The following is a 72089-nucleotide window of genomic DNA, read 5'->3' as shown; positions in this document are numbered from 1 at the left end:
AAAGGTCCTCTGAAAATGTGGATTACAAGAAGAAGTACTATAAGTTTCTTAAACAAAAAGAAAGGGCATTCATTACAAGAGAAGACTGGGCTGCAGAAGATGACTCTGATGAGGAAGGTGAATTTGTCAATCTTGCTCCCATGGCCAACTCCTTAGATGAAGAGGAAAACACTGCAAATAGCAGTTAGGAATTCACTACTAACCTAGTTGAATTATCTAAAGATGAATACAATGCTACCATAAATGAAATGTCAACTGAATTGTACCATTTGCAAAATTTTGACTAAGGAAAACAATAGGATTAAAGAAGCAAACATATTTCTAAGTGATAGAAATAGTTTGTTGGAAACTCAATTTATTGAGTTTGAGAAGTTGAAAATTGAGTTTCAAACAACCAAGGATGATATCTTGACTGTTTTGAAAAGAGAATAAATCATTAAGAAACAACTCTAGAAAGAACAAGAGATTATTGCTAGATGGAAGTTTGGGAGAGATGTTTCTGCATACATCATTGACATTCAAGGTAGGGAGACATTTGTTTAAAATGAATGGAAAAGAGATAAGAAAATTCTTGAGGTTTCGGATGCCAGTTCAACTGATGACCTTAAGGATATTGATCATCCGTTGAAATCTAAAAGCTTAACAGATGAGAGCTATCCATTGAAAAACAACTCATCAGTTGACAAGAAAACCCTCAAGAATCTGAACAAGAAGTATGGCCTATTAACAAGAATTTTGTTAAAGGAAAGAGTAATTTTTCAAGGACTAATGAGAGCATGAACATAGGTCACCTTTCTGATAGGAAACTCAAGAAGAAATTGGATGCTATAGAGGCTAAGCCAGTTGAGGTTAAAAAGAAGAGAAACAATAGGAATGGTAAAATTGGAGTTAACAAACACAATAATTATACTCCCAATGCTAGTTCTCCTAGGAAAACTTGCAGTAAATGTGGTAGTTGATAAGTGGATTTTATATCCACTTGGAAGCCTTTGTTTTGACTTAAATTGATGATCTGGCCTCAAACTTTTGATATTTCTGATAGGTTTTAGTGTTGTGTTGTGTAGGTTTCTTGGAAGGAGGATGGAGAGGAGATTCATAGTTTCCAGTGAAAAAAAACAGCGAAGCAATCGGATGCGCGAGTCAAAAGTTATGGATAAAGAAGCATTGGCTGCGCGGGCTACTGAGTTGGGGCGCCCGCCCCACTTTGGCGCGCCCGCGCCATTTCATCATGGTGGTGGCGCGGCCGCCCCCACTTTGGCGTGCCCGCCCACTGTGGCGCGGCCGCCCCACAATCTGTGCGCGATTTTAGGCCCGTTTTGCCCATTTGTGATCCGTTTGAAGGCCCGTTCGCTGGGGAAGTTAAAGAAAGGCTTGGGGGACTCAAAACATAACCTAGAAACATTCCAAGGACCACGGGACGGCTACGGAGAAGATCGAGATCGAGTTTCATAGTTTTTACTTTTGTAATTCTTCGAAGGAGGCATAACTTGGATGCTCGTTCGGATTTGTTTCGCAACTCTTGTTTTACTCTTTTGATATTGTTTAGATTATTCAGTACCATTTTACTCTTATTCTCATGATGATGAGAAGTTCGATTATGAACTAATCATTATCGTGGGTTCTAGCGGATTTATATATGGATTTCAGTAGTTGATTTGCCTTAATTATTTGTGTGATGAATGTTGATTTCTTTGTACTGGTTGTGCTTATTCTTCTTGGATGCATAGCTAACATCTAAGTTGTGTGTTAATCTTTATTGAAGCGACAGTGGATATATTGATTTAGAACTTGCCATGCGAACATAGGATTATGTATTCGATATACACGATTAGTGGTGTGATTTTAACCATCTTGCATCGCCCTATGTAATCTTGATAGATAACTTGTTCTTCAACCGTTATGTTTTCATATCTTATAGACATATAGGGTCTAAGCATAATTGGTGTCTGTTTACCTTCCATCTTAATTGTGGATGTGAAACAGTATGGTGCACGTATAACGACAGTTAGCGTGTATCAGTCTCGTGTTATCTGATTAGTTATCAACCATCACATATCGATAAGGCATAACTCTGAATGAAGTATTGTAAGTCTAAATGTAAAGACAACCCTATCTGTTACATAGGGATGATAACTCAACAATAGAACAGGACAAGTAAATAACACTACGCCTGCACCAAAATCGGAAGATACGAAGACAAAAAGGTTGAAAAAGTCATCTACAGTCTTGAAGGAATAAGTTCACTGGAAGAAGTTCATTATTATGTTCATGCCTCAGTGAAGAATAAAGATTGAAGTATTCAAGATTGTGGAAGCAATGAAGATGTTGTCCAAGTACTCGAAAGATTTCAGTGCAACCCCTGAAGCAAGATATTTCTATATATCTTGGTTGGTTATTTATAATCAACAAACTGAAGCATAAACTAACCCGGAACCGACTGATCAATGTTTGCTGACAAAGGCGGTACAATGTTTGACTTCAGTGTTAGTCGCTTGTGAACCAGACCACTGCACTAAGCGTCAGCACGTACGGAGCTTTGCAAAGTATTTATCGATAGAAGAATTGATCCAGTCATAACAAGTCATTTGTTTCAAAGCCAAGCTAAGTCAAATGTCTAGTCTCCATCAGCTATGCCAAAGTCTGCTCAAATGCCATATGTCAAGCTTCCACACAAAGCCATATCAGGAAGTGACCTATCTTTTATATGTGTGCACTTATATATTTGTATATGTACAAATATATTTATATATATTTGTATATGTACAAATATATTTATATATATATATATATATATGTATATGTATATTTAATTAAATATAATATATATAATATATATGTATATATGTTTTTTTTAAAACATATGTATATGTATATTTATATGTATGTATATTTAAATAAATATATATGTATATAGTATATGTATTTATATTTTACATAAGCAATTATATAATTAAGTGTATATATATATATTATATTATGTGCATAAATATATTTATATTTAGAGAGAGCTATATATATCTTTATATATATATATATATATATTTATATTAATATTTACACATAGTTATATGTATATTATATATATTTAAATATATGAGAATATATTTAAATATATGTGTATATATGTTACTATATGTTTATATAAATATTATATATATGTATATATTTATATATACTTTTTTTTTATATATTTATGTTTATATTTATATTTATAAATAACTATATATATCTCTATATATATTTATATATATATTTACATTTTTATTTACATATAATTATATATTATATATATTTAAATATATGAGAATATATTTAAATATATGTACATATATTATTATATGTTCATATAAATAAAATATATATGTGTGTATATATTTATATATATATTTATTTATTAATATAATAACAACATAATATATTATATTATATATATTATGCATGCATATGATGATGTCAGGTGTCTAGGGCACTCTAGGGTTTGCATGGCTTTGTATATATATGTGTATCTACTTTGATGTAAATGGCTAAGGCTGATGAATCTCTTGGCTGGTGGAATGAACATAAGCGCAAGTTCAAGGGAGGAGAGATAACAGGGCTGTTGCTACACTCATTGGCGCAAACTGGTTAACATGTTAACCAGGAGAGAGAACAGTGGAATTCTTCCACTGTGTTGGCGCAAGTTTGAAGCACTTGAAATTATTTCTAAGTCCCGAGAAGCATACTCATACACTGTATAACAAGTGTGGCGCAACATTTGACCCTCCTAGGTCATGGCGTAAGGTTTGACTTCATATATATATGCAATGGTGGCGCATGTTTGGATACTTAGAATAAATTCTAAGTGTTCAACACACTGGAGTACCCTGTAAGCGCAACCTCAAACCCTAGCGCAACTTTGTGTTAACCAGGAGAGAGAAGAGTGACACAGTACACTCTAGCGCAAGTTCACATAAGCCTTGGGCTTTTTCTAAGTCAAATGAATATACAGGAGCTCATTAACCGTGGCGCAACTTCACTCCTCTTCACTCCTAAGGCGCAAGTTTGGCTTCATGAAGTTAACTAGGGTTAGTTAGTGACAAGTCTATAAATACCCATGGATTTTGTTATCATTTGTAACACTCTCCACCACCTTTATGGTGGAATGGCTTTGTGCCTTGCACACTACTACACACAAATAAATCATAGCTTAGTTTTGTAATATATATATATATATATATATATATATATATATATATATATATATTTAGAAGCTAGGGTTTGTGAGTGTACGTAGTAGTAGCCATTGTAGCCAACCTTCGGGTTTGGATTTATAGCACCCTTCGAGGTATTTATCAATATACAGATATACCTTGGAAAATATTGTGTGTTGGTTTAATATTTTCATATCCTCAGAAATCGACCCAATAAATATCCGGAACACGAAACCCATTACAGAACTACAATTTGTTTATCCGCAAGATTCGAAAGAATTTTAAATTGTAGTGAGTATCGTATTCAACCCCCCCTTCTATGATACTTTGGACCTAACAATTGGTATCAGAGCCAGGTTGATTGATATACAAATCAGGATCCTTATCGTACGTTAAATCAAGAACCTAGCTTTTGATATTTGATTAGGGGAAATGTTCTTCCAGTTTGTGTTGCTGAATTTGTCCGTAGGCCTAAGCAAGGATTATCTGTCGGATACTGAACTTTGGACCGGGACTTATAAATTTATACTTTAAATTTTAAAAAGTTTATTTTATAAATTTGACTTAATTTATTTTAAACTTATTAATTGAGTTTATTATGAATTAATTAAATTTATCTTATAAACTTAATTAAATTTACTTTATAAACTTTACTAAATTCATTTAATAAATTTGCTTAAATTTATTTCAGACTTGTAAAGTTTACTCTTAGACTTTATCAAGTTTATCATAAATTTTTATAAATTTATTATTTAAATTTGTATAGTTTATGATTTAAATTTAAGTTAAAATATAAATTTAAGAGGATTTAACTGATTATGGATATAAGTTCAAGTTCAAGGGTTCAATTTCATGTGTTCTGGAAGCTATGATTTAATTGGAGATGAGACACTTGAATATTTTCAAAAATAAAATTTATCTAATAAATTTTATTATATTTACTAAATGAATTTTTAATAAATTTGTTCTAAACTTGTTCAGTTTATTATGAATTTATTTGAATTTATTTTTTAAATATAATTAAATTTACTTTATAGATTTAGCTAAGTTTTTTTTTATACTTTATTTTCTTTCATCTTTTAAAACTTATTTTTAAATTTATTTTCTTTATAATTTAAACTTTGTTTAAATAATCAAGTGTCCCGTAACCTTTTTAATTATTCTACTCCAAGACAAATCAGATTGACATTTAGTTGAGACAGATCAGGCTGACAGATTACAAGACAAACACCGGGCTTTCAAATACCAGATTCTCAGAACCGATAATGGAATTACATTGATGACCCAATCCAATTGATTACTCAAAGGATTATTAGAAGCAGTTTTTCAATGTTCAACAAAGCTGATTGTGATTCGAAGAAGATTCTATTGAAGACTGATTGGACACTACTAACAGTGGATTTTGAAGAAGGTACTTCAGGCCTTGATCTGGGTAATTACTCCGACTTGATTATCAGATCACCAGATCAGGATGGGAATTTGCTACATATGCAGTGAAGCATCTTTCCAGGGCTCGGAATGTCAACTTTGAATGGCACCACTGGTAGTAGGAAAAGAGAAGTTTTTGCAGACGAATCTTCAAGGGATTTCAATCTAACTCAGTGATTCAGGGATATACAATTACACAGTGAATTGTATCAATGCTAAATCCATCCAGAATCAACTGAACCAAAGACAGAGAACTGTGGAGGTTTAAGGATATAATTATCGAGTTACTACCGCACCAAATCAGTTTCGTGCATTAATGTCAGAACCTTAAGATTGAACAGAAGAGTTTACAGCTGCTGAATTTGAGGAAGCTCAAGTCGACGAAACTTAACACTTTTGAAGAATGTGAGGACAAAACTTCAAGGATTAGCATAACACTGTCTGAGAGGTTTAGTCATGTCAGATTCAGATGAAATCCATTGGTTTCAAGTGGAGACTCTTCGGGGTTCAGTTCGACAGGTTGTTTGAAAACTGAGTTGGTCAGTACACACAATATTGTTTGGTATCTTTAGCAAAGAAGGGTTGCTATATATATTGAAGCCTCGACAAACAAGGATGACAAGGATTGTCTAAAATTCAAGTGGATGTTTTGAAAGAAGCATCACAACAAGTTCTTATGCTATTTTAGGAAAGGTGTGAGATGGATAAATTGCTGATGAGAAGGATGATTATGGTTATCTGGCTATCCAAGCATTCTCTGAAGATGATTCACTTTGCACATCTCAGGTATGAATTCTTTCTAACTCTGCAATACTTATTTCATTATATTCAAAGCATGTTATAACTCTCTGAGTTGAATTGTTTAACACACAAGCACAAGCATGATAGCATCACAGTAGATAATGTTGAACTAGTATGCTAGATCACTTCTCTAGTAACTGATGATAATCTTGTGCATGTGTCTTTAGCAGATTCTTAACATGTGTATGAATATTTAGGATTTGATTATTTGCAATGGTGAGATTAGAAGCTTTCCTTTGGAAAACAACTCTTAGTTTTAGAGGTTATGATCCTAGCATGTATAACTTTGTTAAAACACTTACTTTCAGATTCCCAAGTATAACTAGATTTTCTTATTTATCTGAATTGTTTGTTAAGGATTTTATTTTGTTCTATGATGGAATGTCTACCCTGTGTCAGTAGAACTTTTAGAACTTCATGTTAGATCTAAAACTGACTTAGGTAATAGAGATAGTATAATGCCATAAACAACAGATTGGAATCAGATCCTTATGCTCTTAGAAGATTATTGAATATATGTAATTCTACTTGATACATGTTGCACTTGTGTTAATTGGTTTAAGTAGAGAGTACTGAATCTTCTGAATTGCATAACTGCCTGTCGTGCTCTTGTCTTATCTTTGATTGTTTGCCATGTGTATTCAACATCATGTCTGCTTATTTTCATGTCATGAATGCATGTCTTTGTACTTGCATTGATTTTAGAAAAGCATGTTTGAGAATCACATTAGGGCAATGTCTAGATAAGAATTAGCATGTTAAGGTTGCTTCTGTTGTTACCACTGTTAAAGAAAAATGTCTAATCCATCCGGACCCAGTTATGATTGGGGACCATAGAACTCTTTCCATTTGTGATTGCAGGTTACATATGTTCCATATGATTTTTGGTGCACTCTGTTTGCTGAGTAGCTGAAATCATATATTCACCAAAAGTACCCTGTTAGCAAATGTGATCATGTGAGTAGTTCCGTCAATAATCTTTGAAAGATGACAACAAAGATTCTCTTGTGGGACATGCTTGTTTTCCTGGAATGTCATCATGGAAGCATATCTTTCTTGGAAGAGTCAAAGCACACAAATTCCTAGTATCAGACTGTTCTCTAACAAATGACAGTATGTCAGTTCATGGAATAGTGTTTTATCTCAAATCAGGATGTGAATTTTGCTCGTAGCTAATATGGAACTTCAACTGAAGATGGAGTGAGCTGTTTTGATAGTGAAGCCTCATCAGATGAGTATTAGCTATGGCACTTGAAGCTCTCAAACTTGTATGTCAAAACAAGGAGCTCTTTTTATTAGTAAGAAGAGATTTGGTGAGAGGACTACCTCATCTGGAATTCATTATGGATGAAGATAATGAGGTGTGTCAATAGGGAAGTCGAAGGAACATCGCATAGAAGCAAAGATATGATCAACATTACTGAGCCGCTTCAGATGATACGTATGAATTTCTACGGATCAGCTAATGTCATTTCTGCAAACAAAGCCAGATATCTTTTTGAGATGATCATTGACTACTCTAGATTCCTTCGTGTTGTTCGTATGTGTTCGAAGGACAAGACGTCACAAATGATGGTTGATCAAGATGAACCCTGATCATTGATAAATCTAGAAAGACACCATTCTTGTCAGTGGTCAATCAGAAGCAAACACTAACTCTTGGTATGTGTTTGGAGGAATATACCTCTTTGCAAGTCTTGCATTTGAAGCTCAAAGAATATTTTCCTCGGCTACTCAATGGAGTCTACAGTCTACAGGGTGATTGTGATTAATCAACATAAGGTGATTGTAAGTCTGGACAAGACATTGAACGACACTTTGCTCCAAGTTGTTAAAGGTGATATCATTGGTATTATGATAATTCAAATCCAAGCAGAATCTCTTTGCAAGGATAAGGATTGTTAAGGAAATCCGAGCAACAGCTTAGGGGGAGCATTTGGTGGATCCACTAGTCAAACTCAACACCACATTGAAGATGAACAGGACATATGAAGAACGTATCTGCTTAGACAAAGGGTTTGAAGTCAATATCATTCCCGGGTTCTAGCTCTTAAATGTTCCTAATGGTGAAGTGAAGACTGAGAGAGCTATTGTCAAAGCATGTTGTTTCTTTAGGTTTCAATCTGAAGTGAAACTTGAGGAATATTCAGAAGCTCTTAAAGGGATCCAGATTGAGTGATTGCACAACAAGATGATCTCAATCAGTTTGAAAGCATATTGTTCGGATTCTGATACCCTGACCTAAAGACAATTCAGTACTTAGTACTTGTCGGGTATTTAGATTCCAACTGGATGTTTTTGGCTATGTTACGAGGGACAAGCCAATTTGGTTGCTTAGAGTTACTTCAAAAGAGAAGGTTATGAAGATGATGGAAATAGAATCTTCAAGTTCAGGACTCTACATCTTAGGGGACTCAACGACCTTCATGATTGAACTAAAGCAACATTGACGAGACTCGGGTTCAGGATATTACAGTGAGCTAGAAGATGAAGCTTCATGCAACATTTCAAGGACTTTGCAGTTGCAGATCCAACGGAATTTGTATATCTGTTTCTTCACCAGCTCTCTATGAGTTACTCTCCAACACCTGATGATCGTCACGGACATGGTATGACTTCTGACTAGCATATTATTTTAATATCTGTTTGCTAGAGTCATATTTGGTATCCAAATTATTACCTCTCATGATATAAGGCACACACAATACAACTATCTGTGCTGTGATACCATGATTATATTATATGTGGACTAACGTCACTTGTGCAAGATAATTGCTAAGTGAATGCAGATTAGTGATATGATGAGTTTGTTGGAAAGTTGCAATTCTTTATGGTCTACTAGTTAGCCTAAAGAATGATGGCAATAAAAGGAAGTCAAGGATATTTTAAATATGCGCATTTTGGAAGATTTTAGACCTGCCAAGACTTATGCCAACAACCACTGGACTTGATCAGTACAAGAAAGGTACATCAACTGAAATGTCAATTCTCAGAGGCATTCAACTCATCACTTTACTCAACTGCAAGTGGATCACATACTATATTTTCTATAAGGTACTACTTTTTTCATGAGCATGTCTATTGTATTTCTTGAATGAATTCATGAGTATTAAATTGTCTATACATAGGACTTGTGAATTTATTTAAAATCCAGTACCTCGTGCTTTTTGCTATTCTATGTAATTGCCATGTTTATTGCTTTGCATGCTTAGATGGTGACTATATGTTTTAGCATGAGTGTTTGTTATCTCAATTATTTAAATTGTGTTGCATGATAATTAAGTGACTTATTTGTTCATGATTTAAATGATTAGGGATGACATGAAGCATGACTTAATTATGTTATTTTTTCTTGATCTATACCTCTTCAACAATTGGTATCTAGTAGAGAAATTTATCATAATCTAGTTGTGATATATCTGTATATGTGAACATACTTAGGATGATTCTCTAGGTTGAATTCACTTATATTGATATATAATCGGTTGCATGACTTATTTATTTCTAGACTTATGACTTGTATCAGTAATTGGTATCTAGTTTGAATCTATTTAGAATTTAGTCATGATATACTAATATTTGTGGAGTTACTTAGATTCTCTCTAGGCTGAATCCATTTATATTAGTGTATATATTTGAGGCATAACTATTTGTGTTGGATATTTGATGATTTATTAATTGATATTTTATTTCATGTCTAACTACATATAGTTGTGATACTTTTAGTGTTAGTGATATTTTTGCATGCTTATATGGTGATCACTAATATTAAGTGTTAATATTTTCTGCGAGGAGTTGTGTGAGTTCACTTGTGTTTAATGATTATCTGTATAAGACTCGTGAACTTTTCTTCAACTTTCCCTCGGGCTTGCGAATATCTTTGTATGATTGTCATGATTTTAGTTGGTATATGCTGATCTGATAATTATATGATATTGCATAGGTAATTATTATTTTATCTTAGTTAAATTGTGATCCATGACAATTATATGCCTATTTGTTTCATGATTGACTTTGATAGAATAATAGAAGCATGATTAATTCATTTTTGAAATATTTAATTGGTATCTATTTCTGATGCTTTATTGATGTTTTATTTGTGAATTGATTGTGATGTATTGGCACTGGTGAAATATTGTTGCATATTTCTTAAAACCACTGGTGCTAATATATTTTAGGTGTTTAATATTCTGAGTACAAGGGAGACAACATAATCTTTATTCTGTCTCATATTTATGTTCTGGAGTGGTGAGTTTCTTCAAAGAAATTTTCTTATCAATTGATTTCAAAAATTGGTATCCACTACTCTATTTCATAAATACTTCTTAGAATATTTTGCATCTATACATGTAGCGTCATAAGACGAGATATTGATTATCTTGTATTTGTGTACTTGGTAATCTTTGTCACTTGCAACGTCTGTTTTGACGATGTGCTAGTATGAGGCCTTTTCACTAATTATTGTGGTGAGTGCTTTATACACTGTAGCGCATAAATTTTCTTTTTCCCTTTTTAAAATTGTAGTGAGAAACAGGAGTCTGTGTCTTCTTCAAAGACAAGTTCATTTAAACTTTTTATGCATAGATTCAGACTCTCGTACTCAAACCAGTTTTTAAAAGAAAACTTCGATTCTTTCATCGGTTGTGATTGTCATTCTTTATGAAAATCATTTTACAGTCACAACTGATTCATTTTTCTCAAAAGATTAAATGCAATTGCTTTCATTCAAAATCATAGATTTTCTAAAATGCATTTATATCTCTTTCTGTTCTTCGAAACTTAATCAGCCTATTGGCTTTCCTAGATAGTCATAAGGTTGAAAACCAACAATCGTTATCCCAGACTATATAACCAAATTCAGAACACATCTCAACTTTCCTCCTGGAGTGATAAGGAACTTATTAGACTAGAGGTCAATGAGGGAGAAACTGTACTCGTTACAGCAAATAAGGATGTGAGGGATAGTGTACCCACAGCTCTACCTCTCAAGAAGAAAAGGTGTTTTCAAAATTGAGGTAACTGTTGCTCATCTGTATTCTCTCAAAAGAATATAGAGCTGAAAAGGCAATAAAACAATCTCTGGAATCATTCTATCAACAGGATGAGTCCATTGAAATTCGCTCGTCAGCCAGAGCATCTTGTATTGAGTCAAGCACATCATCAGTAATCACTCTGATGAAGAGCCTAAACAAAAATCTTATGGACACAATACAAGAGAGTGCACAGTAAGGTTAAAGGTTTTGTTCCAGAAGCAACTTCTTCATTCACCATTTTACGGTAAATAAGATGGTTGATGCCTTTACAGGTGTAAGGAGGAAACGAGGATCTCAATTGCCAAATCTTCAGGATTCTCGTCTCCCTCCCCAGATAAGAACGGATCTGGATCCAATCAGAATGGATTTCCTATTTATAGGAGATCGGCAACTCTCTGACTATGAGTCAATTTATTGATGAGTCAGTTGAGGATCAGGGAATTACGAAACCCCATTGCACCGCCAGTGACCTCTCTTGAAGGGGCTATGGTGATTTTCTCATGCTGGTACAGAAGACCATACTTTGAGTGCTGAGAGAAACACTATGAGCCAAACACTGAGAGTTAAACACTTGGTGAGATTCTGAGAAGAACCAGTGAGATATCAGAATGAGAAATATGTGAGCATAAGTGAGTGCAAACACATAGGATTTTGAGAAGAGTGAAACACTTGTGACGTACATATAATAATAATTGGTATTGAAAGCTCACAAGTTGTTGAAAGAATTGACGGAAGCAACTACGGTTCATTCCATTTCACGTTGTGAACTTATGGTTGATGATTCTCTTGAATCAAGTGTCTTCACAGACATTGAGGAGGACTTGGGCCTTTGCTATAATTAAGCCTTTGTCTAACCTCCTAGAGCAAACAACTCTGGATCCTTAATTGGATAAGCCACTTAGTGGTTGGCAACTTGTGGACCATGATTCGAATTTATCTGATGAGTCTGCAGGGACTGGGAATTACGAACTCCCATTGCACCACCGGTGACCCCCTTTAAGGGTGGCTAAGGTGATTTTTTTGCAGGTACTCAGCATTTTGGAAGCTCAGTATTTGTGTGGAGGGATACACTTACAGAACTTGTGAGTGACACCCTTACCCAAAAACCGAGAGAAAATTGAGTGTTGAGTGATACACCTGCAGAACATTCTAGTGAGACACCTACTAATTACCAAATTTATACCTAAAGACAAAGTGGATGTTGTTACTGGAATGTCAGTTCTTATTCATTACTTTTCCGTTTGGAACCTATTCTTTCAGTATAGGGACCAACCCAATTAAAGTAAACCCTTCTTCTGAACTCTTTCTTCGACCCCAGCTTTAGCGTTGTTTAGTTCTCTATGGGGAGATTATCTTTTGGTACCGGAAGTATTGTACACGTTCCTTAACCTATTTGATACCACATATCCTCGGAGGATTCCACAACTAAGGGGGAGAATGTATGAAAGGGGGAGAATATATGAAAGGGGGAAGAAAAAGTAAGTTAGCTTTCTTCTGCTGTCTACAACTAAGGGGGAGTAAACTACTCTTTAGTGGTGTACTACTGAGGGGAGATTCATCTTTCAACTAAGGAGGAGGATTGATCTTTCATCTAAGGAAGATAGCTACTTATAACTAAGGGGAACCTGATCAAGGTAACGAGAGGAGAAGTATAAGGTGATACATCTTTTCTTCAGTAAGTGGTAGACAGGAACTTATTCATTACCACTGAAGAATTTAAAGAAGCTGCTGATTGTTCTTTGCATAATGGAATGTTTTGAATTCTCTTCAAGACAGACTATGAGGATTATCTGGAAGGTAAGCAAGAACCAGAGAAATGAAGGTGATATGCACATCTGTTATTTCTATTCATGAAATCTGGAAATGTATTATATGATCCAGAAACTTTGTAGCATTATTTACTAGTCCAGGACTTTACTTTTTCTAGTGTTAGTTGAGTTATCCTCCAGAGGATTTGCTTGTTATGATTAACAAACAAATAGGGGGAGATTGTAAGTCTAAATGTAAAGACAACCCTATCTGTTACATAGGGATGATAACTCAACAATAGAACAGGACAAGTAAATAACACTACGCCTGCACCAAAATCGGAAGATACAAAGACAAAAAGGTTGAAAAAGTCATCTACAGTCTTGAAGGAATAAGTTCACTGGAAGAAGTTCATTAATATGTTCATGCCTCAGTGAAGAATAAAGATTGAAGTATTCAAGATTGTGGAAGCAATGAAGATGTTGTCCATGTACTCGAAAGATTTCAGTGCAACCCCTGAAGCAAGATATTTCTATATATCTTGGTTGGTTATTTATAATCAACAAACTGAAGCATAAACTAACCCGGAACCGACTGATCAATGTTTGCTGACAAAGACGGTACAATGTTTGACTTCAGTGTTAGTCGCTTGTGAACCAGACCACTGCACTAAGCGTCAGCACGTACGGAGCTTTGCAAAGTATTTATCGATAGAAGAATTGATCCAGTCATAACAAGTCATTTGTTTCAAAGCCAAGCCAAGTCAAATGTCTAGTCTCCATCAGCTATGCCAAAGTCTGCTCAAATGCCATATGTCAAGCTTCCACACAAAGCCATATCAGGAAGTGACCTATCTTTTATATGTGTGCACTTATATATTTGTATATGTACAAATATATTTATATATATATATATATATATATATGTATATGTATATTTAATTAAATATAATATATATAATATATATGTATATATGTTTTTTTTAAAACATATGTATATGTATATTTATATGTATGTATATTTAAATAAATATATATGTATATAGTATATGTATTTATATTTTACATAAGCAATTATATAATTAAGTGTATATATATATATATTAAATTATGTGCATAAATATATTTATATTTAGAGAGAGCTATATATATCTTTATATATATATATATATATATATATATATATATATATATATATTTATATTAATATTTACACATAGTTATATGTATATTATATATATTTAAATATATGAGAATATATTTAAATATATGTGTATATATGTTACTATATGTTTATATAAATATTATATATATGTATATATTTATATATACTTTTTTTTATATATTTATGTTTATATTTATATTTATAAATAACTATATATATCTCTATATATATTTATATATATATTTACATAGGTATTTACATATAATTATATATTATATATATTTAAATATATGAGAATATATTTAAATATATGTACATATATTATTATATGTTCATATAAATAAAATATATATGTGTGTATATATTTATATATATATTTATTTATTAATATAATAACAACATAATATATTATATTATATATATTATGCATGCATATGATGATGTCAGGTGTCTAGGGCACTCTAGGGTTTGCATGGCTTTGTATATATATGTGTATCTACTTTGATGTAAATGGCTAAGGCAGATGAATCTCTTGGCTGGTGGAATGAACATAAGCGCAAGTTCAAGGGAGGAGAGATAACAGGGCTGTTGCTACACTCATTGGCGCAAACTGGTTAACATGTTAACCAGGAGAGAGAACAGTGGAATTCTTCCACTGTGTTGGCGCAAGTTTGAAGCATACTCATACACTGTATAACAGTGTGGCGCAACATTTGACCCTCCTAGGTCATGGCACAAGGTTTGACTTCATATATATATGCAATGGTGGCGCATGTTTGGATACTTAGAATAAATTCTAAGTGTTCAACACACTGGAGTACCCTGTAAGCGCAACCTCAAACCCTAGCGCAACTTTGTGTTAACCAGGAGAGAGAAGAGTGACACAGTACACTCTAGCGCAAGTTCACATAAGCCTTGGGCTTTTTCTAAGTCAAATGAATATACATGAGCTCATTAACCGTGGCGCAACTTCACTCCTCTTCACTCCTAAGGCGCAAGTTTGGCTTCATGAAGTTAACTAGGGTTAGTTAGTGACAAGTCTATAAATACCCATGGATTTTGTTATCATTTGTAGCACTCTCCACCACCTTTATGGTGGAATGGCTTTGTGCCTTGCACACTACTACACACAAATAAATCATAGCTTAGTTTTGTAATATATATATATATATATATATATATATATATATATATATATATATATAGAAGCTAGGGTTTGTGAGTGTACGTAGTAGTAGCCATTGTAGCCAACCTTCGGGTTTGGATTTATAGCACCCTTTGAGGTATTTATCAATATACAGATATACCTTGGAAAATATTGTGTGTTGGTTTAATATTTTCATATCCTCAGAAATCGACCCAATAAATATCCGGAACACGAAACCCATTACAGAACTACAATTTGTTTATCCGCAAGATTCGAAAGAATTTTAAATTGTAGTGAGTATCGTATTCAACCCCCCCTTCTACGATACTTTGGACCTAACAAGTATATAATGAAATTAGAATCCCATGTATTATTCTCATAAGTAGTCAAGTTTAATCACTTAGTTATAATTCTTAGTTTTAATAATTCGACTTTAATTAGTTAAGTTAGATAAAAACCAACCAACTTGTTATTTGTCTGAGCATTGAATAATAACCATACAGTGGTGCATAAGTGCATATTTCTGAATACACCAGTCTCTGTGGGAACAAACTGAATTTGATTCTATACTACTTGTGACCACGTACGCTTGCGTGTTTTTGTGCGAACAATAGTGTTAATCATATATCTACAAACTGCAAGACTGTGGTTAGTCCTAATTTTTCCATGCCTATGCCATCTAATTCAAATAGGCACATGCCTGCTATTAATATGATGCCTAGTTTATTACCTCAAAATCTATATACGCATCTCAACATGCCATATATGTTCAATCCATATTTCGATGCTTTTAACATGTCTCAATTTCATTCAAGCATGCCTGGTATGAACAATTAGTGTGCTCCTCAAATGTCAAATGTGCCTATAACTTGGAAATGTGTGCAGGGAAACAAGAAGAAGAATTTGTGGTACGTAAATAGTGGTTGCTCCAAGCACATGCCTGGAGATTCTTCCCTACTCACATAGTTGGTTGAGAAAGCTGGCCCTGGCATTACCTTTGGAGATGACAACAAAGGATACACTATGGGATATGGTTTGATTTCAAAATAGAATGTCATCATTGATGAAGTTGCATTGCTGTCTGGTCTTAAGCATAACTTGCTTAGCATTAGTCAACTTTGTGACAAAGGTTTTAAAGTAAATTTCACTCATGAAGAAACCTGGGACCAATTCAAGCTTGTTAACCACTCATGGTTAAAATTGAATCAAGAATTACTATAGTGATCTAGGATCACTTGGTTAAGCCTAACTACATGTGCTCAAAAGGGAGCACAATTCTGATCCAGGATCACAACACTGATCCAAGATCACTTGGCCTAACCATGGTTAGATGTTGAAGCCTATAAATATAGCTTGGTAGTTTGATATGAAATTAACTATACACTTTGTAAAGTGCACACACTATACACATACGAGAGTAAGTTAGAATATCTGAGATATCGAGTGTTTGTGTTTAGAGTGGATCGTAGTATCTGTAGCCGACACTTGTGTTGAAATTTATAGCACCTGAGGATTATTTCTAATACAAGGAATATTCCCCGAACTTGCTAGAGTTGTTTGATTACAATTGAATTATGATATTCCACAATCGAATTAATCGACGAATCGGTATAAGACGTATTCAAACCCCCCTTCTACGTCTGATTGGACCTAACAGAGTTGGCATAAGAAACTGTCTCATTTAAATTTTAACAATATAAATGAGTTAGTGAAGAAAGATCTAGTAAGAGGCTTACCCAAAGCGATGTACTCTCCTGATGGCCTCTATGATGCATCTCAAATGGCAAAGCAGATAAGAACTTTTTTCAAAAGTAAGGCAGAGTCGTCAATCAATAAACCCTAGATAAATAACCGACGCTTATGACTGTTTTTAGCGTCACCTAAATAACCGACGCAATAGATCCATACCTTTAGTGTCGCCTGCATATACTACGCCACTTGACTGACACTAAAAGTATATTTTGACCGACGCTGTAGACCCTTTTTGTACTAGTGCCAATCATATATTGCATCTTGACCTTTTCGAACCTTTGAACATTATGTCAAAAGGTACAAACTAGTCATTGTTGATGAATTTTCAAGATTCACTTGGGTCTACTTTCTGCGCAAGAAAGATGAAACTCCATAAATTCTCCTTAATCATCTGCAGATGATTGAAGATAGTAAAATAAAGAATATTACATAACTTCCTAGGTGCACTCTTATCATAATCACCATTTTTAGCTCTATTGATTTTACCAATTCTGTTTTTAGACTTGGTATCATCTATGTTGACAGCGCACTCAATAGTTGCAGTTGGGTCACCCTTGACAGCAGCATCAGCTTCTACTATCTTGACAACAGTTACAAAAGTTACTATCTTAGGCTTCCTCTTGACAGTGCCTTTAAAAGATTCTGTCACAGCTTTGTTGACAGCAATTTTTGAATGTGCTGTCTGATTATGTACAGAGTTAACTATCACGGGTCTCTTGACAGTACTTTTCTCATTGACAATCACACTGTTACTTACACTGTCCTCGTCATTCAGTTCTTGCTTGATGAGTAAAGCTTCTTCATCAAACACGAATTCAACATACTTGAATACGGGTTTTTGAACCTTTCTGAGAACCAGTGGTTTGGCAACATAATCAGACACAGATTCTTTACCAAGTCTCCTACCATATTCATAATCAGACACAGTTCTTAGTACTTTTCTCAGAGATGTCCTGAACTGTTAGGGTTATACTAAAATATTCGTTTGAAGTATATAACAATTATTTGAGAATCTTGGATGCATGTTTTCACATTGTCTGTATATTATATATTGTAGACAATCTAGTATCAAATGGGATAGCAGAAGATTAGATTGTCAGACTCCTTATATAATATAATAAAGGTTCACAGTCGAGGTGGTGTTAGACAAACCACTGGAACGGCTGAAGTATTATTTGGAAATAGTTTATCTTGACTATTGAATAATACTTATATACTTTGTGTATATTGAACGGGATCAAAATAGTAGAATAATTGTTTCTTTAATTCTGACAATAAAGAACTAAGATTCTATGATGTTATTAATGCTTAAGTTCTTAATCCGGATATAGTGATTGACACTTGTATTTAATGCACATGCCTTGACTCATAAATTAAGTAATTTATTTTAAATTACGAATTTATGTATTGGGCAATGACATTATATACAGAGTGGGATATTGACTATAAAAGGAAACCGTGTCCGAAAAATATATTCGGGTGATGATGTCCTCTTGAAAGCTCATAAAGATAATTATGCTTTAGTCCTGCAGGCAGATTTGTTCTTGCATAATTATAAGGTTGAGTGGATGATCAAGGATAAAAGATATTAATTAAATTAATTGTCAGAAATTAATTTAATTAATGGACATGCGATATCTTAAACATGGGGAATTTATAAGCAATTAATATGGGAGCCGAATTAAATAATTAATTTACGGAATTAGGAAAGGTAGTGCAAATATTAGTTCTTTAGTGGATAGAATTAATATTTAATGACATTGGGCCTGGCCCGGAATGTCATTGGAAGGCCTGACCTAATGATCCATGATCCCTGCTGTAGCCTATATATATTCTCGTTCTCCTAAAGCTGAAAGACACACCAAAACGAATTAATCCTAGAGTCAGAGAGAGGCAGACGTTTTTCTCAAGGAGACAGCTAGGGTTTTGGGTTTTCGGAGCTTTAAGGAGAGGCACACCTTGGGAGATCGAAGGCCACACTTCGTCCAAGGAGAATCAAGGAATACAGTAGAAGACGTGGATTTGAATCGCTTGCGCCGTAGCGATTAAGGTTAATATTCTGTTCGAACTTTTAATTAATATCTTAAACGCAGGACCAAGGTCCGATTGTTCCAACAATGGCATCAGAGCGAGGTTGCGGTTCTGCGATTTATGATATGTAGTCCATGTCATGATTATATATGCATGTATATAGTGATTCTGTGATGCAGGTCGTTGTCCACTATTATGGCCGTGTTTTAATTATTCTGTTATGTTTGGATTCCACGTGGTTTATCGTGGCTGTTGTAAATCACGAGGGTTGATCGTGATAGTTTAATCTTGTAATTCAATTTGTAATTGTTTTAGATTATGATCTGATGTAATAGAATAGGCTGGTTCGTCTGTACAATTAGTATGTAATTGTTTGATCAACGGGGCTGCAAGAAACAAGGATCTTCCGCTTCTGCGATTAGGGTTTCTGTGCTGCGATTAGGGTTTCTGTGATTAGGGTTTCTGTGCTGCGATTAGGGTTTCTGTGATCAACGGGGCTGCAAGAAACAAGGATCTTCCGCTGCTGCGATTATATATGCATGTATATAGTGATTCTGTGATGCAGGTCGTTGTCCACTATTATGGCCGTGTTTTAATTATTCTGTTATGTTTGGATTCCACGTGGTTTATCGTGGCTGTTGTAAATCACGAGGGTTGATCGTGATAGTTTAATCTTGTAATTCAATTTGTAATTGTTTTAGATTATGATCTGATGTAATAGAATAGGCTGGTTCGTCTGTACAATTAGTATGTAATTGTTTGATCAACGGGGCTGCAAGAAACAAGGATCTTCCGCTGCTGCGATTAGGGTTTCGGGGGTGCTGCACTGTTTTGGGCGTAACTTTTGCATACGGTGTCCGATTTGGGCGAATGAGCACTTTTCGGAGACGGCAGAACGAGACGAAGCTAGCCACAACCGGGGGAACCCCGGTTGAGGTGATTTCGAAGGTGTTTTTCGGAGTTTTTCGAGGCATTCTGAGGCCGTTTAGGCCTCCAAACGGGCTCTCGAAGTTTTCTGGACAGATCTGGATTCTGACGAAGGATGAATTCGAAGCTGATTTTTCCGGGGCCATAATAGTGGATGTGCTTTATTATGATTATTGATTATTGTTATTATGTGTTTCTTGTTTGTGTTGTTATGCCATGTGATACTAACCCTTCGCATGCTAGAATGACATGGACATAGGGATGTTTTTAATTAATGCTTTAATCATGCTAGTATGCTGCCATGTTATGTGTTCTTTATGTGTTCTTTATGTTGCTATAACCATGATAGTATGCATGTGGACTTCGAAGAAATAACATAGGGCGATGCATCTAGATTAAAATCCTCAAAGTAAATTCTAAGTGGGAGAGGGAGTTAATATGGTATTAAATCCCATGGTCTCCATCATTGTTTGTATGTAATTTAACATAAAGGCGAATATAAATTATGTATACGTCACCCATCGTGGCATGTAATTTATGGTGCCTAGAATGTTATAGATATTACTGGAACAAACTTCTTAAATTAATACGAATAGATACGGATTTTCTTTATCTCTGATTTGGGGCGATTTCGAAGGCTTATGGGTATTAAGTGAGACCGATGTGACTCCTCCACTGCCTAGAAATCAAACCAGACACGAATATTGAATTGAAGTATTCTATTCCAGAAATATTGGAAGGTATACATGCCGCCCATCGTGGCGTACCAAGTTCCATAGGTTTCGGGTAATTTAAGATTTGATGATGGTATACACTTAGCTATGAAAAATAATATAGACCACCCCAACGTGGCTTATTGTTTAGTAATAGGACCGAAGTAACGTTTAAACAAATTTAGGTGGTATACATGTCACCCATCGTGACGTACCAGAAACTTATGGTGTTTAAACGTTAGTGCATTTAATTTTAATAATTGTTAGAGGAACCAATAGGACTTAATTTTTTATGCACCCTTCTTTATGTGTAATGTGATTTTTTCATGCATGATTCTCAGGATATAATGGGGTTTAATCCACTGTTCACCATACTTAAGGATAACAAACTTACCGGACCTAACTATATTGAATGGAAACGTAATTTGGACATTGTGTTGACTGCTGAGGAGTACAAGTTTTGCACTTATGAACCCAAGCCTGAGCAGCCCGCTGCTGATGCTCCTGATGAGGAGAAAGAGTATTATAAGCGGTGGATAAAGGCTGATGAGATGTCGCGATATTACATTCTGGCAGCAATGTCGGGTGTTTTGCAGCATCAGCATCAGGCTATGGCCACTGCTTCGGATATGCTCTTTAATCTCAAGGAACTTTTTGGAGATCAGAATAGGGCTGCTAGGCAAGTAGCCATGAAGGCTTTAATGAACACTCAGATGGCTGAAGGTACACCTGTAAGGGATCATGTTCTCAAGATGATGTCACATCTGAATGAGATAGAGATCCTTGGTGCAGATCTTGACGGGGAAACCCAGATTGACATTATCCTTATGAGCTTGCCCAAGAGTTTTGAGCAGTTCCGCTTGAATTACAACATGAACAAGAGGCAGTATAGTCTTGCGGAACTGCTGACAGAACTTCAGGCAGCTGAAGGATTATTTCGCCAGAGTGTTCAAGTGAATGTGGCTGAGAAAGGTTCTTCCTCTAAGCCGAAAGGCAATAAGAAGAAGAAAAAGGCTCAGACACAGAAAGCTGTGAAGGCAGTGGGAGTTCAAGGGGGTGTGAAAAAGCCTAAAGGGAAGTGCTACCGGTGCAAGCAGTCGGGTCACTGGAAAAAGGATTGTCCTCTTCCTAAGAAGACAAACGATACTGGTATGTCTCTTTCTCTAGTTACAGAAACATTTGTAGCGGCTATATCTACGAGCACTTGGTGTGTAGATACTGGAGCCACTGATCATGTTTGTAACTCTATGCAGGGGTTCCAGCAATCCAGAATGCTTAGAGATGGTGAGATCTACGTGTTCATGGGAGATGCTACGAAAGTAGCAGTAGTTGCAGTAGGAGTTATTCATTTATGTTTTGGTTCTGATAGGATTTTGGTTTTGAACAATTGTCTTTATGTACCTTCTTTTAGAAGGAATTTGATTTCGGTTTCTAAACTTGCTATGGATGGTTATAATGTTTGTTTGGATCGTAATGTTTCTATTATGATGAATAAACGGATTATATGTTCTGGTACATTGCAAGACAATTTGTATATAATTAATCCTAGTCAACCCGCACTGCAACTACAACACAGGGTATTGAATAACACATCTTCTACCTCTAATAAAAGAAAGGAACCTTCTAGTTTGAACCAAACATATCTTTGGCACTTGAGATTAGGTCATATTAACTTGAGGAGGATTCAAAGACTGGTAGTAGACGGGCCTTTAGGCTCATTGGCAGTGGAGCCATTTCCAGTTTGTGAATCCTGCTTGGAAGGTAAAATGACCAATAGGCCTTTTAAGGCAAAGGGGAATAGAGCCAAAGAAGTATTAGGATTGGTTCACTCTGATTTATGTGTACCTATGAATATCCAAGCAAGAGGAGGTTATGAGTATTTCGTCACTTTTATTGACGATTATTCTAGATATGGATACGTTTATTTGTTGCGCCGTAAGTCTGAGTGCTTTGAGAAATTCAAAGAGTACAAAGCTAAAACGGAGAAGCGACATAATAAAAGTATCAAGTCACTACGATCTGATCGTGGTGGCGAATACTTGCTTGGGGAATTCAGGGAATATTTATCAGAGAATGGGATAGAATCCCAGTTGACTGCACCAGGCACACCCCAGCAGAACGGTGTAGCAGAGAGAAGGAACCGGACTCTTTTAGAGAGTGTTAGATCGATGATGAGTTATTCGGATTTACCCAAGTCATTTTGGGGACATGCCTTAGAAACAGCAGCTTATCTTCTGAACTTAGTACCTTCTAAGTCGGTTCCTAAAACCCCTTTAGAATTGTGGACCGGGGACAAACCGAGTCTGAGACACATTCGGATATGGGGTTGTCCAGCACATGTGCTGAACAAGAACGCGACTAAGCTAGAATCTCGTACAGAAGTAAAGCTGTTTGTAGGCTACCCCATGGGAACAAAAGGTTATTTATTTTATAGTCCTAAGGATCGGGATGTCACTGTTAGCACCAATGCAAGATTCTTAGAGGAAGACTATATAATGAATCACAAACCCAAGAGTAGTATCGTTTTAGAGGAACTAGTGGGAGGGACGAATAATGAACCTGTAGTACAAGTAGAACAACCACAGCAGACTGTGCAACCGGTCACTAATACCACACCAGTTCCTCATCGTAGTGGGAGGGTTGTTCGACAGCCCGACAGATTCATGTTTTTGGGAGAGTCTTCGGACTTGGTCTCTGGTGAACATGATGATGATCCCCGGACATACGAAGAGGCAATACAGGACAAAGATGCAAGTCTTTGGCAAAAGGCAATGGATTCTGAGATGGAATCAATGTATTCTAATCAGGTCTGGGAGCTCGTGGAACCACCCAAAGGTGTAAAACCTATTGGATGTAAGTGGGTCTACAAGAAAAAGAGGGGATCAGACAAAAAGGTGAAAGCCTGGAAAGCAAGACTTTTTGCGAAAGGGTATACTCAGAAAGTAGGTATCGATTATGAGGAAACCTTTTCGCCAGTAGTCATGCTTAAGTCAATCCGTATTCTTTTATCTATAGCAGCTCATCTCGATTATGAGATTTGGCAAATGGATGTCAAGACAGCTTTCCTTAATGGAAATCTTGAGGAAACCATCTATATGCAGCAACCAGAGGGATTCATTAAAGAAGGCCAAGAGCATCTTGTTTGTAAGCTGAAGAGGTCTATTTATGGACTTAAACAAGCTTCTAGGTATTGGAACATTCGCTTTGATCAGGCAGTCCAGTCATATGGATTTGATCAATGTCCAAGCGAAGCATGCGTGTATAAGAGATGTGAGGGAAATGCAGTGGTTTTTCTAGTGCTTTATGTTGATGACATTTTACTCATTGGAAACAATGTTAAGATGTTGTCTTCAATAAAGGCATGGTTGTTCAAACAATTTGAAATGAAGGACTTAGGTGAAGCAGCATACATCCTTGGGATCAAACTTATAAGGGATCGCAAGAAAAGGATGTTGGCTTTATCTCAGGAGCCCTACATAGATGACGTATTAGCTCGTTTTAACATGCAGGACTCCAAGAAGGGTAATTTACCCTTCAGACATGGAGTTACTCTATCAAAGAGGCAGTGTCCTTCGACACCTAAGGAGATAGAGAACATGAAGGCAGTTCCTTATGCTTCGGCATGTGGGAGCCTAATGTATGCAATGTTATGTACGAGGCCTGATATCTGCTTTGCCGTAGGCATGGTTAGCAGATACCAGTCAAACCCAGGACAAGAACATTGGAGTGCTGTAAAAGCAATACTCAAGTACCTGCGAAGGACTAAGGAGTATATGCTGGTTTACAAGTCCTCTGATTTATTGCCTCTGGGATATACCGATTCGGATTTCCAGACGGATAAGGATAAGAGAAAGTCCACCTCGGGATGTGTTTTTACTTTGGGAGGTGGAGCCGTAATATGGAGGAGTGTGAAGCAGAAATGCATCGCGGACTCAACCATGGAAGCCGAGTATGTGGCAGCCTCGGAGGCAGCCAAAGAGGCTATATGGTTCCGAAACTTCCTGCTGGATTTGGGTGTGGTTCCTAATCTGCCACAGCAAATCACGATTTATTGTGATAACACTGGTGCTGTGGCGAATACCAAGGAACCGCGGGCCCATAAGGCAGCGAAACACATAGAGCGTAAGTATCACCTCATACGACAGTTCGTTAAGCGAGGAGATATCATTGTGGCTGACATAGCATCGAAGGATAACCGGGCAGATCCTTTCACGAAGAGCTTACCAGCTAAGGCTTTTCAGGAGCACGTGGAAGCGATAGGAGTCAGATACTTGGTCACATAGTTATTATAGTTGGTAGTGGATTGCTTGTAATAAACACTGATATACTCAAAGAATATCTTGAGTATAAGTGGGAGATTGTTAGGGTTATACTAAAATATTCGTTTGAAGTATATAACAATTATTTGAGAATCTTGGATGCATGTTTTCACATTGTCTGTATATTATATATTGTAGACAATCTAGTATCAAATGGGATAGCAGAAGATTAGATTATCAGACTCCTTATATAATATAATAAAGGTTCACAGTCGAGGTGGTGTTAGACAAACCACTGGAACGGCTGAAGTATTATTTGGAAATAGTTTATCTTGACTATTGAATAATACTTATATACTTTGTGTATATTGAACGGGATCAAAATAGTAGAATAATTGTTTCTTTAATTCTGACAATAAAGAACTAAGATTCTATGATGTTATTCATGCTTAAGTTCTTAATCCGGATATAGTGATTGACACTTGTATTTAATGCACATGCCTTGACTCATAAATTAAGTAATTTATTTTAAATTACGAATTTATGTATTGGGCAATGACATTATATACAGAGTGGGATATTGACTATAAAAGGAAACCGTGTCCGAAAAATATATTCGGGTGATGATGTCCTCTTGAAAGCTCATAAAGATAATTATGCTTTAGTCCTGCAGGCAGATTTGTTCTTGCATAATTATAAGGTTGAGTGGATGATCAAGGATAAAAGATATTAATTAAATTAATTGTCAGAAATTAATTTAATTAATGGACATGCGATATCTTAAACATGGGGAATTTATAAGCAAGTAATATGGGAGCCGAATTAAATAATTAATTTACGGAATTAGGAAAGGTAGTGCAAATATTAGTTCTTTAGTGGATAGAATTAATATTTAATGACATTGGGCCTGGCCCGGAATGTCATTGGAAGGCCTGACCTAATGATCCATGATCCCTGCTGTAGCCTATATATATTCTCGTTCTCCTAAAGCTGAAAGACACACCAAAACGAATTAATCCTAGAGTCAGAGAGAGGCAGACGTTTTTCTCAAGGAGACAGCTAGGGTTTTGGGTTTTCGGAGCTTTAAGGAGAGGCACACCTTGGGAGATCGAAGGCCACACTTCGTCCAAGGAGAATCAAGGAATACAGTAGAAGACGTGGATTTGAATCGCTTGCGCCGTAGCGATTAAGGTTAATATTCTGTTCGAACTTTTAATTAATATCATAAAACGCAGGACCAAGGTCCGATTGTTCCAACATGAACAACTTGAGAAGAGTTTCTATAGGCGTTAAGTTTAAATTCATTCTCTGCTAATTTAGTCTTAAGAAATTCCTCAATCTTTTTAGCACAAGCTAAGTAATTTTTAAGCTTATCATTATCAGATCTTAAGGAATCTAAAGAAGCAGTTTTAAGAAGTAACAAGTCATTACCAGCAGTTAAGGTCTCATTCTTACTTTTTACCCTGACTATTTCTTCACGAGCTGCAGAAAGACTAGTGTGCAAATTAAACATTTCAGCACTCATATCCTCAATAGTTTTCTTGCACTCACCAATAGTCATATCAAGTAAGACAAGCGAGGGTACCTGACTTGAAGAGCTTGATGCCTCATCACCTGAGTTTGCCATCAGAGCAAGATTCACCATCTGCTCACTCTCTTCTTCATCAGTTTCTTCCCAGCACGTGCCTTCAACAACATATGCTCTTCCTTGACCTTTCTTTCCTTGACCGCCAGACTCTTTGTCTCTTCTCTTGAATTGCTTTGGTTCTTGCACTCTCCAGCAAAGTGTCCAAGTTCTCCACAGTTGAAGCACTTAAACTTTGATCTATCCACCAACCCATATTTATATCCACCACCAGAATTTTTATTAGTATCCTTTCTTGAACCAGTCTTGTTGAACCTTGAGTATTGACCCTGAGTTCTAAATGGTTTTTTCTTCTTGAACTTAAAGTTTTTGAACTTCCTTGCCATAAATGCCATGGCAGGGTTGTCCATACTTTCCATTTTCTCGAGGGTGTAGAACTCATCATCATCATCATCATCTTCCAGTGCCACAACAACCCTGTCATCTTCATCTTCCACCTCCTCAATTTTTAGAGTGGGTGGTTGAATCTTCTTGAAGACATGACTAGGTTCGCCTTGCTAACTGACTCTAGGATCATGAGCGATTAGAGCATTAGACATATTAGCCATCTTGTTCTTTAATCCAAACTAGATGGCTCTCTTTTGAAAGTATTCTAATTCATAAGACTTTAGAACACCATATAATGTTTCCAGAGAAACATTGTTGAGATTCTTTCCTTCTCGGATAGCTGTCACTCTACTTTCCAGATGATTTGGCAGAGTGAGTAAGAACTTCAGATTGACATCCTTCTTGTCGTAGGGCTTCCCATGGAGTTGTAATTCACCTAACAGCTTGCTGAATCTTTCGAACATGATAGTCAACTCTTCTCCTTGATTTGCCATGAAAGCTTCATATTGAGAGACTAAGATCTGCTTTTGGTTCTCTCTGACTTCTTCGCTTCCCTCACACAACAACTCAATCTTTTTCCACATATCATATGCTGAGTTACATGTTATGACATTGCCATACAAGAATTTGTCATTTGAAAGAGAATCCAGCAAGATTAACTGTAGATGATCATCCAGGGCTACTTTCTCTTTTTCAGTATCAGTCCATTCACTAGGCTTCTTTGGTACCCAGTGAGAAGGAACGATCCTGTCGTCATTGGTGTATGATGGATTTTTTTTTTTTGCTGGATAAATGGGTCATTCTCCAATAAACCAGGGTAGAGCTGGTTTGAAGACTTGATGAATAGCATTATCTTCCATTTCCAGCTTTTGTAATTTTCTTTGTCGAACGCTGGAATCTTGATGCTTGACTTCTGCGTACTTGACACGATCTCAGGATTTGTTTACAAGAATATGAAAACAACCTAACCTGCTTTAATACCAGTTGTTGGTCCTCGAATGTATTGCAGAAGGGGGGGGGGGTTGAATGCAATACTTATAAATATAAATCCTAATTCAACAACCAATTAGAGATTAAATTATATTAGCAGAGTGAGATGAAAACTAAGTTATGAACACTTGTAGTTTAACTTCACAAAATAAATGATTTATTTATTTTGCTGTTTTGCTACAACCTCGAAAAATAATTCTCGAGCTTCGTTTCTCAAGGAATACACTTGTGTTTCACTCCCTTGGTGTTCTCTCTGTTTGATCTTCTCAGATTCACTCAATATACATTTCTAGCTCAAGTTTTGGTTCCTATACTTATATCAGAGTTTATCCTAACTTGGCCACCATGGGTTCTGCAAATCTATAAAGTAGACTTTCGCTTTTGCGGCTACTTTACAGATTACAACCCATGTGACATTCCTAAAATGCTATTCAACAGTTGTTACATTGTATGAAAAGCAACCTAGGAACATACTATTATGAAAAGCAACCTAGGAACATACTATTTTAAGTACAACAGAAGTGAATGAATAGTGACTTTTCTCCTTTCCATGTAGCTATCCACGACTTTGTATATACTTGAGCTTCAAGCTGTAGGCTTGGTAGGTCTGCTACAAAACATATTTTTTGCAGCATTCCTAAAGTTGAACATCTTTATTTATCACAGGAATGACTTGATATGGAATCAAATATAATCCAAGATCTCCAACTGTAGTGACATAGGGACACCAGAACTTGCTGTCAAACAATGATTGGGATGACAGTGGCTTCCTGAATACGCTTTAGGTAGGAACGCCAGTGTTCTGCTGTCATGCGAGCAGAAACTTGCTGTCTGCGAAGCTTCTGCCAATGTTGCTGTCAAATGCAAACTTGATGTCATGACCTTGCAACTGTCTGCCTTGTGTAGCACTGTTGTCAACCATCTTGACAATACTAGTCTTTTATTCTTGCTGTTGTTTATCTTCGCGCCTTGGGGCATGAACAATTGTGAATTAAACTACTTCCAAGTGTACAGACATTACAAATGACAGTAATAAAACGACACTACAAAGACATACTCTGGCTGTGACAGTATGTTCTACTTAGATAAAGGGTTAAATGGTGTTTTGGTCACTCAACTGACCGGAAACTTGCAATTGGGTCATCCAACTCAAAAAGCTTTCAGTCACATCATTATACTCTTAAAAATTTTCATTCGGATCACTAGCTGTTACACTCTGTTTAAAATTTGACAGAAAGCTGACTAAGCGTCGTGACTTGGCTTAAATAAATTCACTGTGGCATGTACAGTCAGCTGAAGCGACATTTTGGTCACTCAAGTAACTACAAACTTGCAATCGGGTCATCAAACTCAAAAAACTTTCATTTAGGTCACTTAACATAATATCCGTAAAAAATTGAAAAACGAAAAAATTAAAAGTTATCATGCAACACCTTTTTTTCTCTCTTAAAAATTTCGAAACTTATTAACAAATGAAACAAATATGCACATACATAAAATCAATATTTTCACCCACAAAAACTTAATCATTGTTTATCTCTTATCATTTTATATATCTTAAGGCCATTTTGGAAAAACTCATTAAATTTTGATGGACTTTATTTGTAAACTTCATACTTATCAAAAATTACTTATTTTTAAACTTCATACTTATTAAAATTATTTTAATTACTTAATATAACGTATATCCTTGTATTTAAACTTTTTTCGATTGAATTTAGAAAAAAATTATTTTTGAGTTTTATTAACAATAATAAATTATTATTTAAAATATGACAGTTGAAATTTGAGAATAGTAAAATAACATATTTTTAAATAATAATTTTTTAATCATTTAGGATAACATATACTCCCTCCGTCCCCCTCATTTGTTTACATTGGGGGACGGGGACTCGGCACGCATTCTAATACTCTCGTAAAACGTTGTTTGACATATTATTTTGAACATTTTTTCTTCTCAATAAAAGTTTGATGTTTATATTTTTATACAAAAAAGAAAAATTTGAAAAATAAGTTATAATACTATGTTTTATATGCGCGTTAAAATGCGTGTCGAGCAGTGTAAAAAAACTGTAAAGAAATGAGAGGGACAGAGGGAGTATATTTGTATAAAAATTTTACTTGATTGATTTTAGAAAAAATTATTTATGAAATGTTTCCACAATAAATAAATATTATTTAAAAATATAGTCATGAGAATTTGAAAATGATAAACATATATTATAGCTAACCGCTATAGCTATACCCGAGCATGTCTACCTACAGAAACAACAAATTTTAGCTTATTATCTATTTTTATAATCACTTTTATAATTATAGAGCATCTTCAATCACAGAAAATCCTTAGCTGAAAAGTGAGTTAACATACTAAAAATAAAAAATATAGCCAACCTGTTCAAAGAATCACCCTCCAACCATACCCATCGTTGGTCTATAATTTTAGTCAACCTTTCTCTAGATGACTAGATTTGTTGAACCTCTACAAATCTGTAAATAATCTGTAGAAGGATTACACATCATTAATTACCATATTGAACTGATATATTCTATTTTAACAATCTAAAAAGATTGGGCCAGGTTTTTTTAAAAATCGGGCTAGACTGAGCCGGGTTTTTCCAAAAATACTAGGTCTGATTTAATTAAAAAAAGCACGGATTTTTCAAAAATCCAAATAAAATCCAGATTTTATGAAAATACTAGGTCTGTTTTACGCCCTCGGACCGGGCCGACCCAGACGAGGTTTTTTTTGCAGATTTTTTTTGGATCGGATTTCGAATTTCAGATTTCAGATTTTTTGAACATATCTAGTATGTGGTCATGCACTTGACACATTATTTTATTGCTATTCATAATTTATAATTGATAAATTATGTTTAATACGTTCAACGGAGTTGACTATAATCATTCGCTGAATTGGATGTGTAAGACGTTATATATAATTTCCTCGTCCGTAAGATATTGTGTTTTAGTGGTATTGATTATATTGGTTGGCTATGATTTGAAATACTCATTTCGTCCCCCTTATTATTTACATCGGGAGACGGAGACTCAGCACGCATTCTAATGCTCTCATAAGATATAGTTTGATAAATTATTTTGAACTATTTTTCTTTTGAACAAAAATTTAATGTTTAAATTTTTATTAAAAAAAGAATTTTTTTTTATAAATAAATTATGAAACTATGTTTAATATATATCTTAAAATACGTGTTGAGCAGTGTAAAAGAACTATAAAAAAATAGGAGGGGCAAAAGTTGTTTTGAAAAAATCCTGATTTTTTTGTCCAGGATCAGATTTTTTGTGCATCACTGCGGGAAGACACGCACACAGACCAGGCAACAATAGTGGAACTGTTTTATTTTAGTTGGTGGAACTAAAGTGACAGCTCATGTCCCCATTACCCCCCTTAATGCCACTTTTCATCCTTTATTACTTAAGTTTTGTGTGTATGTACTTGTAAATAATAATCTAACGTCGTTCAAAAACAGCACAAAACATGAGTAAACCTTGAAAGTTCAGCAAAAGTGCTTTCTTGGTTCAACGGCTTTTCATTTCTTGAGATAGAGAAAACTTGGTGGAGCTCAGGTGATCCACGGGGTGATTTCAGCGTTTTTTGTAAGTTCTTGATCATGACCCATGGGCCCTTTTTGGTTGTGTGATTTGTTTGTGTATATTGATTGTTTGGCGTGGTTTTGATCAGTTTTGTGCATACCCTTTTGAATTTGTTAGCTCGCTCTCTCTCCCCCCTCCCTCTCCCTTTTGGGGAGGTTTATTGTATACTAGCAAAACAAGATAAAGTTGACATACTTTAGTATTCAAGTTTTAGTGAAGACATGTATTGTATATTAAAATTTGCTCAATAAAACTGTAAAAAAAAAAAAAAAAGAGAGAGAGTTAAGTAGATATAGAATTCAGACTTCATATAAGGTTGATGATTTTTTGTAGTGGCCTTGGGTATGGAAGAAACCTGAAGTGGAAAATCCTGGACTTTGTGTTTTAATCCAGAAGAAATCACCACCTCACCGTAGATATAATTCCTCATACATTTTTTTTTCTTTTCTTTGTAAAAATGATATGAGAGGTAGTGAATAAGAGGTGATCGGTATAGACGGACTAAAGAGTGTTTAGAAAATGGACCAAATGAGAACCAAGTTTGTGGAGAAGAAGTTAGGAACTTTAGTTAATATCCTAACAGATGAGTTTTCTGTATCTTCTACTGTCCTGCCAAAGATGCTAAGTGCTGACCAAACACAAGATTAGGAATTTGCAGTACAAAAGGATAAATTTAATATAAATGTTATTTCTAACAATAAATTACCTATTTTAATACTGTAATTATGTAATACCATTTAGAATCATCCAACTCCAAAAACAATTGGCTGTTGAGTGAGTGCGAATGTTACCCAAGGACTAACAATTATTCTTAAGGTTCCACTTCCACGATATAGAACTTTGCTTAGTGTGTGAATCTGATCCTCACTGTCTAAGATATGTCTGTGTGAACATGCAGTCATGCAGCAAGGACCATTTACCTATCGATTGGACACCTTTTTTTTTTTTTTTTTGCTAAACCGATTGGACATCCTTGGAAGAGTAGAAATGACTGGATATACTTTCTTTGTTTATGCCTGTTTGAGCTGATACATGTGTTTGGATATAATATATGATTAAGATCCTGCAGAGGCATGGTGGCCTCAGTTCGCTTAATGATGTGCTGTCATAAATTGAACAGGAGTAACATAAGTTGAGTACTGACCTAATATCAAGAGAACTAAGAGTGCAGCCCTCTTAAGTTTCTTTCTTATTTCATTTACATTACTGCTGTGAATGACAAAGCCAAATCATTTTCCTCTACCATTAAAAGTATCAAACTGCTCTGCCACTCAGAGCTGTAGTAAACTGGCAGTTACCTGTTGTTTCAGTATTACTAGTGAAGTCTATTGTTTCCTGGTTGCATCTTTTATTTGTTCCCAAAAAAAAAATGGAAGCGTGACATTCCTTGCCCTCTTTTATGTCAGAGAAAAACAGATGACTAGAAAGCAAAGAGAGAACCACACCGTTTTATTGCCAAGGGGCTTCAGTCATACGTCATTAGTGCATAAAATCTTATATATATACGTCAAGTTTTTATTCCTGCACTTAAGTAATATTTTAATGTCAAAATTTTCTCACCAAATTAAATTGTACCATATTAGCAAATCCTTTTAATTTTGCTCAATTAGCCATGCAAATATATAAGTATCTCTTTTTGATTTAAGAACAGGAAAGTTAAACTTATATTTTCTCAAAATAATATTTTTTGATTAATGATAATGCACAACTCCTGTCTTATAATTACTTTAATCTGCAGTATTCTCAGTCCAAGTTTCTCTTCATATTGAAGACGTTCTTGGTGTCTCAACAAAGATGCCAGATTTAAATGAAGCAAAGAAAGACACTGAACACAATGTGACACAACCAAAGGAGGATAACGAATATGTAAGGCTGGTGATATCCAGTGAACCAAGAACATTGGATGCCGATATCTTACGGCCTCGTTCACAACCAAGAATAAGATCTTTCAATTGGTGGATCAAGGTCATAATATTGTCCTTGATTACTATTGTAGCTCTTCTTATTTTATTGAAATGGGGAGTTCCATTTTTGTTCAAGAAGGTTAGTACTTATCTCTCGCTGAGAACTTCTGGACAAGTTCTGTAATTGTAGTTTTGTGTGAGAATAAGTCTTACTAGTGCACCCTTTAGTTTCCTCTTCTTGTTAGTTTGATTTTGTGTAGTTGCTAATTTGCTGTAGTCCCTGCCTATAAAGTGGTGATGGCAAGCATATAATGCTCCCTCTGGTCCATTATATAGGGTATTTGACATCTTTAGGAGGTTTGACCACATGCTTAAAATTAGTATTTTTAGGAATTCTTTTTCTGAATAAAAATATTTATGCTATATTTTTATTGAGAAAAAGAAATTACAAAAATATTAATATTTGCTATATGGTCAAAGCATCTAAAGTTACGTGTAAAAAGTCAAACACCCTATATAATGGACCAGGGGGAGTATATTGGTACGAGAGCAAAAATTGAAAACAGTGTGAAAGAAGAATATGCTTTCGCTCAGCCCCACAGGCCACAATTGACTTTTCTTTCATTGATATTTCCTTTTCCGGGGTCATGATTACAACCTAATATTATTACAACACAAAGGGGTTCTACTTAAAATTTTTGAAACAAAGAGTTAGGTTGAGTACCAATTTCTGTAACCTTAACTTATGCATTTAATACTGGAAGGATCTTTTTAAAATTATATATCACTAAAGATTTAAATATGCATAAATATACCGATAATTTTGATTGAAGTTTAAAGAACCTATGTTACCCGGACTCTCCATTTTTGTGCCTATACCCGTGTCCACCGGACATGACATGGGTGTGGGTATGGGATCTGTGCCGGATCCTTCTTATTACAACCGGACACCTCACCTTGTAACATCCCATGTCAAGATGAAAACTTAGGTCTTGTTTCAACTTGTTTATAGAGATCAAGATCCATGAATGACTTGTTTATATGTTGTTCTATTGATTTTATGCTTCAATTTTCAGCTTATGTGATTTATGTGCAGTAGACACTATTTTTATGAATGTACCATAAATCAGGCTATATTAAGTTTGACTTGTGTGGAGCTTAAGTGCCAAGTCCCCGTACCCGGGTCTAATTTCGGATCCACGTCCACGAATCCTAATTATCCTAAAATTACGAATCTGACTCTTGGATCTGTACCCGTGTCCGATACCCATACCCGTGTCCGGGTAACTTAGTAAAGAACAACACATAACTTACCATGATTATGATTTAGGGACAATGGTTAACTCTACTTTTTCCAATTATCATAATTGATCCAGAGAGGCACATTTGAAAAGTGCCACCAGTACCTTAAATTTTTTTTTACTGCTCATAGTGAATCGAGCGTTAAGTTTTCTTTGGGTTTTAAAAAGAGAACATATTCTGTACATCACTGAAATTGTTAAGTATTAGACTAGTGCTAGGGATCCCAAATTACACTCCCTTCAACATTTATAGCATTATGAATTACGAGGCATTTCCAAAAACATAAATTTTTTGAAGTGTAAATATATATTGCAGGTTTTCATATATTTATAGTTGACTCGAATGCATGTCAAAATAAGAAAGGTAACAACTAACAACTATGCAGGAAGGTGAACCTTGACATTATATGCTATAGCCTTTCTATATAACTGCAATCCTAACATGATTCTGTCATTATGCCTGACCTAGACTGCTGTTTCCTCAAATCTGTTGTAGGTTCTTGTACCAATGATGCAATGGGAGGCTACTGCATTTGGTCGTCCAGTTCTTGCACTTGTACTAGTGGCATCTCTTGCCCTATTTCCTGTGTTCTTAATACCTTCCGGTCCTTCTATGTGGTTGGCTGGCATGATTTTTGGGTATGGTCTAGGTTTTTTTATAATTATGGTTGGCACTACTATTGGAATGGTTCTACCCTACATGATTGGTTTACTATTTCGAGAACAAATTCATGTAAGACCCTAGTTCATTTGGTTGTGCACTTTGTGTAGTTCTAATTATTAGTTCTCTTCTCTTATTATCCCGACCTCTTGTTATTGCATAGCAATGGTTAAAAAGATGGCCACAGAAAGCTGCTATGATTAGACTAGCTGGGGAAGGAAGCTGGCTATATCAGTTTCGTGTCGTCGCATTATTTAGAGTATCACCATTTCCATACACAATTTTTAACTATGCGATTGTAGTGACAAGCATGCGGTTTTGGCCTTACTTGTGGGGTTCAGTGGCAGGAATGGTTCCAGAAGCTTACCTTTACATTTATAGGTCAGTTAACTGTTTTACCTTTTCATCATGAAGTTGCTGTATCAATAAATTAAGATTGTATATTTTTTGGGGGAAATTTGGTCTTGACTGGTAGCAATGAAATCAATCACTAGACCATATAAAGTGATCGGCTTTTTTAACTACTGTTGTGTTCTATACAAGGACTTGTTCTTATTCTTTGATCCGTTTTCTTCCATGCAGTGGGCGGTTGATAAGGACATTAGCAGATGTTCAGTATGGGAACCATCAATTGACAGCTGTGGAGATTATATATAATGTCATCTCGATGATAATTGCTATTGTTACGACAGTTGCATTTACAATTTATGCAAAGAGGACTCTAAATGAACTTGAAAGTGCAGAGAGAAACAGAGCAGAATCCTCTGTAGCTGATCACCGCACTGCTGAACTGGAAAAGCTTCCACTTGAACAGCATAAACATCTTAATTTTCCATCATCAGTATAATAGAAGATATGTGCCATATATTGCTAGGGTGTAAATAATGTCATAGCATCAAGGTGTTTATTTTGAATGATCCCTTAATTGTAACTATAGAAAAAGATAATGTAAAGCATAGGGTATCTGTAATACCAAAGACTGAAATGAACCTATCGTTATCATACATGTTTATGTGGGTGATAATCTCTAAGGATAGGAAGTTCCGTTATTTGGAAAGGAAGGAAATAGTTCAACTGCTGAGGAGTTTGTTCTTTGATCAACTATTATCTCTTGTTCCTCGACATGGATACCATTGTATGGTTCTGTTTCCAGTTTATTTATCGTATCAGCGCTGGAAGGCATGTTGGTCAAGCTATTATGTACATGTCCACCCGCCCAGTCCCCAACAAGATTACGGATACCCTCTTTGAATATAGCTGGTTTGAATTGAGATCCCATCTGCATCAAAATAGTGTACAAGAGACTTGAAATACATGAGTTTGATCTTGGTTAATGGCCAACTGTGTAAACAGCTTAACTTTCAATCAAGCATTGTATTACCTGTGTCACAAGAGCATATAAGGGTAAGGTGATATAACTACAAAGCACTTGGACTATAAACCTGCATAAAAAAGAGTAGTTGGAGTTCAAGGCATCGTCTTGCGGAATGAATTCAGAAGGAAGTAAAAGTTAAGGTATGGAAGTTACCCTATGACGAGTCTTGGGATGATATAAACAAGCTTTTCCATTACACATGAACGGAATCCGTATGATGTCTGATCACAAAAAATTATGATTATGAATCACCGATCGTCATGGATTCAGAGAATGTAGATAATGATAAGCTTACCCAGATCCAAATAAAGAAGGCGATTTCAAATGAATTTTGAAATAAAATGAAGTGAATCAAGTGAAGAATAAATTTAGGATGTCCCAAGAAAAAATGATCATCAGAGGGTTTAACTGGTGCTGCTTGACCCTCCGCTGTGTTTCTTTCTGCAACTCCTCTGGCTAAGCGGGTAATAATATGTTCCAGGTGAGCTCCGACAAGCAGCAGTAGCTGCCACGCATGTTAACTCATTTCGTAATTTTTACAAGACATAAGAACTTGATTAGATTTAAGAAAAAACAAAACACTGGAGAACTCACTACTAGAGGTAGAAATGATAGCCAAAAGTAGGTGTGCCATCCTGCAAGCCAGTGATTACAATGCATAAGGATTCTTCTAACTACTGTCGACCACAAAATGAGGAAGAAAATTACCTGCAAGATTGAGCAGCAAAAAGACCACAACAAAGAGCCACAAGTACCAGCTGCATGATCAGTGTACAAACTTCAGCTTCAGACAACTTCTTAACAGCATTTATATAATCGGCTTTTCTATGTTGTGCCCATGGGCATATGCTAAGCACTAAAATTTATAAGTTTGGCTCATTTTAATTGGCTCCTATTTCTTAATAATTATGGACCCCCTTGCATATACAACAACCATACCAATCAAAATGACCCAAATATATAAAATTTAGTGCTTAGCATGTGCCTGGACAAACCCTTATATAATTTCTGTAACAAATGATTACCTTATACCAACCATATGTTTGAAGTCGTGTTCTAATGTCCGCAACATGTAATTATGAAAATTGAACTTGGGCGTGGATCTACAATGTTCCTAGTAATATGTAAACGTTTGTTAACAAATTTAAGGGTTTAATATTAAAGTTTAGCACGAAGCACCCCCATAGACTTTGAGACGACGACTACTGGTGTGTTGTTGACAGTGTTACCTCTATAAATCCAGCTCGCAGTGCAATGTAGTCGGCCTTTGTGACCGAACCATAGAATTGTTTAAAGAAGGACCTCTGGATACCAAAAGAGGAGTGTTAAAAGTAATTATCATCTAACTATTTGATTGCTGATATGAAAACTAACCATCCAACCGATGACACGATACTTTCTCCAGTATCCAAATGCGCGGCTTTTGGAAAATTGAAGATGATGTCTGCGAATCACGTTAGGAGCTACAAATCATCATAAACAAATTTTGGTGAGTGAAATGATAAGCACTCTATAATTCATGATAAAATGACTGAGACTCATATGATACCATTGGTCTCTGTCATAGATGAATTTTCCCAGCGCTTCCATTCTTGAATCTATATAAATGGTAGACAAATAAATCATAAAGCTATGTCAGGTAAAATGTCGATTAATAAACGTAAGACTATAGATAGGATAGAATTATTTAGCTTACTTTTAGCCCTCCAAGAACCATGGTAGTTGCACAGAAGATGACATGAACAACAGCCAACACAAATATGAATATGTGTAGCTGATGCAGAGCTTCTCTGGAGAATAATGGCACCTTATTCTGTTGTTGTAAGAATAATGCATCAACATTTAGCTAACAAATTTGGCAACGTTTATGAGTGTAATTATTAAGGCTAAATGCCCTATTTAACCCTCAATTTTTGGGGTGTGCAGCGATACAACCTCAATGTTTTAACTCGGCCGACTCAGCCCTCCAAAATGTTCCAAATAGCCCTCATACCAAAAAACAGTATACAATCGATGGACAATCATGACCTTTCACACTCATAAGGGTTAAAGGGGCGTTAAACATAAAGAGTTAAAAGGAACATCTAATGTATTCTAATATATTTTTTAGGGGTTAAAAAGAACATCTAATATATTTTTAGGGGTTAAAAGGGTCGAGCAAACTTTAGATACTTGGAGGGTTGAATCGGCGGGGTTGAATCGGCCGAGTTAAAATATTGTAACAGTACACACCCTAAACATTAAAAGGGTATTAAGCCGATTATTAATAGAAATTGATCAGTATGTCATATATGATGCATACCTTGTGAGCACAATATTGGGACTCACTGCCTTCGGAGAGAAGGCGTCGACGGCCATTGTTATAAGTATGGTGCAAGTGAAAATGTTCCGTGGCAGGAGCTGAGGAGGATTCATGAGGCAATTTGCATGGAAGCATGATAGAAGCAAGATGAAGGGAGATGCACATATTGCTTATCGGTCCTTGTGAGACTGTTAGTAGCAGGGATATAAATCCCAGGAGCATCAACTCTGCCACCCAAAAATTCACTTAAATCTTCACATTATTATACATTTTAATCATATTTCTGATACTTAACATGGTCACCAACCTTCTTTCAGTTTCTGTAAAGCCTCGTACAAGGCATCTTGACCTCTATGCTTTAAGCACTGCATTAAACGCCATCCAACATGCAATATTTTACTCATACTTGTAATATTTAAGAGAAGGAAAATGCTTGGTGTACAGAATTGTGTACAAAATTTTGTACACAATGACATGAGATGGGTTTTAATTAGAATGAGTCTCCTGTATCCACATCATCAGCCCCAATTAAAACATTCCACATCAATTGCCATGTCATTATGTACAATTTTTTTGTACACAATTCTGCACACCTAGCATATATAAGATACCAACTCTACTAACACCTTTAGGTCTTAGGAAGAGTCATCGAAATCTTTGATATCATGTTAAATGACCAATTCGCCTTAAAATCTCGAGGTATTAGGATGAGAACTTATCACGATCACATTATATACTAGCACTAGGGTATCTACTAGAAATTTACTTTTGCTTAGCGCTTTTTAGAACACTGGTCGAAAACAATACCTTTCCTAGACGATGAAGACCGCGCTCTGCGACCAAAGAGATGAAGACGATTATGAAGCAGACAGCAGCAATCACCCATGTCGGTGTATACTCTAAAGAGCGCAATTCCTCCTCCGCCATCTCATGCAGCCACCTCTTATTATTTTATTTTCGCGGCAATATTTATATTGTGAACAAGTACTATGTGTAATGGAAAGAACAGACTCTTGGTGTTAGCGTAAGGTATATCGGTGTAGTACTTGGTAGAATACATCGAGGGAAAGGCAAAGAATATGATACGGGGTGAATTTGGCAGACAGGAGGTGGTGAAGCAAAGAACAAACTTGCTGCATGAGACTTGTTGGTTTAAAAATAGACGAGAATAAAAAGTGTACCATGTTACAAGATATTGTTGGTAAAAATTTAATTTACCTCTCATTTCGTTTGTTTTTATTGTTCGACGTGGCCTAAAAACCATCATTAAGCTATTGAAGTATAGATCATTAAAGTTTCTCTAGAAAATATATATATATGCAGTCATCAAAATGTAGTTTACTGTGATTATAGCTACAGATGTTGCAAGTAACAGTTATCAAAATATTTGATGACCCTTCAAGGAATTTTATCGATGAAAGTACCAGTTAGTAAGATTACTAATCTAAAAGTATCGTAGAGCCGGACCAGGGAATTTTTTCCTGCCCAGGTGGAGTAAAAAATAATAATAAATGAAGAAATGTGTAAACTAGAAAAAAAAAATATCTTGTAGTCAGAATATGAACAGTATTTGTCGTCATTTTTTTTTATATAAAAATATCATATATATATAGTAAATAAAAAAAATAAAATTTCAACATTTTTAATCAAAAAATTGCAAAAAATTAATCATAATATCACAATTGGTCCTACTGTGAAACCATATTTGTCCAAAGTCATGTTTTTATATAAAATCAAATTTAAAAATCAAAATTTTTGCTTAAGTTGAAAGTGTTAAATTATATATCCATATTACTAACTATTACTCCCTCCGTCCCAGCCGATTGTGTACGTTCAAGATTTACACGCATTTTGAGGCTCCTATAAAGTACAGGTTCATGACGTTTTTTTAATATTATTTTGAATAAAAGTTTAAACGTCAAACTTTTATTCAAGAAAAAAAATTAAAAAAAATATTAGGGAACTATACTTTATAGAAGTATCAAAATACTTGTCAAAAAATAACGTTAAGAACTTGCTGGGACAGAGAGAGTAGAAATTTATAAATGAATTGGGAAAAATAAATCAATATTAAGTCTAAAAAACATGTAAAATACTAAAATTATTGTACCCGTTTACAAAATACACATAAATCACACACTCAAAACACATCTTAAAATTTTAAATAGCTATAATTGATGAACTAGCTTTTTTTTGCCCGCGCTCCACGCACGGGTGTCTTGATATTGTAGTTGATTTTTTGTGGCGTAGTAACATAATTTTTTTGATTAAGAATAGAAAATCAAACTATCAAATAATCTCAAATGAAGAATAAAATAAAATAAAATAAAATGTCATCCAAAATAAATATAGTCCGGATGATAACCACATAATTTATAAGATTTGAGAATCTCAAATACTTATTACATTATTGTTTCATAAAAATATGAATACTGTAGTACGATTATTCAGCATTTTTGGAGATGTTATAATCAGAGATCTAGCAGCGATTTATATTCATCACGATCAAGCTTGGAACAAAATAAAAAAATTATAAATTATTCTCATATTATTTTGATATGAATTATACAATTATACGATTCCGTGTGAAAGAATGAGCAAATTAAATATATAACTGTGTCTCATGCTATATACCGCACTCAAACTTGGATTAACATCGACTTTCGATGTCGGTGTGTTGATAAAGCTGATATTTCTTGTAGTTGTATAAATTGACACCAAACAGTTTTGGGAATTAAATATATTTAGATTAAATGTATATATAATCAAGCAGAGCTACATATTGACTACATGTGCCTTCTAAATTGCTTACAAATTCTGATCCTCAAAGGATATTATTCTTCAAACAAAATTAAAAAGTTCAAACCAATTAAATATTTAAAAAGTACCGATTATGTAGCTGATTGAGCATGCTTAAATATCAACTAAATGCTGCTTCACACACCTTATTATTACGACGCTCTGTTACTACTTTGGTATATAAATTTGGATTAATTTCATATTTATTTTAAAATAAAAAATTAGATAGTAGTTAATATATAATGACACATCTCACATTTTTTTATATATAAGAATTACTTTATTAAAACTAAAAAAATAAGATTACGAAGATAACAATAACACATAAATAATTTTAACAAAACAATAGTCGTATCATAATTTTTCAAAGTATAACATATTTAATGGTGCATCAATACCTTATTCTTTTTTGTATAATCTTATCAAAATATTTTAACTATAATTTATTTTTAAATATTTTAAGAAAAGACGATTAACAGTTTAAGAGGTAATCACCTTTTCAATATATTGAATTTTTAATGCAGTATTATACAAAAAATCTTCTAAGTGCTTAGGAAGTCTTTTCATTTTTAATTCGAAAGCTAACAATTACAATTAAAAATAGGTAAATATACCAAAACATACATGTTGATGTGAAATAATTAAACGTATAAAGATAAGAAAATTATTGTTTGATTTTTTTAAATATATTTTAATTTTCAATATTTTAAGAAAAAGCGATTAGCAATTTAAGAGATAATTCAATTTGTGAATTTTGTAATTTTTCATGCAATATCGTACAATAAAGTCTTCAGAGTGCTTAGGGAAGTCTTCCCATATTTAATCAAAGAGAAATAGGAAGTAAGTAATTACAATTATAGATACGCAAATATGGATATATACACATACATATGAAATCAATCAAAAGACTCAAAATAAGTAAAGTAAAGTATGTTACAATTAGTATTAATTGTATGAAATAAACTTCCCGTGCAAGTTATACTAGTTATTCAATTAAGATAGATTTTGAAACCATACTTAGAGAGGAGGAGAAAAATAAAAAAGATGAGAGAGATGGTGATGAATTTGAATTTTTAAAATAAATGATAAGAATTGATTTGATTCTGAATTTAGAAATAATGATGATTAGTTTCATATCATGGAGAGTATTTCAGAAGGCTTTTCATATTTAAATTAGAGATATAGGATGTCAATAACTACATTTAAAAAATAAGCTAAAAAACATGTAAGTCTAAATGTAAAGACAACCCTATATGTTACATAGGGATGATAACTCAACAATTAGACAGGACAAGTAAATAACACTACGCCTGCACCGGAATCGGAAGATACGAAGACAAAGGTTGAAGAAGCCATCACTACGCCATAAGTGCTTATATGCAACATTTTTTTTTAATGTTGCAAGGAAAGTGTTGCAGAAGACCATTGCTTTTCTGTCTTCTGCAACGACACTCAATTGGCGTTGCATTATAGGGGTCGTTGCTGTTGCAATAAAGTTTCATGCAACACCTTATTCTAGTGTAGCATTTAAAGCCGTTGCAATAGACCGTTCTGGACCCATCATGATGACGTGGCAGTGGATCCCACGAGCTGACGTGGTAGTGGGCGCCACTGCTGGTCCCCCCTTGCAGTTGTGGCATTAATGGTGGGCCCCACTTCTGCTGACGTGGCAGTTTTGGGCCCCACTTCTGATGACGTGGCAGTAGTGGGCCCCACTTCTGCTGACGTGGCAGTTGCGGGCCCCACTTCTGCTGACGTGGCAGTTGCGGGCCCCACTTCTGCTGACGTGGCAGTTGCGGGCCCCACTTCTGCTGACGTGGCAGTTGCGGGCCCCACTTCTGCTGACGTGGCAGTTGGGGCCCCACTTCTGCTGACGTGGCAGTTGCGGGCCCCACTTCTGCTGACGTGGCTGTTGAATGTCACTCAGCTGGGGTCCATCTTTGATTAAAAAGATTTGTAGATTGCTAAAGGATTCGAACCCATGACCTCTCACTTTATTGAACATGCTACAAACCATTGCACCAACCTTGTGATTGGTTTGGATTTTGCATAACTAAAATATAACACTCGGTTTCCTTTGCTGGGCTCAAATAAAAAAAATGCTTTGCTGGGCTCACGAAATTGCCTTTGTTTCCATTTGTTTAGTCTGGCCCGTTCATGAAATTACCTCTGCTTTTCTTTTTCTTTTTTTAAAACAAATACTTTGCTTTCATTTGTTTTGTGTTATTGAAAAATTAAGATTAATTTTTCAAAAGTTCAGATTTATAAAATGATTGTAATAAAATCGTGATTAATAAAATAATTGTAATTAAATCGAGATTTATTCAAAAATAAATATAATAAAATCGAGATTAACAAATTTTAATAAAATCGAGATTAACTAATTTTAATAAAATCGAGATTTAGTCAGAAATAATTGTAATAAAATCGAGATTAATAATTGTATTAAAATCCAGATTAATAAAATCGAGATTTATTCAAAAGTTATTGTAATTAAATTGTAAAAAACATGCCAGTTGGGTTTACTTTAAAGATGAAGTGTTTAAAAAAGGTTTTGCATACTCGAAAACTGAAAAACGAAAGGTTTTGCTAAAAGACGCGGTGGAATACGTAAGGGTTTGCCAAAATCTTGGGTTCAGCCGAATGTAATAATTGCAAATCTTGGTGAATGAACCTGCAGCCGTTGGATTAATTTTTTTACGGCCTATATACTCACCTCTCACCTCCCACCTCTGTTTTATTTACTCACCTGTTTTATACTCTCGATCACCTCTATACTGTATTATTTACTCTCTTCCTTCTCGATCACCTATTTTTTAATGGCGTCTTCAAGGTAAATACAAACCCTAGCCTATATATGCATGCATGTTTCTTTTTTTTCTGTTTTATATATTTACTCTCTTCCTTCCCTGTTTTTTTCACCTCTGTTTGATTTCATTTTCACAGCAATCACTCTACCTCCGCGGACTCAGGGACTGCAGCAACCTCCAGATACTCTGAAAATGTGGAGAAGTCTCTCAGCAACCTAAACACTCACCTGTTTCAGATCTCCGAGCAGATGGCTGAACTCGCGAAGATGGCTGCTACCTTTAACACAATGGTGGAAATGCTAGGGGAGGATCTGAAGACCGTGAGGAGGGTGCAGGCGGAGATGGGGCAGCGTCTGCGTCATGGAGGTTGATCAGGGGAGTGGCCGGGGTTTCTTTTGGTTTTTAAGTATGTGTTTTTAATTATCGAACTTTTGATTTTAAGTACTAAATGTAATGAACTGATGGTGACTTTTGATGGGGGTTTTTAAATTTGAAGTAATTATTGGGGTTTTAATTTTAAGTATGAATTATGGTGGTATGAATGATTTTTGGTTGCTTTACTCTTTTCATGCTTGTGATATTTGCATGTTTGTGTTAATTATTAGGGTTTTGATTTGCTTCATGTTTATTGAGGTTTTAATTATTGGGGTTTTGATTCCCAGTTTTGTGAGGGTTTTGACTTAAGAGTTTTGTTAACTGATCTGTAATTAGTTTGTAGCTAGTCTGTAGCTATTTTAGTCTGTAAATGGTGTCTTTACTTTTTGTTTATGTTGCACAAGCACAAGTTACAGAAAAAATATGGCACAAGCACAAGTTAGGGGGAAAAACTGGGACTCACAGTCCCAGTTTTGGGGCTTTTATTGGGGTTTGTAGCTAGTTTTGGGGTTTGGGGAAAAACTGGGACTCACAACTTAGGGTATTTTCTTTAGTTTCTCTGCATCTGGTTTTTACTTTTGTATAAAATTGGACAAAACTCACAAGCATAACTCACACAAGCATAATTAGCACATAAAACACATTCAAATAAGTCCAAACACATTCAAAATTCAACTGCTAGTCCAAAGAGAACACAAGCATAATTAGAACTCAATCACTTATATTCACAGTCAGTCAGCAGTCACAAACAAGTCACAACTCAGTCCCAGGACAATTCCATCTAGCTGGGGTTTTTTACACTTGGTTTTTTACACTTGGTTTCAGTCCTGTTTTTTACTTTACTTTTGGTTTTTACTGGGCACAAAACTGGGACTAAAATGCTCTTTTAGTCCAAGTCCCAGTTTTGGGACTAAAATGCACAACTCAATCAGCACATAAAACACTCTCAAAGCACAAAGTCACATAATTAGCACATAAAACACATTCAAATTAGTACATAAACACATTCGAATTAGCACATAAACACATTCAAAACTCACACCACTCACAACTCAGTCACATAATTAGCACATAAAACACATTCTGATTAGTACATAATTACCAAGGCATAAGCAAATTAGTACAATCCCCAAAATTATGTCAAAATTAGTAAAAATTATGTAAAAATTGGACAACTCAGGCATGAGAAAAGCATTCGAATGAATTATGTCAAAATATTCGAATGAGAAAAGCACCTCATCCAACTCATCTGAGTTTAATCAACTCGCTTACTCATCTGAGTTGACTCGCTTACTCATCTGAGTTTAATCAACTCGCTTACTCATCCAAGCCTCACCATTTCAAGCTTAATCAACTCAGTCTCCTGCAAAAAATCTCGAACGAAGTAGTTATAATCCATGAATTAGATTATTAAACCGCAGAAATTAACGATTATTAAAGATTGTCGAAATCGAAGGCTTTCAACAATCCATGAATTAGATTATTGATTTAGGAACCTCGATTTCTTTATGGATTTCTTTAGGCTCGAAGAGAGGAAGAGAGGAAGAGAGGATCGAAGAGATCGAAATGGAGGAATAGGGGAAGCGAAGAAGAAATGAAAAAATAAGAAATGAAATGATGAGTAAAGTGAATTGATAAATGAGGAAGCTGGTATCCAGGATGTGTGTAGAGAAGAAATTATTGCAATCTGGGCCCCACATGTGCTGACGTGGCAGGTGGTCCCCACATGTGGGTCCCACTTCTGCTGATGTGGCGCTTGTGGGTCCATCCATACAAATGTTACATTCCTGTGACTTTACTGATGCGGGGATTTTTACGAAATAATCTTGATTTTTTCGAAATAATCTGAATGTGAATTTTTTTTAATAATGCGGAATCTATTTTTTTAAAGTCCGTTTTGGACGATCCAACCGTACGGATGTCAACGTCTATCAAATTCAGTAGTATGAATTTTTTTTCGAAAATTTTCATAATTAGACGGTGTTAGTTTATATGAGTGAAAGCGGTCAAAGAAGGTAGCCAGGTTAACAAGTGTTGTCCAAAATGCGGAATCTATTTTTTTAAAGTCTATTTTGGACGATCCAACCGTACGGATGTCAACATCTATCAAATTCAGTAGTATGAAACTTTTTTCAAAAATTTTCATAATTAGACGGTGTTAGTTTATATCAGTCAAAGCGGTCAAAGAAGGTAGCCAGGTTAACAAGTGTTGTCCAAAATGCGGAATCTATTTTTTTAAAGTCCGTTTTGGACGATCCAACCGTACGAATGTCAACATCTATCAAATTCAGTAGTATGAAATTTTTTTCGAAAATTTTCATAATTAGACGGTGTTGGTTTATATCAGTCAAAGCGGTCAAAGAAGGTAGTCAGGTTAACAAGTGTTGTCCAAAATGCGGAATCTATTTTTTTAAAGTCCGTTTTGGACGATCCAACCGTACGGATGTCAACATCTATCAAATTCAGTAGTATGAAATTTTTTTCGAAAATTTTCATAATTAGACGGTGTTAGTTTATATCAGTCAAAGCGGTCAAAGAAGGTAGCCAGGTTAACAAGTGTTGTCCAGAATGCGGAATCTATTTTTTAAAATCCGTTTTGGACGATCCAACCGTACGGATGTCAACATCTATTAAATTCAGTAGTATGAAACTTTTTTCAAAAATTTTCATAATTAGACGGTGTTAGTTTATATCAGTCAAAGCGGTCAAAGAAGGTAGCCAGGTTAACAAGTGTTGTCCAAAATGCGGAAGCTATTTTTTTAAAGTCCGTTTTGGACGATCCAACCGTACGGATGTCAATATCTATCAAATTTAGTAGTATGAAATTTTTTTCAAAAATTTTCATAATTAGACGGTGTTAGTTTATATTAGTCAAAGCGGTCAAAGACGGTGTTAGTTTATATTAAGTAGTATTTTTGAAATCTGTTTTGGATAATCCAATCGTACGTATAACATATACATATATAAAAACACATATTCATAAAAGAAATAAATAAAATCATATAAAATATTCGTATATATATTGGATAAAAGTTAAAATAAAAAATAATTAGTACTCAAAATTAATAAAAATAGAATAAAATCAGCGTACGTGTATATGCGTGCAGAAGTACAGTTCCCCAAATTTCAGACAAGGCGGTATTATTCCCCCCCTTTTTTCATCTCTGTAATTTTAACTCTCTCTAATTTCAAATCTCTCTCAACTTTCTCGACTCACTCGCCGCCCAACTCTCTCGTCGCTCAACTTTGGAGGCTCAACTTGCTGCTCAACTTTTTGGAGGCTCGATTTCACCTCATATCATCTCTCTCGTCAATTTCGTTTTCGTTTCATCTCATTTCACTTTATTTCATTTTCGTTCTAATTTTTGTTTCTCTGATTTTGCAGGAATCTCTGGTTGACTGTTAATTGGGGGTTAATCTCAGGTTGCACTCTCTATCTCTGTCTCATCTTTCTTTTTTTGTGACTATGCATGCTTCTAATTTGAAATTAGGGTTTATAATTTTTGTAATTAGGGTTTTGTGTATTGTTGTAATTTGGGGATCTTTGTATGCCTGGGTTTTGTATATGCCTAATTTGTAGTTAGATGGTTGTTTTTGTATGCCTCTGTTTTTGTATGTTTGTTTAACTTTAATTAGGGTTTTGTGTTTTATGGTTTGGGTTTATTGTATGCCTCTGTTTTGTACGTGTTTTTGTATTTTTGTGTCTTTTTGATATTCATATGTGTGTGCCTTTTTGTTTGTGTGACATACTTATATATGAAAGAGGAGGCCTGTAGTTATATAGTCAACTGGAAAATGATTTATATATGTATATGCCTAAATATACGTATATGCCTATATATATATATGATAGTCAGTAGGGTTGTGGATATCATAGAGTAGGATTGTTGGATTGATTGTTGATTTTGGAGTTGAGATGGGAGTTAAGGTGGAAGGTGGCACACACGAACACTTGTACGTAGTACATAAAATGAATTTGTATATGTATATGCCTATAGGAATTTATTAACTATTTATATAGTATAGGATCCAACTAACTACATTGTGCTTTTAGGAGAACTATGGACGATGAGTATACTATTTGGATAGGACTGCCATTAGGTTGGGGGTTGCAGCTGATGGGTTTAATCCTTTTCGGACGATGAGTTTAAGTCACAGTACATGGCCAATCGTACTGGTGAACTACAACCTGCCACCTTGGTTGTGCATGAAACAAGAGAACCTGATTCTATCCACTTTAATATCTGGTCCACATTCTCCGGGAAATAGTATTGACGTGTATATGCAACCACTAATTGCGGAGTTAAAAGAATTGTGGGATGTTGGTGTTGAAACGTACGATGCCTACACCAGTAAAAATTTTAATTTACGTGCACGAGTGATGTGGACGATAAGCGATTTCCCCGGATATGCCATGATGTCCGGATGGAGCACAAAGGGATATCTTGGCTGTCCAATCTGCCACTATGAAACTTCTTCAGAATATTTGAAGCATAGTAAAAAAATATGTTATATGGACCATAGGAAGTTTCTTGATCCAACACACAAGTGGCGATTTGATAAAAGAAGATTTAATGGCAAAGTTGAATTGAGGGAAAGTCCGCCAATTTTATCCGGGACGGATATTGAAATACTGCTCAGGGGTTACGTTAACAGAGTTGGTGGTGCCAAGGAAAAGGGTAAAAAAAGGGACACCCCATTTAAAAAGAAAAGCATATTTTTTGATTTGCCATATTGGTGTCACAATCCACTTCGACATAACCTTGACGCAATGCACATAGAAAAGAACGTGTGTGACAATATATTAGGTACATTGCTCAATATCAGTGGCAAGTCAAAGGATCATATAAACGCACGTTTGGATTTGCAGGAATTGGGAATAAGAAGGTCCCTACATCCTGTTGAATCTGATGATGGGAATCATGTTGAAATAAGAGCAGCCATATTTGACATGACTAATAAGGAGAAGGAAATATTTTGCTCCGTATTGAAGAATGTCAAGCTCCCTTATGGCTGCGCTTCTAATATCAGCAGGTATGTGCACTCAAGTGAGAGGAAGATTATGGGATATAAAAGCCACGACACACATTTTATGCTTCACTATTTGCTAGCATTTTGTGTTAAGAGAACATTAAAGCCTGAGGTGGCATTGCCATTGATAAGATTAAGTGCTTTTCTTAGAGGGTTATGGAACAAGGCTGTTGACTTGGAAGATATTAAGAGGCTGCAACAAGAGATTACTGAAATACTTTGTCAATTTGAGATGATTTTTACACCACCTTTTTTTGATATCATGGTCCACTTGCTTATTCATTTATGCAATGAAGTAGAGCTTGGTGGACCAGAACACCTTCGTTGCATGTTTTCCATTGAAAGGTATCTTGCGAAGCTCAAATCCTATGTTCGAAACAGAAGTAAGCCTGAAGGATCAATCGCAGAAGGTTACTTGGCGGAGGAATGTGTAACATTCTGCTCTAGATTCCTGGGTGGTGATGGGGGGATGGAAAATTCCATGTACTCGACTAACTTGGAGCCCTGCCCAGCAGAAGTGCAGTATCATATTGGTACACGGAAGAATAAAGATGGAAAACTATTTAAATTAAAAGAAAGTGAATGGGAAGCAACTCATAGATATGTCCTGTTTAACTCTGGTAACGAGGACATTGAGAGGCTAATTGAGTAAGTTCTGTATTCTTTTTTTTGTAATTTAAACATCTTTTATACTCTTATTAAGAGAATTATAATTAAATAATAATGTAATAATATAAAATATGCCTACATATTAATCCTTTGCCTGTTTGTACCTTGAATTTTCTTTAGGGAGCATCGAGCTTTAATGAATGGTCATGCTGGTCCGAAAAGATACAGGACAGAGCGCGCTCATACAGATGAGTTTTCAAAGTGGTTAAAGGAGGTGGTTATTAAAAGGGGCTACAATTCAAGAGATTTAGAGGTTTTAGCACTAGGTCCTAATCGTAGAGCTAAGAGGTTTACCGGATATGTAATCAATGGTTATAGATATCATACAAAGTCTAGGGATTCTCGATGTACCACGCAGAATAGTGGTGTATTCTTAACTGCTACAACGACTAGTTTTGCAAGTTCAAAAGACCAAAACCCTATAGTCAGCAGTGTCAACTACTATGGATCAATCGAGGAAATTTTTGAACTTGATTACTGGGGATCTTTGACAGTGGTTATATTTAAATGTTCTTGGTACCAGGAAGAGAAGGATAACTTTGGTCTTACTAAAGTGAATTTTAGTAGATTGTGCCACAAAAATGATCCTTATGTGCTTGCTTCTCAAGTTCAACAAATTTTTTACGTGGAAGATCCCATTGAGAAGTTGGTGAATTATGTTATTAAAAAACTCCCTAGAGATTGGTGTGATTCTGAAATCTATAATGCAATTCAAGAAGACATAACAAAAGCTAATTCACAGGATGATGACTTTGTACCACGGGTGCAAACTGAAGTTGTTGATGGCAGCTGGTCAAGGGATGACGTTCCTCTGACCCAAATCCCTATTCCATCTTAGTTTGATTATTTTAGTTGTGTCCTAGTTTTTGGAATGTAACTGTCACTCTTTATTATTCTCCTATTGTGTTATTGTAGTCTAACTTTTTGATATGTATTTTGCTCCATTTATAAATGTTTTAAGTACTTGTCTTAATTTATGATATTAATTGAGTTTAACTCTGCTATATGCTTTTTCGTTTGCCCTTGACAATATTGTTCTATCAATTCACAATGTTATATGTTGTCCTGCCATTTTTAATTTGAATTTAACTCATTCTCGTGTGTTCATTTTATGCAGGATGAGTGATATGGAAATCAATATAAGGTTTAACCATGCTGGGGAGTTTAAGTCCAAAAATTATGTTGGTGGAATGTGTATGGTTGTAACACGTGTCGAAGTCGACACCTTTTCTTACACTGTCCTCATGGAGTTTGTGAGAGATTACCTCCATTATACTGAAATTGGAGGGGTCTATAGCAAAATGACGAAGGGTGGTTGGCAGCTAATAAGCAACGACAAAGATTTGATGGATATTGTTGCAGGCTGTAAACATGGAGAACAAATAGACTTATATGTCGACAATACTGTTGATAAAGATATTGAGCCTCTAAATCAAATGCAACCACATGTGACTGTACGACCGAGAAATAACCTTGTTCAAGGTAGATGTATATTTACAATTATGGTCCACATGAGATAATATATGTATTTGTAATGTTGATGCTATGCTTATATGTCTGAACTTTTTCTTTCAGTTTCGGCAAAGAAACAATTGAAGCGTAAGTTCGTTACAACGCATCAGCTCTAACAGAAACAATTACAACAACAAAAGATAACTAGGAAGTCTCCTCGGCTGTGTGGGAGGAGTGGAGAAGCTCCAGTTGTGAAGGATATGTGTGGGACGAGTACTGGAGAAGCTCCAGTTGTGAGGGATAAAGTTACGGCAAGGAGGAAGTTGGATCTACATACTGGTCCAAGTGAAGGAGAAAGAACAGAGGAGAATGAAGTTCTTGTAAGGGTAGTTTCTTTATCCCTCAATTTAATTAGAATTACTTAAGAAAAACTATCCACGTCTTTTTATTTTATATTCGTGTTTATTTAATTATATTATCCAGAATATAAGTACTAGGCTTATAAGAAAATTGATTAATATGTATACTGTTTATTTGGTATGTTTATAAGAAAATAGGAAAAAATATACTATTTAATGACATATTGATAAATTTGGGGAAACTCATAATATTAGTAATGTAATTAAATAAATTTGGCTTGTGCAGAAACCACCCCTAACAAAGTATGAAAAAGAGAGAATTTCACATTTGAAAGAAAATCATCAAAAGCTTGAATCACTTGGGATCAGGCCATTAGTGGCTAGTCTAAAGGCTTCTGCGGGACAGGATAACAAAAAAAGAAAAAATGGTGATGATAAGGATCATGATAAGGATCATGATGAGGATGAAGAATACAATCCAGAAAAAGAGGATGATGGTGAAAGTGACAATTCAGCTGAGGTAGATAATAATTATATGCTAATTGTCTGCACTGAATTTTTTATGATTTGCACATGTACTAATCTTATAATTTCTTATAGGAAATGGCAGTTGTTCAGAAAAAGAGGCCTGTGCAGGGACCGAGAACTCGTTCAAGAGCGAATGCAGCTGTGGTTGAGAAGGATTTCGAGAAGGATTTGAGAAAAGATGGAGTTGAAAATGCAAAGAAAGTTGGAACTTCGAAGTCTAGGCCAGTTTTAAAACCAACCTGCAGTAAAATTTTTCAACAGGCAAACATGGAAGAAGCTCCTGGGTCGATAAATGCTTACCTAGCAATGAGGGACCGTCAAAAACAGAACATTGAAATTCCAACAACACCGCACGAGGTTCCCGAACTGAACTTGGAAGAACCTGAAGCTGAAGTTGTTAAATCAGGTAATGCGTAAGGCATTTATTCCTTTTTGACGTGAACATTTTACTTTTTTGGGATTTATATTAATATTTGCTATTTTATATATACTGTGATTTATATTGTACTAGCTCCTAGAAAGCCAAGGGGACGTACAAAAATGGCTAAGGTTCATGCTAGGCGTCTTGCTGAAAAGATACCTATAACATTGAATGAAGATCATCAACCTGTTTCCGACAATCAAAAGATTATCACTGAGCTGACTAATTTTGTGGGGTCACTTGCAAGAGATAATGTGTCCCTGACTTATGTAAACTGGCATGTAGTTCCGGACAAATTGAAGAAGGAGTTGTGGGAATATACTCGAGTATTTTTTCATTGCCTAAAACACAGCTTGAATAATTCATTTTTTCTTGCATTTACTACATAACAACCTTTGTTTAGCAACTTATTAATATATTCATATGATGGCAGGCTAGGTATATTATTCCAGATGAAGGTCAAAAATGGGTCTACTCTACACTTAATGATGCTTGGAGGGGATACAAGAGTCGTATGAAGACCAAGCATTATTCAAACCTTCCAAATGATGATGAGAGGATGGCCAAAAGGCCTGATGACATCCCACTAGAGGATTTTAAAACACTTTTGAAGTTTTGGGCAGACGAGCATGTCCAGGTAATTTACTGTATTTATTCTTGCTTCAAATTTACAATTTTAGTTGCATTAAACAATTAATTCATATATTGTTTCTGGTCAATTTCTCGCAAATATTTTCATAGTATAACGTTATGTTTGGTTTTAGAAAATTGCAAGGGATAATACAGCAAGTCGCTGTTCAATTATTGATACACACACCATGGGTCCAAAATCTCTAGCGCAGTTTAAACACAATATGGTATGTGTCCCTCATTTCATATAGATTTTTAATTCATGACCATTGTAGTTAAATATTGTCTTTTTGAGTAATATATCTAAAATAAATATTTGCCAGCAAATTAAAATCATTGAAGATTAATTCTGAATTTATGTATCTATAATCTTCAGAATATTGACGACCCAGAACATGGCGAGCCATCAGATGCTAAAGTATTTGTCGAAACCCGTGAGCGCAAGAAGGGGAAGAAGTACAAGATAAATACTAAAGTATTGGAAACAAAAATTGTATGTATTTATTTAGTGATTAAAAGCATCCTGATTACATGCTTGATTTCAAATATTTACGTGTTTTAATTTCTTGTAGACCAATCTCAAAAAATTGCTTAGTTCTGGACAGCAGGACGAGGCTGATGCTTTGGTCAGTCATGATAAGGAGCATGGCAGGACCTGGCTAGTAGGAAGGGGAGGCAAAGCTTCTGGAGTTAAAGATCATGCCCCTTCTGACCGTTATGTGCAGGAGTTGGTCACAAAAATAAAGCTCGATCTTGAACAAGAATTGGAATCCAAGGTCAACAAGAAAGTGCAAGAGAATATGGCATGGGTCCTCAAAAAACTGGGAGATGCTAATCCTGGGCTTACACTGGACATTGGAGACTATTGTCCAGCCTCGTCAAGTGAACACGACGAAAATGGTACACCTATGACACAAGATGGAGCGACTTCATGAAATTCAAGATATATATCTGTTTGTAATATAATTATCTTTTGGTAATGTGGTTTAGACAAGAAGATTATGTAATTTGGTGAAAAATTGGTCACTTTATTAAGTCAGTATGGCTTAATTGGTAGATTTGTTGGTGGACAGTTGGTATTTTGATTTGTTGGTAGAGGTTTAGTTGGTAGATTTGTTGGTGGACAGTTGGTAGATTTTAATGTTGGTGCACATATTTGGATTTGTTGGATGTTGGTTAATTTGCATGGGATGGTGTAGTTACAAAACTGATATTGCAAAAAATTTATAAAAAGTGTTGCATTTTATGTTCTCCAGTGTTGCCTTTATCTACAGCTTATTGTTGTATTTATCTACCCTGGTGTTGCATATTTAAATTTAGTGTTCATTATTCAAATTAAAAAAACAATGCCAGTGTTGCATAAGAAATGTGGGCCCCACTGATGACGTGGCAATGTGGACCCCACAGCTGACATGGCAGTGTGGGCCCAGTGCTGACGTGGCAACTGCGGGCCCCAGAGCTGACATGGCAGAGTGGGCCCCGATGACGTGGCAGAGTGGGCCCAAGTGCTGACGTGGCACTGTGGCCCCCAGTACTGACGTGGCAACCGTGGGCCCCAGTGCTGACGTGGCAGCGTGGGGCCCGAAGATGACGTGGCTCAGTGCCCCTGCTGATGTGGCATTGTGGGCCCCACTGCTGACCATGAAAGTTTCATCCCCTAATACCCAACACTGTAATGTGTTGCATTTATAAGCATTTGGTGTTCCATTATCCTTCTAAAGCAATATATTTGTGCTGTTGCATTAGAAAGGATAAGTGTTGCATTAGAAGTCAAAGGCAACGGCCGCAGACGCAACACACAAAAAGTGTTGGGTATCTTGATTTCTGGTCTAAGGCAACACCATATGGGGTGTAATGCAACAACACGAAATGTTGCATATAAGCACTTATGGCGTAGTGCATCTACAGAAGGAATAAGTTCACTGGAAGAAGTTCATTAATATGTTCATGCCTCAGTGAGGAATAAAGATTGAAGTATTCAAGATTGTGGAAGCAATTAAGATGTTGTCCAAGTACTCGAAAGATTTCAGTGCAACTCCTGAAGCAAGATATTTTTATATATCTTGGTTGGTTATTTATAATCAACAAACTGAAGCATAAACTAACCCAGAACCGACTGATCAATGTTTGCTGACAAAGAAGGTACAATGTGTGACTTCAGTGTTAGTCGCTTGTGAACCAGACCAGTGCACTAAGCGTCAGCACATACGGAGTTTGCAAAGTATTTATCAATCGAAGAATTGATCAAGTCATAACAAGTCATTTGTTCCAAACTCAAGCCAAGCCAAATGCCTAGCCTCTGCAAGCTGTATCAAGTCTCTGCTCAAATGCCATATGTCAAGCTTCCACACAAAGCCATATCAGGTGACCTATCTTTTATATGTGTGCACTTATATATTTGTATATGTACAAATATATTTATATATATGTATATATGTATATTTAATTAAATATAATATATATATAATATATATGTATATATGTTTTTTAAACATATGTATATGTATATTTATATGTATGTATATTTAAATAAATATATATGTATATAGTATATGTATTTATATTTTACATAATCAATTATATAATTAAGTGTATATATATATTATATTATGTGCATAAATATATGTATATTTAGAGAGAGTTATATATATCTTTATATATATATATATATATATTTATATTTATATTTACACATAGTTATATGTATATTATATATATTTAAATATATTAGAATATATTTAAATATATGTGTATATATATTACTATATGTTTATATAAATATTATATATATGTATATATTTATATATACTTTTCTTTATATATATTTATGTCTATATTTATATTTATAAATAACTATATATATCTGTATATATATATTTATATATATATTTATATATATATTTACATTTGTATTTACATATAATTATATATTATATATATTTAAATATATGAGAATATATTTAAATATATGTACATATATAATTATATGTTCATATAAATAAAATATATATGTGTGTATATATTTATATATATATTTTTATTTATTAATATAATAACAACATAATATATTATATTATATATATTATGCATGCATGTGATGATGTCAGGTGTCTAGGGCAACCTAGGGTTTGCATGTGAGAGAGGAGAGATAACAGTGGAGCTCTCTACTGTATCAAGCGCAAGTTCACTACACTTAGAATATTTTCTAAGTGTCTTCACAGTGAAATCAAAGGTGCAACATTTGACCTAGAAGAAGTCCGAGGAGAGATAACAGGGGAAGTTACACTGTACAAGGCGCAAGAATGACTTAGAATATCTCTAAGTCACCAAGTATCTCTTGCACACTCTGTAGCGCAACTTTCATGTTAACCAGGAGAGAGAAGAGTGAGTACTGGAGGCTCCTCTCTAGCGCCAACTCATCCCAGGCGCAAGTTGGTTAAGTTTTAACCTAGAGTGATAACAGTGTGGCACAGGAAAAACTACATGAGCGCAACATTTGACAAGCGCAAGGTTTGACTTCTCCTATATACAAAGTGGCGCAAGTTTGAGTTATATATATGTATATATATATACTCGGCGCAAGTTTGGCTTAAGGTTGTTAACTAGGGTTAGTTTATGGAAAGCCTATAAATACCCCATGTGTGTTCTCACAATTGTAACACACTCTTCACCACCTTTATGGTGGAATGGCTTTGTGCCTTGCACACTACTACACACAAATAAACTCTAGCTTAGTGTTGTATTATATATATATATAGAAGCTAGGGTTTGTGAGTGTACGTAGTAGTAGCCATTGTAGCCAACCTTCGGGTTTGGATTTATAGCACCTTCGAGGTGTTTATCAATATACAGATATACCTTGGAAAATATTGTGTGTTGGTTTAATATTTTCATATCCTCAGAAACCGACCCAATAAATATCCGGAACACGAAACCCATTACAGAACTGCAATTTGTTTATCCGCAAGATTCGAAAGAATTTTAAATTGTAGTGAGTATCGTTTTCAACCCCCCTTCTACGATACTTTGGACCTAACAATTGGCATCAGTGCCAGGTTGATTGATATACAAATCAGGATCCTTATCGTACGGAAAATCAAGAACCTAGCTTTTGATATTTGATTAGGGGAAATGTTCTTCCGGTTTGTGTTGCTGAATTTGTCCGTAGGCCTAAGCAAGAATTATCTGTTGGATACTGAACTTTGGACCAGGACTTATAAATTTATATTTTAAATTTTAATAAGTTTATTTTATAAATTTGATTCAATTTATTTTAAACTTATTAATTGAGTTTATTATGAATTAATTGAATTTATTTTATGAACTTAATTAAATTTATTTTATAAACCTTATCAAATTCATTTAATAAATTTGTTCAAATTTATTTTTGACTTGTAAAGTTTACTCTTAGACTTTATTAAGTTTATCATAAATTTTGTAAATTTATTATTTAAATTTATATAGTTTATGATTTAAATTTAAGTTAAAATATAAAATATAAATTTAAGAGGATTTAACTGATTATGGATATAAGTTCAAGTTCAAGGGTTCAATTTAGTTTGTTTTGGAAGCTATGATTTAATTGGAGACGAGACACTTGAATATTTTCAAAAATTAAATTTATCTAATAAATTTTAATATATTTACTAAATGAATTTGAAATAAATTTGTTCTAAACTTATTCAGTTTATTATGAATTTATTTGAATTTATTTTTTAAATATAATTAAATTTACTTTATGGATTTAACTAAGTTAATTTTATACTTTATTTTATTTCATCTTTTAAAACTTATTTTTAAATTTATTTTCTTTATAATTTAAACTTAGTTTAAATAATCAAGTGTCCCGTAACCTTTTTAATTATTCTACTCCAAGACAAATCAGATTGACATTTAGTTGAGACAGATCAGGCTGATAGATTACAAGACAAACACCGAGCATTCAAATACCAGATTCTCAGAACCGGTAATGGAAGTACATTGATGACCCAATCCAATTGATTTCTCAAAGGATTATTAGAAGCAGTTTTCTATATTCGACAAAGCTGATTGTGATTCGAGGAAGATTCTATTGAAGACTAATTTGGTACTACTAAAAGTGGATTTTAAAGAAGGTACTTCAGGCCTTGATCTGAGTAATTACTCTGACTTGATTATCAGATCACCAGATCAGGATGGGAATTTGTTACATCTACAATGAAGCATCTTTCCAGGGCTCGGAATGTCAACTTTGAATGGCACCACTAGTAGTAGGAAAAGAGAAGTTTTTGCAGAAGAATCTTCAAGGGATTTCAATCTAACTCAGTGATTCAGGGATATACAATTACTCAGTGAATTGTACCAATGCTAAATCTATTTGGAATCAGCTGAACCAAAGACAGAGAACTGTGGAGGTTTAAGGATATAAGTATCGAGTTACTACCGCACCAAATCAGTTTCGTGCATTTATGTCAGAACCTTAGGATTGAACAGAAGAGTTTGTAACTGCTGAATTTGACGAAGCTCAAGTCCACGAACACTTTTGAAGAATGTGAGGACAGAACTTCAAGGATTAGCATAACACTGTCTGAGAGGTTTAGTCATGTGAGATTCAGATGAAATCTCTTGGTTTCAAGTGGTGACTCTTCAGGGTTCAGTTCAAGGAGGTTGTTTTTCAAAACTGAGTTGGTCAGTACACACAATATTGTTTGGTATCTTTAGCAAAGAATGGTTGCTATATATATTGAAGCCTCGACAAACAAGGATGATAAGGCTTGTCTGAAATTCAAGTGGATGTTTTGAAAGAAACATCACAACAAGTTCTTATGCTATTTTAGGAAAGGTGTGAGCTGGATCAGTTGCTGATGAGAAGGATGATTATGGTTATCTGGTTATCCTAGCATTCTCTGAAGATGACTCAACTCGCACATCTCAGGTACGAATTCTTTCTAACTATGCAATACATATTTCTTTATATTCAAAGCATGTTATAAATCTCTGAGTAGAATTGTTTAACACATAAGCACAAGCATGATAGCATCACAATAGATAATGTTGAACTAGTATGCCAGATCACTGTTCTGGTAATTAGGATTGATGATAATCTTGTGCATGTGTCTTTAGCAGATTCTTAACATGTGTATGAATATTTAGGATCTGATTATTTGCAATGGTGAGATTAGAAGCTTTCCTTTGGAAAACAACTCTTAGTTTTAGGGGTTATGATCCTAGCATGTATAACTTTGTTAAAAGACTTACTTTCAGATTCCCTAGTACAATTAGATTTGCTTATCTAATCTGAATTGTTTGTTAAGGATTTTATTTTGTTCTATGATGGAATGTCTACCTTGTGTCAGTATTACTTTTAGAACTTCATGTTAGATCTAAAATTGACTTAAGGTAATAGAGATAGTATAATGCCATATAACAACAGATTGGAATTAGATCCTTATGCTCTTAGAAGATTATTGAATATATGTATTTCTACTTGATACTTGTTGCACTTGTGTTAATTGGTTTAAGTAGAGAGTGCTGAATCTTTTGAATTGCACAATTGCCTGTCTTGCTCTTGTCTTATCTTTGATTGTTTGCCATGTGTATTGAACATCATGTCTGCTTATTTTCATGTCATGAATGCATGTCTTTGTACTTGCATTGATTTTAGAAAAGCATGTTTGAGAATCACATTAGGGCAATGTCTAGATAAGAATTAGCATGTTAAGGTTGCTTCTGTTGTTACCACTGTTAAAAAAAAATCTCTAATCCATCCGGACCCAGTTATGATTGGGGACCATAGAACTCTTTCCATTTGTGATTGCAGGTTACATATGTTCCATATGATTTTTGGTGCACTCTGTTTGCTGAGTAGCTGAAATCATATGATTCACAAAAGTACCATGTTAGCAAATGTGATCGTGTGAGCAGTTCCGTCAATAATCTTTGAAAGATGACAACAAAGATTCTCTTACGGGACATGCCTGTTTTCTTGGAATGTCATCATGGAAGAATATCTTTCTTGGAAGAGTCAAAGCACAAAAATTCTTAGTATCAGACGGTTCTCTGACAAAGGACATTATGTCAGTTCATGGAATAGTGTTTTATCTTAATTCAAGAAGGATGTGAATTCTTCTCGTAGCTAATATGTAACTTCAACTGAAGATGGAGTGAGCTATTTCGATAGTAAAGCTTCATCGGATGAGTGTTAGCTATGGAACATGAAGCTCTCACACTTGTATGTCAAAACAAGGAGCTCTTTTTATTCGTAAGAAGAGAATTGGTGAGAGGACTACCTCATCTGGGATTCTATATGGATGAAGCTTATGAGGTATGTCAATAGGGAAGTTGAAGGAGCATCACAAAGAAGCAAAGATATGATCAACATTACTGAGCCGCTTCAGATGATACATACGGATTTCTACGGATCAGTTAATGTTATATCTACAACAAAGCCAGATATCTTTTTGCGATGATCGTTGACTACTCTAGACTCTTTTGTGTTGTTCATATGTGTTCGAAGGACAAGATGTCACAAATGAAGGTTGATTAAGATGAACCCTGATCATTGATAAATCCAGAAAGGCACCATTCTGTTAGTGGCCAATCAGAAGCAAACACTAACTCTTGGTATGTGTTTGGAGGAAAATGTCTCGTTGCAAGTCTTGCATTTGAAGATCAAAGAATATTTTCCTCGGCCACTCAATGGAGTCTACAGTCTACAGGGTGATTGTGATTAATCAACAGAAGGTGATTGTAAGTCTGGATAGGACATTGAACGACACTTTGCTCCAAGCTGTTAAAGGTGATATCATTGGGATTATGATGATTCAAATCCATGCAGAATCTCTTTGCAAGGATAAGGATTGTTAAGGAAATCCCAGCAACAGCTTAGGGGGAGCATTTGGTGGATCCACTAGTCAAACTCAACACCACATTGAAGATGAACAGGACATATCAAGAACGCATCTGCTTAGACAAAGGGTTGGGAGTCAATATCATTCCCGGGTTCTAGTTCTTAAATGTTCCGAATGGTGAAGTGAAGACTAGGAGAGCTATTGTCAAAGGATGTTATTTCTTTGGGTTTCAATTTGAAGTGAAACTTGAGGAAGATTCAGAAGCTCTTAAAGGGATCCAGATTGAGTGATTGCACAGCAAGATGATCTCAATCAGTTTGAAAGCAGATTGTGCGGATTCTGATACCCTGACCTAATGACAATTTAGTACTTAGTACTTGTCGGGTATTCAGATTCCAAATGGATATTTTTTGCTCTGTTACGAGGGACAAGCCAATTTGGTTGCTAAGAGTTACTACAAAGGAGAAGGTTATGAAGATGATGGAAACAGAATCTTCAAGTTCAGGACTTTACATCTTAGGGGACTCAACGACCTTCATGATTTAACTAAAGCACCATTAACGAGACTCGGGTTCAGGATATTACAATGAGCTAGAAGATGAAGATTCATACAATCTCAAGGACTTTGCAAATGCAGGTCCAACAGAATTTGTATTCTCTTTCTTCACCATCTCTCTATGAGTGGGTATCCAACACCTGATGATCATCACAGACATGGTATGACTTCTGACTAGCATATTATCTTAATATCTGTTTGCTAGAGTCATATTTGGTATCCAAATTATTACCTCTCATGATACAAGGCACACAAAATACAAATATATGTGCTGTGATACCATGATTATATTATATGTGGACTAACGTCACTTGTGCAAGATAATTGCTAAGTGAATGCAGATTAGTGATATGATGAGTTTGTTGGAAAGTTGCAATTCTTTATGGTCTACTAGTTAGCCTAAAGAATGATGGCAATAAAAGGAAGTCAAGGATCTTTTGAATATGCGCATTTTGGAAGATTCTAGACCTGTCAAGACTTATGCCAACAACCACTGGACTTGATCAGTACAAGAAAGGTACATCAACTGAAATGTCAAGTCTCAGAGGTATTCAACTTATCACTTTACTTAACTGCAAGTAGATCACATACTATATTCTCTATAAGGTATTACTTCTTTCATGAGCATGTCTATCGTATTTCTTAAATGGATTCATGAGTATTAAATTGTCTATACATAGGACTTGTGAATTTATTTAAAATCCAGTACCTCGTGCTTTTTGCTATTCTATGTGATTGCCATGTTTATTGCTTTGCATGCTTAGATGGTGATTATATGTTTTAGCATGAGTGTTTGTTATTTCAATTATTTAAATTGTGTTGCATGACGATTAAGTGACTTATTTGTTCATGATTTAAATGATTAGAGATGACTTGAAGCATGACTTAATTATGTTATTTTTCTTGATCTATACCTCTTCAACAATTGGTATCTAGTAGAGAACTTTGTCATAATCCAGTCGTGATATATCTGTATTTGTGAACATACTTAGGATTATTTTCTAGGTTGAATTCATTTTTATAGGTATAAAATCTGAAGCATGACTTATTTCTTTCTAGACTTGTGACTTGTATCAGTAATTGGTATTTAGTTTGAATCTAGCTAGAATTTAGTCATGATATACTAGTATTTGTGGAGTTACTTAGATTCTCTCTAGGCTGAATCCATTTATATTAGTGTATATACTTGAGGCATAACTATTTGTGCTAGATATTTGATGATTTATTAATTGATATTTTATTTCATATCTAACTGCATATAGTTGTGATACTTTTAGTGTTAGTGATATTTTTCTTTGCATGCTTATATGTAGATCACTAATATCAACTGTCAATATTTTTCTGCGAGGAGTTGTGTGAGTACACTTGTGTTTAATGATTATCTGTATAAGACTCGTGAACTTTTCTTCAACTTTTCCCTCGGGCTTGCGAATATCTTTGTATGATTGTCATGATTTTAGTTGTTATTTGCTTATCTGATAATTATATGATATTTCGTAAGTCATTTTTATTTTATCGTAGTTAAATTGTGGTCCATGACAATTATATGCTTAGTTATTTCATGATTAACTTTGATAGAATAATAGAAGCATGATTAATTCATTTTTGGAATATTTAATTGGTATCTATTTTTGATGCTTTATTGATGTTTTATTTGTGAATTGATTGTGATGTATTGCACTGGTGAAATATTGTTACATATTTCTTAAAACCACTGGTGCTAATATATTTTAGGTGTTTAATATTCTGAGTACAAGGGAGACAACCAAAATCTTTATTTTGTCTCGTATTTATGTTATGGAGTGGTGAGTTTCTTCAAATAAATTTTCTTATCAATTGATTTCAACAATTGGTATCCACTACTCTATTTCATAAATATTTCTTAGAATATTTTGCATCTATACATGTAGCGTCATAGGACGAGACATTGATTATCTTGTATTTGTGTACTTGGTGATCTTTGTCACTTGCAGCGTCTGTTTTGACGATGTGCTAGTATGATGCCTTTTCACTAATTATTGTGATGAGTGCTTTATACACTGTAGCGCATAAATTTTCTTGTTTTCTTTTTAAATTGTAGTGAGAAACAAGAGTCTGTGTCTTTTTCAAAGACAAGTTCATTTAAACCTTTTATGCATAGATTCAGACTCTCGTATTCAAACCAATTTTTAATGGAAAACTTTGATTCTTTCACCGGTTGTGATTGTCATTCTTTATGAAAATCATTTTACAGTCACAACTGATTCATTTTTCTCAAAAGATTAAATGCAATTGCTTTCATTCAAAATCATAGATTTTCTAAAGTGCATTTATATCTCATTCTGTTCTTCGGAACTTAATCAGCCTCTTGGCTTTCCTAGATAGTCATAAGGTTGAAAACCAACAATCTTTATCCCAGACTATAAAACCAAATTCAGAACACATCATAACTTTTCCCTGGAGTAATAAGGAACTTATTAGACTAGAGGTCAATGAGGGAGAAACTGTACTCGTTGCAGCAAATAAGGATGTGAGGGATAGTGTACCCACAGCTCTACCTCCCAAGAAGAAAAGTTGTTTTTTTGAAATTGAGGTAACTGTTGCTCATCTGTATTCTCTCAACAGAATATAGAGCTGAAAAGGCAATTAAACAGTCTCTGGAATCATTCTCTCAACCGGATGAGTCCATTGAAATTCGCTCGTCAGCCAGACCATCTTGTATTGAGTCAAGCACATCATCAGTAATCACTCTGATGAAGAGCCTAAACAAAAATCTTATGGACACAATACAAGAGAGTGCACAGTAAGGTTAAAGATTTTGTTCCTGAAGCAACTTCTTCATTTACCATTTTACGGTAGATAAGATGGTTGATGCCTTTACAGGTGTAAGGAGGAAACGAGAATCTCAATTGCCAAATCTTCAGGATTCTCGTCTCCCTCCCCAGATAAGAACAGATCTGGATCCAATTGGAATGGATTTCCTATTTATAGGAGATCGGCAACTCTCTGACTATGAGTCAATTTATTGATGAGTCGGTTGAGGATCGGGGATTTACGAAACCCCATTGCACCGCCAGTGACCTCTCTTGAAGGGGCTATGGTGATTTTCTCATGCAGGTACAGAAGACCATACTTTGAGTGCTGAGAGAAACACTGTGAGCCAGACACTGAGAGTTAAACACTTGGTGAGATTCTGAAAAGAACCAGTGAGATATCAGAATGAGAAATATGTGAGCATAAGTGAGTGCAAACACATAGGATTTTGAGAAGAGTGAAACACTTGTGACGTACATATAATAATAATCGGTATTGAAAGCTCACAAGTTGTTGAAAGAATTGATAGAAGCAACTACGGTTCATTCCATTTCACGATGTGAACTTATGGTTGATGATTCTCTTGAATCAAGTGTCTTCACAGACATTGAGGAGGACTTAGGCCTTTGCCATAATTAAGCCTTTGTCTAACCTCCCAGAGCAAACAACTCTGGATCCTTAATTGGATAAGCCACTTAGTGGTTGGCAACTTGTGGACCATGATTCGGATTTATCTGATGAGTCTGCAGGGACTGGGAATTACGAACTCCCATTGCACCACCGGTGACCCCCTTTAAGGGTGGCTAAGGTGATTTTCTTGCAGGTACTCAGCATTTTGGAAGCTCAGTATTTGTGTGGAGGGATACACTTACAGAACTCGTGAGTGACACCCTTACCCAAAAACCGAGAGAAAATTGAGTGTTGAGTGATACACCTGCAGAACATTTTAGTGAGACACCCACTAATTACCAAATTTATACCTAAAGACAAAGTGGATGTTGTTACTGGAATGTCAGTTCTTATTCATTACTTTTCCGTTTGGAACCTATTCTTTCAACATAGGGACCAACCCAATCAAAGTAAACCCTTCTTCTGAACTCTTTCTTCGACCCCAGCTTTAGCGTTGTTTAGTTCTCTACGGGGATATTATCTTTTGGTACAGGATGTATTGGACACGTTCCTTGACCATATTTGATACCACATATCCTCGGAGGATTCCACAACTAAGGGGGAGAATATATGAAAGGGGGAGAATATATGAAAGGGAGAAGAAAAAGTAAGTTAGCTTTCTTTAGCTGTCTACAACTAAGGGGGATTAAACTACTCTTTAGCTGTGTACTACTGAGGGGGAGATTCTTCTTTCAACTAAGGAGGAGGATTGATCTTTCATCTAAGGGGAGACAACTACTTATCACTAAGGGGAACCTGATCAAGGTAACGGGAGGAGAAGTATAAGGTGATACAATTATTCTTCAGTAAGTGGTAGAAAGGAACTTATTCATTACCACTGAAGAATTCAATGAAGCTGCTGATTGTTCTTTGCATAATGGAATGTTTTGAACTCTCTTCAAGACAGACTATGAGGATTTTCAGGCAGGTAAGCAAGAACAAGAGAAATAAAGGTGATATGCACATTTGTTATTTCTATTCATGAAATCTGGAAATGTATTATATGATCCAGAAACTTTGTAGCATTATTTACTAGTCCAGGACTTTACTTTTTCTAGTGTTAGTTGAGTTATCCTCCAGAGGATTTGCTTGTTATGATTAACAAACAAATAGGGGGAGATTGTAAGTCTAAATGTAAAGACAACCCTATATGTTACATAGGGATGATAACTCAACAATTAGACAGGACAAGTAAATAACACTACGCCTGCACCGGAATCGGAAGATACGAAGACAAAGGTTGAAGAAGCCATCTACAGTCTTGAAGGAATAAGTTCACTGGAAGAAGTTCATTAATATGTTCATGCCTCAGTGAGGAATAAAGATTGAAGTATTCAAGATTGTGGAAGCAATGAAGATGTTGTCCAAGTACTCGAAAGATTTCAGTGCAACTCCTGAAGCAAGATATTTTTATATATCTTGGTTGGTTATTTATAATCAACAAACTGAAGCATAAACTAACCCAGAACCGACTGATCAATGTTTGCTGACAAAGAAGGTACAATGTGTGACTTCAGTGTTAGTCGCTTGTGAACCAGACCAGTGCACTAAGCGTCAGCACATGCGGAGTTTGCAAAGTATTTATCAATCGAAGAATTGATCAAGTCATAACAAGTCATTTGTTCCAAACTCAAGCCAAGCCAAATGCCTAGCCTCTGCAAGCTGTATCAAGTCTCTGCTCAAATGCCATATGTCAAGCTTCCACACAAAGCCATATCAGGTGACCTATCTTTTATATGTGTGCACTTATATATTTGTATATGTAGAAATATATTTATATATATGTATATATGTATATTTAATTAAATATAATATATATATAATATATATGTATATATGTTTTTTAAACATATGTATATGTATATTTATATGTATGTATATTTAAATAAATATATATGTATATAGTATATGTATTTATATTTTACATAAGCAATTATATAATTAAGTGTATATATATATTATATTATGTGCATAAATATATGTATATTTAGAGAGAGTTATATATATCTTTATATATATATTTGTATTTATATTTACACATAGTTATATGTATATTATATATATTTAAATATATGAGAATATATTTAAATATATGTCTATATATATTACTATATGTTTATATAAATATTATATATGTATATATTTATATATACTTTTCTTTATATATATATTTATGTTTATATTTATATTTATAAATAACTATATATATCTCTATATATATTTATATATATATATTTACATTTGTATTTACATATAATTATATATTATATATATTTAAATATATGAGAATATATTTAAATATATGTACATATATTATTATATGTTCATATAAATAAAATATATATGTGTGTATATATTTATATATATTTTTATTTATTAATATAATAACAACATAATATATTATATTATATATATTATGCATGCATGTGATGATGTCAGGTGTCTAGGGCAACCTAGGGTTTGCATGTGAGGGAGGAGAGATAACAGTGGAGCTCTCTACTGTATCAAGCGCAAGTTCACTACACTTAGAATATTTTCTAAGTGTCTTCACAGTGAAATCAAAGGTGCAACATTTGACCTAGAAGAAGTCCGAGGAGAGATAACAGGGGGAAGTTACACTGTACAAGGCGCAAGAATGACTTAGAATATCTCTAAGTCACCAAGTATCTCTTGCACACTCTGTAGCGCAACTTTCATGTTAACCAGGAGAGAGAAGAGTGAGTACTGGAGGCTCCTCTCTAGCGCCAACTCATCCCAGGCGCAAGTTGGTTAAGTTTTAACCTAGAGTGATAACAGTGTGGCATAGGAAAAACTACATGAGCGCAACATTTGACAAGCGCAAGGTTTGACTTCTCCTATATACAAAGTGGCGCAAGTTTGAGTTATATATATGTATATATATATATACTTGGCGCAAGTTTGGCTTTATGTTGTTAACTAGGGTTAGTTTATGAAAAGCCTATAAATACCCCATGTGTGTTCTCACAATTGTAACACACTCTTCACCACCTTTATGGTGGAATGGCTTTGTGCCTTGCACACTACTACACACAAATAAACTCTAGCTTAGTGTTGTATTATATATATATTTAGAAGCTAGGGTTTGTGAGTGTACGTAGTAGTAGCCATTGTAGCCAACCTTCGGGTTTGGATTTATAGCACCTTCGAGGTATTTATCAATATACAGATATACCTTGGAAAATATTGTGTGTTGGTTTAATATTTTCATATCCTCAGAAACCGACCCAATAAATATCCGGAACACGAAACCCATTACAGAACTGCAATTTGTTTATCCGCAAGATTCGAAAGAATTTTAAATTATAGTGAGTATCGTATTCAACCCCCATTCTACGATACTTTGGACCTAACAAAACAGGAAGGGAATGATTTTACTTAAAACAATTAAAAACAAATCCATGAATGCATGTATAATTTGTGGGATTGTAAAGAACTTTGACATATATGAATTAACTGATGAGTTGGTGTTGCTGATGTGTCTTCTTCGAAATATGTGGCTTTATGAGGTGGCATTTAGGAATTACGTGGACTTCTTGACGTGGCATCGTACATGAATTATTATATTGTCATTATTGTCATTATACTCAAGTCCTTTATGTTCTTATAAGTTCTTATAAAAATATTATAAAATACAAATCATGAAAATTTCATTATCTCTTTCAAAAAATCAAGTCCTTTAGGAAGAGAATGATTTTTTGTTAAGACAATTAAAAACAAATTCATGAATGCATGCGTAATTTGTGGGATTGTAATGAACTTGACATATATGAATTAACTAATAAGTTGGCACTGCTGATGTGACATAATTAAGATATGTGGCTTCAAAATCTCAAGTCCTTTATGTTCTTGTAAAAATATTATAAAATACGAATCATGAAAATTTTATTATCTCTTTCAAAAAGAATAGATAAAAAATTTAAAAACCCGTCAATAGTTCATTTAAATAGATAACGCGATCAAAATTATAACTTACTCCCGAGACAATGCATGAGACAAATGAGAACTTGCAATATAATGACTAAAACAACTACTTCACAAATCACAATGAACTTGAGCGACTAAAAATACTAACTTGCGAAATTATATATTCTCAAGATAATAAACAAAGACTACATCAATGTAAATAGGGAGGCAATTATATTGGGCAATTATATTGACATCATTTCGTCAGACTTCTCCATCTCACGTGATGCTTCCTCAATGTTAACTGCATTGCTAGCCTCATCGTCTACATTCCTCACTCCCGTCTGACCATTTCAGATGCCTTTACTACTTCCTTTGTATTGAGAATCTGGCTGATGAGCTTTATCAAAGTTTCACACACCAAGTAGTCTCCGCGTCAACTCCTTTGAAAACCTGTTGCTCAGATCAATAATGAGTTGTTTTAAGGACTTTGAGATTGTTAAAAAAGCACCCAAGCTTTCGTCATTCCTTTCTAGATGCTTGTAGACAACTGACAACTATCTAAACAATTGTATCATACATACACATAAGTTATACATACATATGTAAATTCTAATGATTGGTATTAAGTTCCAATAAATGATTTCATTTGTTATATAATCAATTTAAATAAGTATCAATAAGAATTTTCACAAATTTGCACAGAAAAAGCTGAGATTCAATTTACCAAGTGAGACAACAATATATCATTCTCCATTTAGTGACAACTCTAAAATTTGTATCAGATGAATCTGTATAGCCAGATTGGTGTGTTGCTTATCAGAGGAACTGAGCGGCTAGACAAATGATGGTTCAAGTATTCTATATACACATACACAAAAATAAATAATTAGTGTCAATTTAATGATAATCAAGCCAGCAAAACATATGATAACACCAAAAATCAGTTGAATGTAGTAGGAAATTACTATGCCTTTAGATTATTTGAGTCTCACGACTTGTCTCAGCCATGCTTTCTTCATTGTAGTGTAGTTTCCTCGGCCTTTGATAGCTACAAATTGTAAAAGAAGATCCCATTAACATTCACATCCACATATCTTGTAAATTAAAAACATGTTTGAAATTTTAAAAGAATTGCTTACAGATACAGAAAAAAGAATGAAAATCTCAAACTATAATGTCAGAAAAGAAAAAGAAAAACAAAGATGAATACAAACAATCAAAAATATGAGGTCTTGATAACGGTTATATATATATCCACTATCTACAAAAAATATAGATATATAGATATATACATATACATAGATATGAAATCAATCAAACAAATTAGCATAAATAAAATCATTGTTTTAATTCTTGTCATACTATTGTTCAACGAAAGCTATAATCAAGGAAATTTAAATATAAAATTGAAGAGAGACAACCAATATGATTCCAATTTTGCAAATACTTACTTTGAATTCAAATTTTTAGATGGTAATGGAAAGTATTAAATGAAATTCATTCCCCATCCTGAAGCACCAATCATGCATATAATCAAGAAGAGCTACATCGTGACTACGCATGTGCCTTTTAAATTGCTTACAATTTCGGATCCTCAAAAGATATTATTCTTCAAACAAAATTAAAAAATTTCAAACCAATTAAATATTTAAAAAGTACCGATTATGCAGCTGATTGAGGCATGCTTGAATATCAACTAAATGCTTCTTCACACACCTTACCATTACGATGCTCTGTTACTGCTTTGGTATATAAATTTAAACTATTTTCATATTTATTTTAAAATAAAAAAATTAGAGAGTAAAACATATATAATGACGCATCTCATATTTTTTATATATAAGAATTACTTTATTAAAACTAAAAAAATAAAATAATGAAGAAAATAATAACACATAAATAATTTTAACAAAACAATAGTCGAATCATA

The 72089-nt window shown here is 34.7% G+C and overlaps 2 protein-coding genes across 3 annotated transcripts; one reads left to right on the top strand and one right to left on the bottom strand.

Annotated features, from left to right (window-relative positions):
* Window positions 1–31526: 31526 nt before the first annotated feature.
* LOC108200309 (uncharacterized) lies at window positions 31527–36735 on the top strand. Of its 2 annotated transcripts, none has more exons than XM_017368418.2 (5): window positions 31527–31771; window positions 33507–33811; window positions 35470–35706; window positions 35798–36015; window positions 36217–36735. In XM_017368418.2, the coding sequence occupies exons 2-5, from the start codon at window positions 33563–33565 to the stop codon at window positions 36479–36481; spliced, it is 969 nt and encodes a 322-aa protein (XP_017223907.1). In that variant the 5' UTR covers window positions 31527–31771; window positions 33507–33562; the 3' UTR covers window positions 36482–36735. The 2 variants fall into 2 exon arrangements, with proteins under 2 accessions (XP_017223907.1, XP_063940835.1); XM_064084765.1 differs by having other exon boundaries at window positions 31630–31771; window positions 33507–33733.
* LOC108200307 (MLO-like protein 13) lies at window positions 36579–40338 on the bottom strand. The gene is made up of 14 exons (XM_017368417.2): window positions 40119–40338; window positions 39619–39676; window positions 39312–39538; window positions 38706–38822; window positions 38559–38607; window positions 38384–38472; window positions 38239–38313; window positions 38035–38123; window positions 37718–37767; window positions 37604–37644; window positions 37305–37514; window positions 37163–37230; window positions 37016–37076; window positions 36579–36913 (listed from the first exon to the last, which is right to left on the bottom strand). Exons 1-14 carry the CDS (start codon window positions 40236–40238, stop codon window positions 36662–36664), a joined length of 1506 nt encoding a protein of 501 aa, XP_017223906.1. The 5' UTR covers window positions 40239–40338; the 3' UTR covers window positions 36579–36661.
* Window positions 40339–72089: the final 31751 nt, after the last annotated feature.

This window comes from Daucus carota, chromosome 9 (genome assembly GCF_001625215.2).
Source record: "Daucus carota subsp. sativus chromosome 9, DH1 v3.0, whole genome shotgun sequence".
Lineage (NCBI taxonomy): Eukaryota > Viridiplantae > Streptophyta > Magnoliopsida > Apiales > Apiaceae > Daucus > Daucus carota.
Note: the sequence above shows the minus strand (reverse complement) of the source record. Positions and strands in the feature narration are given on the sequence as shown.

Bases quoted from the DNA above. Each gene is read 5' to 3' on its own strand.
- LOC108200309 (XM_017368418.2), top strand. From the start codon at position 33,563: ATGCCAGATTTAAATGAAGCAAAGAAAGACACTGAACACAATGTGACA. The intron at 33,812-35,469 runs GTTAGTACTTAT...AATCTGTTGTAG, and splicing joins TTCCATTTTTGTTCAAGAAG to GTTCTTGTACCAATGATGCA. The intron at 36,016-36,216 runs GTCAGTTAACTG...TCTTCCATGCAG, and splicing joins GCTTACCTTTACATTTATAG to TGGGCGGTTGATAAGGACAT.
- LOC108200307 (XM_017368417.2), bottom strand. From the start codon at position 40,238: ATGGCGGAGGAGGAATTGCGCTCTTTAGAGTATACACCGACATGGGTG. The intron at 37,768-38,034 runs GTAATCATTTGT...CTGATCATGCAG, and splicing joins AAACATATGGTTGGTATAAG to CTGGTACTTGTGGCTCTTTG. The intron at 37,515-37,603 runs GTGAGTTCTCCA...CATGCGTGGCAG, and splicing joins TATCATTTCTACCTCTAGTA to CTACTGCTGCTTGTCGGAGC.